Source organism: Populus alba, chromosome 10, assembly GCF_005239225.2.
Source record: "Populus alba chromosome 10, ASM523922v2, whole genome shotgun sequence".
NCBI classification, from domain to species: domain Eukaryota; kingdom Viridiplantae; phylum Streptophyta; class Magnoliopsida; order Malpighiales; family Salicaceae; genus Populus; species Populus alba.
In genome coordinates this window covers 14,546,355-14,604,535 of record NC_133293.1, presented here as the reverse complement: position 1 = coordinate 14,604,535, position 58,181 = coordinate 14,546,355, and the positions used below count along the sequence as shown (strand labels likewise).

At 33.7% G+C, this 58,181-nt stretch overlaps 7 protein-coding genes and 1 non-coding gene across 22 annotated transcripts; 4 read left to right on the top strand and 4 right to left on the bottom strand.

Moving 5' to 3' along the window:
- Positions 1-6,708: 6,708 nt before the first annotated feature.
- On the bottom strand, positions 6,709-8,131 carry LOC118046848 (cytosolic sulfotransferase 12). The gene has a single exon (XM_035055910.2). It carries the CDS (start codon positions 8,030-8,032, stop codon positions 7,043-7,045), a length of 990 nt encoding a protein of 329 aa, XP_034911801.1. The 5' UTR covers positions 8,033-8,131; the 3' UTR covers positions 6,709-7,042.
- Positions 8,132-11,841: 3,710 nt separating this feature from the next.
- LOC118046852 (cytosolic sulfotransferase 12) lies at positions 11,842-13,300 on the bottom strand. The gene has a single exon (XM_035055924.2). It carries the CDS (start codon positions 13,152-13,154, stop codon positions 12,165-12,167), a length of 990 nt encoding a protein of 329 aa, XP_034911815.1. The 5' UTR covers positions 13,155-13,300; the 3' UTR covers positions 11,842-12,164.
- A 1,071-nt stretch (positions 13,301-14,371) lies between these two features.
- LOC118046862 (uncharacterized) lies at positions 14,372-17,742 on the bottom strand. Of its 3 annotated transcripts, XM_035055952.2 has the most exons (8): positions 17,584-17,742; positions 17,351-17,472; positions 16,874-16,953; positions 16,554-16,695; positions 16,326-16,475; positions 15,794-15,995; positions 14,998-15,099; positions 14,372-14,896 (listed from the first exon to the last, which is right to left on the bottom strand). In XM_035055952.2, the coding sequence occupies exons 1-7, from the start codon at positions 17,666-17,668 to the stop codon at positions 14,999-15,001; spliced, it is 882 nt and encodes a 293-aa protein (XP_034911843.1). In that variant the 5' UTR covers positions 17,669-17,742; the 3' UTR covers positions 14,372-14,896; position 14,998. The 3 variants fall into 3 exon arrangements, with proteins under 3 accessions (XP_034911843.1, XP_034911850.1, XP_073268264.1); XM_035055959.2 differs by having other exon boundaries at positions 14,372-15,099; XM_073412163.1 differs by having other exon boundaries at positions 14,372-15,099; positions 17,351-17,482; positions 17,584-17,716.
- Positions 17,743-27,849: 10,107 nt separating this feature from the next.
- On the top strand, positions 27,850-32,977 carry LOC118046749 (uncharacterized). Of its 13 annotated transcripts, none has more exons than XM_035055822.2 (7): positions 27,850-28,384; positions 28,895-28,984; positions 30,212-30,317; positions 30,580-31,355; positions 31,896-32,313; positions 32,383-32,533; positions 32,619-32,977. In XM_035055822.2, the coding sequence occupies exons 3-7, from the start codon at positions 30,308-30,310 to the stop codon at positions 32,725-32,727; spliced, it is 1,464 nt and encodes a 487-aa protein (XP_034911713.1). In that variant the 5' UTR covers positions 27,850-28,384; positions 28,895-28,984; positions 30,212-30,307; the 3' UTR covers positions 32,728-32,977. The 13 variants fall into 13 exon arrangements, with proteins under 13 accessions (XP_034911713.1, XP_073268141.1, XP_073268140.1 ...); XM_073412040.1 differs by adding an exon at positions 30,538-30,558 and having other exon boundaries at positions 27,854-28,163; positions 28,895-28,947; positions 30,599-31,355; positions 31,896-32,533; XM_073412039.1 differs by adding an exon at positions 30,522-30,558 and having other exon boundaries at positions 27,854-28,163; positions 28,895-28,947; positions 30,599-31,355; positions 31,896-32,533.
- A 2,852-nt stretch (positions 32,978-35,829) lies between these two features.
- Positions 35,830-36,371, top strand: LOC118046919 (uncharacterized). The gene is made up of 3 exons (XR_012170912.1): positions 35,830-36,014; positions 36,112-36,194; positions 36,310-36,371. It is a non-coding gene; the product is annotated as an uncharacterized protein (transcript).
- A 5,084-nt stretch (positions 36,372-41,455) lies between these two features.
- LOC118046883 (uncharacterized) lies at positions 41,456-44,358 on the top strand. The gene is made up of 6 exons (XM_035055969.2): positions 41,456-41,922; positions 42,009-42,112; positions 42,207-42,304; positions 42,800-43,005; positions 43,765-43,814; positions 43,992-44,358. Exons 1-6 carry the CDS (start codon positions 41,526-41,528, stop codon positions 44,040-44,042), a joined length of 906 nt encoding a protein of 301 aa, XP_034911860.1. The 5' UTR covers positions 41,456-41,525; the 3' UTR covers positions 44,043-44,358.
- A 2,191-nt stretch (positions 44,359-46,549) lies between these two features.
- Positions 46,550-53,113, top strand: LOC118046672 (uncharacterized). The gene is made up of 12 exons (XM_073411942.1): positions 46,550-46,985; positions 47,218-47,381; positions 47,888-48,110; positions 48,190-48,335; positions 48,434-48,639; positions 48,732-48,866; positions 49,595-49,723; positions 50,582-50,997; positions 51,385-51,598; positions 51,733-51,926; positions 52,066-52,405; positions 52,786-53,113. The coding sequence occupies exons 1-11, from the start codon at positions 46,603-46,605 to the stop codon at positions 52,265-52,267; spliced, it is 2,412 nt and encodes an 803-aa protein (XP_073268043.1). The 5' UTR covers positions 46,550-46,602; the 3' UTR covers positions 52,268-52,405; positions 52,786-53,113.
- A 748-nt stretch (positions 53,114-53,861) lies between these two features.
- LOC118046834 (transcription factor BIM2) lies at positions 53,862-57,947 on the bottom strand. Its single transcript, XM_035055897.2, has 8 exons — positions 57,766-57,947; positions 57,501-57,628; positions 57,114-57,198; positions 56,103-56,172; positions 55,910-56,005; positions 54,616-54,992; positions 54,402-54,531; positions 53,862-54,275 (listed from the first exon to the last, which is right to left on the bottom strand). Exons 2-8 carry the CDS (start codon positions 57,616-57,618, stop codon positions 54,183-54,185), a joined length of 969 nt encoding a protein of 322 aa, XP_034911788.1. The 5' UTR covers positions 57,619-57,628; positions 57,766-57,947; the 3' UTR covers positions 53,862-54,182.
- Positions 57,948-58,181: the final 234 nt, after the last annotated feature.

Here is a 58,181-nt window from a genome sequence, read left to right as displayed (position 1 = left end):
CACCTTCTCCTCGGAGATCTATCAAAAAACGTGGGCATTTCTGGACACTCTTTCTAAGGACGACGACGTATTTGCCCATTTCTTCCCTACAATTGTTTTTCATCATATATTCGAGTAAATCATATCATGATCACAAGTGCGGATCCTGCAGCCTTGTAATATCGATGAATTTATTAATATGTCAAATTGATGTAGTGAATGATGTATTAAGTTGATAGTTATCATATTAACAAAGCAATTTAGTTCTCGAGCAGCATCATAGACCCACAGTGGTTAATCTGTGTTTTTTGCAGTGTATTTTATGGTACTGTTGTCTTCTTCATTTTTAGAATTTTGAAAATTTCCAAGATTTGTATACTAGCGGTGGCTGTTGATGGTTGTTGGGGGCTTGAATAAAACGAAAGTTGAGAAGTAAGTGGAATAGAGCAAAGAATCATGGTTTTATGTGTTGTCATGTTGCCCTCGAGGATGTCAAGAATCCAAAGAGATCGACGGAGAAGGACCATCGACCCCATGTACACGTCTCTGGATGAAAACGGCCTCACGGATAAAATGAAACGACAAGTAGGCCACGACCCTGCCTTCCTTTTCCGTTTGAGTCCCCACACATTAAATGAAGAATGGTCCCTGCCAGCGCAGTGAGTGGCCTCACAACTGCCTTCTCCGGCTGCAGAAAGAACTAGCTCCTAGTCTCAGTCCTAGCCTGGGCTGGCCAGCTCCACCAATCTATAGCAGCAAGAGAAATGCCGGGATCGATGGTGAAAATGAGAGAGAGAGAGAGCAAGTTGGTGTTGTGACAGCTGTCGGAGCAGTGATGGGCGCCAAATTCGGATTTTGAAGGACGTTTTATTCGACGGCTGTGTCCTTATGTTTGTTTCCGTGGGAAATTTCACCTCCCTTCTCAACACAAAACACAAAACTACTGTTCCTCGGTTCTGAAACTCGTACCAAGTGTGGGGCCGGTTAAATTTATACGGTTAGATTTGCTGCTGAAATTATTATAAATTTCAATTTATTTTTATTGATTCATAAACTGCGCAGGAATAAACATGTGATCATCAACATGTCACTTCTTGATATTTAAGAACAATATCCCCGGATATGCTGGTGTATTAATATTTTTAAAAAAATATTATCAGATATTCATTATATTCTAAGCACATGATTACTTTTTTTATTTTAAAATATATTAATAATGCCTGAATATTTTCTTTATATTAAAGAAAAACTAAACCGACTTGCAGCATCTAAAACGATGCTCAAACTAACTTTCAATCCCCCCCCCCTTGAATATGGCTTTGCCCGGCACAAAAGCCACTTGAGTCCTGATAAATTACTGAAATTAAACGTGCTAGGACCTTTTAAGATCCTTCTGAAAAATCATGTTAGATTTGTTAGTTGAGAGGTGGGTATTCAGGGGCCTGCCTTCGATTTTTTTTTAATTTTTTTTATATCAAATTGGGCACAATAAAAAGGTTGAACGAACAACCTAATGGTCTCTGCGCGCCCCTGTCATGACATGTGTAGTTATGGTCATTTAATGTATAGTTTGCTGCCTGAATTAATGAATTTCACCATGTGATCGCCTTGTATTGATTGTTTTGCTTTTGTACCAAACCTTCCATGACCAGATTCATGTTAGAAATAGCACTGGTGATAATTTTGCCCAGCCACCAGGCAGCCTGTATGCCTTGAAAAAATGATACGATCACACGGTATACGGCCCTCGCTTTCAGTACACTAGGCATTTAATCGTAGAATAACGGGATGATGTGGACTGCCTAGCGGAGAAGGGACCACGATTTACACGTTGAGCTGCATACTTCATTCTGATGGTTGGGCACAGGGTTTAGGTGGGGAGACAACACGATAGCCTTTTGTCAGAGTAGGAATAGCGATCTTTACTTGTACACCGACCAAACCACGCTATTTCCTTTTTTCACAGTAACTAAACCATGAAGGTTTCTGTCCTTTTTTTTTTCTTTTTAGTTACAGTTGTCTTATTGGTTGTGTACTTGATATCAAAAGCAGCAGTAGATCTATTTATTTTTGTATTTTAAAAATTTTTAAAAAAAAATTTAATTTTTTTTATTAACTTTAAATTAATATATTTTTAGTATTTTTAAATTATTTTAATATGTTGATATCAAAAATGATTTTTAAAAAATAAAAAATATCATTGATACATATTTTAATACAAAAAATATTTGAAAAGCAACTATAACAACACTGACAAAAAATTTTTTTATCAGACTAAACAGAGTTTATATCCAAAACCAGATGGGTGCATTTAACACTGTCAAAGTTTTTTTATTTTTATTCAATTGCATTCTCTCTTTGTCTAGTTTAATGACTAATTTTTCAAAATTTGTTCGGTAAAAATAAAATTCAAAGTAAATGAATCAGAGTGTAAAAAAAAAAAAAAAAACTCACGGCAAATCTAAAAATTAAAAATAGATTATTTTTTCAACCTTATATCTTCCTTTTAATCCTTTATAGTCCTTTAAAATATCCCCTCACTTATTTATTTTCAAAAAATATCAGGGTTGACGACCTAGTTACATTTTAAAGAAACGAGCCCATGCTCGAGCTTACCTTTACAGGCCTGCGCGCTAGCCCTCTTAAACGGATCTGGCACAAGAAAGCTGGGTTGTTTTTTTTTGGAAATTTTGTTTTTACATCTGTAGTTATAAATAAATTTAAAATTTATACTTAAATAAATACACATTGTCTTTGATTTTTTTTCGTATTTAGTTTTTTTTTTTTTAAATAGTGGTTGTTTTTCAAGTATCTTGTATATGTTTGATTGTTTAATAGATTTGTTTTTAATTTATCTACAATTTTCTTATGTAATTGAATCTTATTTTTTTAAAATATAAAATATTTATTTTTCTGCATTCATATATAGCTAGAAACGGGAGATTGTGAATAATTGCAGTAAAATATTGGTTTTACAGGGAAAATAAAAATTAGTTCCCTTTTCCCATGGCCACCCCTTTAAAACTGATGTCACCGAAATCTGTCCAGAAAAAAAAAAAAAAAAAAAGAGTAAGGCGGCAAAATATAGAAAAGCTCAACTGGCATTGCAAGAAATGCATTAGTTATCCGTCTTTCTCAAATATTAAATTTATTTTTTAAAATTTTATTGTTTTTAAAAATTATTTTTTAAAATTATTTTATGATATTAACACATCAAAATAATATGAAAATATTAAAAAATATTAATTTAAAATAAAAATAAAATAATTTTTTAAAAAATATTTTTAAAATATAAAAATAAACAGTAAATTTGTTTAGCTGCCAACGTGTAACTGCCATTATTGCTTACTGATCACTGGATCATCAAATAAATTCCAAAAAAAACAGATTTTTTTTAAATTTTGTTATTTTTATTCCATTCAAATCCGACGAGGGTTGAGGTGTTGAATTTCATACTCTGCCAACTAACACTTTCACCTTCCATTTGATAAATGCGTCAGCTCAGAGACTGTAGAGTGTGGCCTTGAACAAACGTGATTAAGGCGAGCAAAACATGTATAAAAGATTGGTCTGGTAGCTAAAGAGGTCACTCCCTACCATAATATATCATGTTTGAATTTTAGTTAAGCACGTTACCCTAACCTTTTTTATTTTAAAAAATATAAAAATTTAACTCATATACAAGTTTATTTTATATCTTTATATCTATCTTTTTCAACCAAGCATGTTGTTGTTTTTATTATTCATCTCTTTTCTATTTCAATATTAAAAAATATAATAATATTTTAAATTCTCCATTCAAATCATTACACTTGAAACATTAAATTTTAAAAAAATCATGAAATTCAATACTAAAAAAACTAAATATTTATAACTATATAAGAGGATTTTAACAAATATCAACAATTTAAGAAATAAAAACAAAAAATTACTATAAGTGATATTGTTAATAACTAATATCATCACTACTATTATTATTATTATTATGACAACCATTGTTATTTATATCATTATTAAACTTGTTGATGTTGTTGTTATTATTAGTATTAAAAAATTATTATTATTATTATTGTACTTATCACTGTTACTGCAACAATTATTATTAATAATTTTATTATTATCACTGGTTTTCTTCTTCAACTTCTCTCTCATATTATCATTGTTATTTGTAGTAGTAGAGCAACAACAATATTTTCACCACCGTAACAATAATTATTATTATTACAAACATCATTATTTTTTAATATTAATCTAAAGATATTTTTAGCAACATTTATATTTGCTCTATCATAAATACATGATATTATGAAACAGAATATTCAAGATAATATTAATCTGCAGAATATTTATGGAAGGAAAATATTAAATATATGTTAATTAGCCTGAAAGGTAATTGAAATTCTCTTTCGACCAACCAATTAAAAATTCATATCCTGTATTCCAGACCAAACATAACTACAGTACATTCCTGTTCCGTGTACTGATATTGCTTGTTTGTATGGTAAAATCGTGTTTTTGAGTTTTTTTTTTAAAAACATTTACTTTAAATTATTTTTTCTCGTGTTGTTTAAAATTATTTTAATATACTAGATATTAAAAATAAAAAAAAATTATTTTCATATATTTTTTTAAAAAATAATAAAATAACATACACCATGATTCTAAACACACTAATTATCTTGTTTCCCTATTACGTCTCATTTATCCTGTCTCCATATTTTGACCCAGAAGGCTCACGAGGACCCAAGAAAATAGTGGGCTGGAGCCCATTAGTTGGCTGCTGACAATCAGAGAAACTGCCTGGCCGGAGCGCATCGTTGATTGGGCTCGAGGAATTGAAACTGATCGTCCAAATTCATTCGCTCTAGAAAGCCCAAAGCAGCATTTTTCAGTTGTAGAGTGGAAGATGTGAGTTGTGGGCTTTGACAGCTGGGTCTATAAATTATTTGAGAACTGGGCTCTCGTCCAGTTCACTTTCGTAGCTACTTACTTTGACGGAGCCGTAGCTCGTGAAACTAGAGAGCATCAACCTACAGGGGCGCCAAGCGAGCAGACGAAACGAGATAGAATAGCATTGAAGAAATAAAAAAAATAGACTATACCTGATTTTTTAATTTTAAGATTACAATAATTTTATAGAAAATAAAATAAAATAAATTATAAAATTTAATTTTTAATTATATAAAATAAAAAAATGAAAGAAAAGAAAAGAAAAAAAAGAAAAGAAATTAAACTCTTCAAACCAACCAACTAAGCTATGAACTTTCTGTTTTAAAATTATTTTTTTAATTACATGATAAAAAATAGATGATAAAATAATTAGATTTTATTATAAAAAAATACCTTTTTAGACCTATGAATCGAGACAGGCCAAAGTTATATTACTAACCTCGCAAACTGGATAATTGACTTTACAAAAGTTATTAAACTAGTTTTTTTAAAATTATTTTTTATTTAACTAATTTTTTTTTTTAAATAGACTATATTGCATTGTTAAGATATTTTTTAATATCAACCCAATGCTAAAATATTTTTTTATATTGCAATGACAATGTAAAAAATAAATTATTAACTCTAAATTCAACATAAAGTAGAAAGACTAAGTAAAAAAAAATGGTAAAAAAAAACTATAAATTACTATTGTTGTCCATTAAATTTAAATGCTGTAGTTTCACCTTCCGGCTTAACACTTCATACTTAATAATAATGACAATGATAAAGCACAAATCGACAAAATCACCTGAAAAGTAGAACTTACCTTTCCTTTATTATTATTATTTTATTATTAATGATTGAGCACAAATCGACAAAATCACCTGAAAAGTAGACTTTCCTTTCCTTTATTATTATTATTATTATTATTATTATTATTTTGGAACGGAGTTCCTAATCATTGACTTACTAATCATTATCAACTCGCTCACAGATTGAACATTTCAAGTTCACGAGCCACCGAACATTTCAATTTATGTTGCCGTCGAGTAATTACATACCTAATCATCAGTGTTGCCCATCATATATAACCAATAACCTTAACTTCGGATTGTAATTATGCATTCTCCACTGCGAAATGAGTGACTATATATAAACACACACACACATACCAGGACACCTGATAGTGGATTTTATATTTTAAAAATAGAATAGTTTGCTAAAATTCCTGGAAAATAATACTTATTAAAAAATATTTAAAAAATAATATAGTTTAAACACTGCTCATGTTTTAGAATATTATTCTTGTACACAAATATTATTGAAATAATGATCACATTTCAAAATATATTTTTCTATACATATATTATTTCAAATGGGAATTGTTTAGTGAATGTTTAAGGATATATATATCTTGCAAATTAATTAACCTAATAAAAATCAATAAAATAATTTACAAAGATGCAATACTCAAAAAATAAGATTCAAGATCAAATAACAAAAAAGAAAAGAAATTATTACTCAAAACACACCTTCCACGATGAATCATCATAAAATTTTGGATTGATTTTATATACATGTTAATTAAATTGTGAGAGACATGATTTTTATAATAACTGTTAGTGTTTAAGCATTAATTTTAATATGTTTAAATTATGTTATTTTTTCAAATTTTTTATAACATGTGTTTCGTTTCTAAAACTTTTATAAAAACGCATTAGAATTCTAAAATACCCCCTTGTAGTGATAAACTTGTCATTTAAAGGATCGTCCATCCTTTACACCAAGAAATTGTAGTAACCAACACAACCTGGGTTCATAAAAACAATTATAAACACGCAAGAATACAAAGCATGGAGCAATGACAGGATACTCACTAGGGATGCATTAATAAGTTTGGTGACGTAGCAGTCAACAACTCAAATATATTAACACCCCAGAATATCACGTGTAATCTGCCTTGATAATTAAAGACATGTTCTGCTCGTTCCCCATGCCATTATTGCAGACAGTTTTGATTGAAAATAATAGTGCAACACATGATAAATGGCCTAGATGCTGACCACAGCTTAACAACACAAGATGCATGGTGATAAAAAGTAAAGAAAGATGGTGCGGCCTTCGTGACGAACTAGAACTTTAAACCATGACAATGCAACTTCTGCTCAGTGATCATGTCAATTTTTTCCACCATCTCAGCCGTGAGATAATTCACGGAATCGCCAACTTCGCCTCGCCGAAAAAAGGCCTGATGCTCCTCTCCGGAATGCAGCCTTCCGATGCTATTCACTTCTAAATTGCTCAGGTTTTCAAAACTACACAGCTCCAAAATTTCATCCAAGACACCGCTGTTCTCTTCTTCGAGGGAAAATGGACACCCCAGGAATTCAGACAGTCTCCTCAATTGAATCCTGGGCTCCCTTTTCATTTCCTCGTACTTCAAGAAAAATACCCTGTGAGGCCTTTCCACGCTCTCCTTCCAATAGCCCAAAACATGGTCCCAAAATGGCCCGTACAAACTCACTCCCCTACAGAATTTATCGAGGGTCTCTTCAAGTGAACGAGCACCCCAATCAACGGGTTTCAACTTGTTAGTGAAGTGCCAAAGGGACACGAAAGTGTCCTTAGGATTCCTACACAAGTAAACAAGCTTGCAATCAGAGTCCTCCACAGATCTGGGAAGTGACAAGAGTGGGAGATGAGTTGAAAACAGCCTAGGAAAAGTGAAGTTGGTGAAGTCAAGATTCTCTTTGCCAATGTATTCCATCTCCAAGAAAGGCACAAGACCGTGAGGGTTGTTAGTGAGCAAAGGGTGTTGTTTAGTGTCAGGAAAGGAAACCCGGTTCACCAAGGCAAACATCACGGCCTTTAACCAAGTAGAGCCTGATTTAGGAGTGGTGACAAGAAAGATATCGCCATCTTGGGCTTGGAAGTGTTTTTGGCAAGCTAGGACCCCTTGAAGTTGCCTAGTTGAGTGCCAAAAACCTTGGTATTGATGGACATGTTTTGCAAGCCAGCCTTTCTCGGTGGGCATAGAGGCTATCAAGTCTTTGAATTCCTGGGAGGTTTCATTTTCTTGCAAGAATACTGGAAGAGAAAGAGATTGCTCGGGGCTTGCCATTGTAGCTCAAGAAGGAGTGCTTTGAGATTTTTAGGGTTGAGTGATATATTTAAGCTGATCCTTGTATCATTCCCGTTAACATTATATAGACCTGTAAGAACCCACCTCATACTTTCAATGATATGATGAGAAATAAATAAAAAACAAAATAATATATACAAAAGTACAGAAGCAGCCAAGGGAGAGGGTGAACTTGTGCCTACAACCCTTGACCTTTGGTTCCTTTTAAGATCCTCCTGAAAACCATGTTCGATTTGTTAGTTGAGAGGCTGCTATGCACAGATCCGCCTTCATTTTTTTATATCAAATTGGGTACAATAAAAAGGTTGGACGAAAAACCTTATGGTCTCTGTGCACCCTTGCCATGACACGTGTTGTTATGGCAATTATTTAATCTATATTTTGCTGCGTGAATTAATGAATTTCACCATGTGATCGCCTTGTATTGATTGTTACCATTTTGCTCCAAACTTTCTATGAACAAATTCATATTGGAAATAGCAGTGACAATAATTTTGCCCAGCGGCCAAGCAACATATATGCCTTTAAAAAATGATATGATCACACGGGATACGGCCCTCGCTTTCAGTACATAAGGCATTTAATCGTAGAATAACAGGTTGGTGTGGACTGCCTAGCTAGAGCTTATCAAATTTATTTTTAAAAGGGCCAGATATAAATATTCAGGAATTGTTTTTTTCTTTGGGTCTAAAAAGAAAACTTCTGAACACCAGGTTTTCGATTTTATTTTCTTGACGTGGATAATAGGCATATTTCAACTAGGTTGAAATTGTTTAATGCCTTTATGCATCTCGATCATCACTTCAGTGGCACATTTAATGTTTCAGAGATTATTTTACTCATACAACTAAAAAAAAAAAGGTTATTTAAAGGAATAAAGAATGATATTTTAATATCCCAGAGCTAGTATGTGAAGTTAATTTGAAGGTATTTTTAGCAACATTTATATCTGCTCTATCATAGGTATATGATATCATGAAACAGAATATTCAAGATAATATTAATGTGCAGAATATTCATGGAAGGAAAACATTAAATATATGCTAATTAGTCTGGAAGGTAATTAAAACTCTTTCAACTAACCAATTAAAATTCACATCCTGAATTCCAAACCAAAAATAACTGCATTATGTTCTGTTACATGTGTTGTGGCACTGTTTGTTTGTGTGACAGACCGTGTTTGAGATTGTTTTAATGTATTAATATAAAAAATAAAAAATATTATTTTAATATAATTCTAAAAATAGCATTTTAAAAAACAATATATACTGTAATTCTAAACACGCTAATTATCTCATCTCTGTTATTATATCTCATTTATTCTATCTACGACAGTGTTTGGAAACATAATTGAATTTATATTTTCTAAAAATATAAAGAAAAAAAATTAGTTTAAAATTAATTTATTTTTTATTTTTAGATTGTTTTGAAATATTGATGTTAAAAAATAATTTTAAAAATATAAAATAAAAATTTTTTTAATACAATTATAAATTAAAAATAATTTAAATCATAATTACTATTCCACTTCTAAACACATCAACCTGTAGCACAGGAAGGGTGGCTAAAATGAGAGGGGAGGGTAGACATATTTTGACCCAGCAAGCTCACGAGGACCCAAGAAAATAGTGGGCTGGAGCCCATTAATCGGCTCCTGACAATTACAGAAACTGCCAGGCCGGAGTGAACCGTTGACTGGGCTCTAGGAATTGAAAATGATCGTCCAAATTCACTCGCTCTAGAAAGCCCAGAGCAGCTTTTTTCAGTTGTAAAGTGGAAGATGTGATTTGTGGGCTTTGACACTTGGATCTATAAATTATTTGAGAGCTGGGCTCTCGTCCAGTTCCCTTTTTGTAGCTACTTCGTTTGACGGAGCCGTAGCCCGTGAAGCTAAAGAACATCAACCTACAAGGGTGCCGAGCGAGCAGCCGAAACTAGATAGAATAGCCTTGAAGAAATAAATAAATAAATAGAATATGATAATTTTAACGAAAATAAAATAAATTCAATTTTTAATTTGATAAAAAAATAATTAAACTCTTCAAACCTACAAACTGATACATGGACTTTCTAAAATTTAATAATATTTTTTAAAAAATTTATTAAGTTTTATTAAAAAATATCCCGTTGGACGTGCAAACCAAGAAATACAAGGTTATATTTTCAAGCTTGTAAATTGGACAATTAACTCTACAAAGCTTAAATTAGTTTTTTTTCAAAAGCATTTTTTATTTAAGTAAATATTTTTAAAAATAAACCATAATTCATTGCTAGAATATTTTTTAATATCAACCATATGTTAAAAATATTTTTTATACTGAAATAACTATATAAAAATAAATTATTAACTCTAAATTCAATACAAATTTGAAGATTAAGTAAAAAAAATAACAAAAAAAGAAAAAATTGCTCAAAATAATACAAAAAAATAAAAAAGCACACTATAAATTACTATCGTTGTCCATTAAATGGTGTAGTATCAACTTCCGGCTTTACACTTCATACTTAATAATAATAAAGCACAAATTGACTTTGAAATCACCTGAAAAGTAGACTTACCTTTCCTTTATTATTATTATTAATATTTGACGTATTAATAATCAATGCACTCAGAGGTTGAACTAGTATATTGTTATATTTTCCAAATTCAAGAGTCACCAAACATTTCAATTTACGAGTGACTCTATATAAACACAAACACATTGTGGATTTTTTTTTCGAAATAGAATAGTTTACCGAAAGTTCTAGGACAAAAACACAACATGTGAAAAAAATATTTGAAAAATAATATAGTTTTAACATGTACATGTTTTAGAATATTATTTTATATATAAATTTTATCTAGAATAAAAATATATATTTTCTGGTACAACTTTAAATAAAAGTCAATTAAATAATTTATAAAAATTCAATAGCCAACAAATAAGATTTAAGATCAAATGGTTAAGAAAAAAAAGGTAATTGAAAACACATTTTGACTACTGGATATTCATAAAATTTTAGGTTAATTTTTTATATGTTAATTAAATTAAAAGATACATTATTTTTATATAAGAATTATGATTTCCAGGTTATAGTGAACCACTATTCTCAATAAAAGTTATATTTAAATTGTATTATATTTTCAAAAAAAAATTAATATATGTTTCTTTTTCAAAACTTTTATGAAATCGAGTTAGAATTCTAAAATACCCCCTTGTAGTGATAAACTTGTCATTTAAAGGATCGTCCATTTTACACCAAGAAATTGTAGTAACCAACACAAACTGGGTTCATAAAAATAATTGTAAACAAGCAAGATTGCAAAGCATAGAGCAATGGCAGGAAACTCACTAGGGATACGTTAATAAGTTTGGTCACGTAGCAATCAGCAAATCAAACATATTAAAACACTAGAATATCGTGCGTAAGCATGCAGATCTGCTATGTGCATAATTTTAAGATCTTGTCTGGTTTAAGGTGCAGATTTTAAGTTTTGATCAGGTTAGTTAGGTTATTTTTTTTTTTAAAATCAAAACATCATCGTTTTAGTAAAAAAAATAAAAATTAACAGGTTTGCAGTCGGGTATTGACCGGATCTTGCCGGGTCAACCGAGTCACACTGAGTTTTTTTTTTCCTGTTTTTTTTTAACCCAGTTCAGTTCCTGTCCAAAATCGGCCGGAAAAACCTGCCAAACCAGACCAGATTTTAAAACTATGGCTCAGCGCTCATGCTTCCCTCGTCAGTACTGTAGCTTACAATGACCATGCATGCCATTATTGCTTACAGTTTTGATTGACAACAATAGTGAAACATATGATAAATGGCCTAGATGTTGACCAACTTAACAACAAAAGATGCATGGTGATAAACAGTAAAGAAAGATGGTGCGGCGCATTTGAGGTCTTGGTCTAGTGGTGGAAGGGGCTTATTCCCTTCTTCTGCACCAGGGTTCAAACCTTGCTGTGCACGCCTGTCACCCCTACGGTGCCTTACATGTTCATTGGGTTTCCAGGATGTTCAGTTGATCGCGGGATTAGTCGTGGTGCGCGCAAGCTGGTCCGGACATCCACGTAAATAAAAAAAAAAAAAGAAAGAAAGAAAGAAAGATGGTGCGGCCTTCGGAACGAACTAGAACTTTAAACCATGACAATGCAACTTCTGCTCAGTGATCATGTCAAATTTTTCCACCATCTCAGCCGTGAGATAATTCATGGAATCGCCAACTTCGCCTCGCCGAAAAAAGGCCTGATGCTCCTCTCCGGAATGCAGCCTTCCGATGCTATTCACTTCTAAATTGCTCAGGTTTTCAAAACTACACAGCTCTAAAATTTCATCCAAGACACCGCTGTTCTCTTCTTCGAGGGAAAATGGACACCCCAGGAATTCAGACAGTCTCCTCAATTGAATCCTGGGCTCCCTTTTCATTTCCTCGTACTTCAAGAAAAATACCCTGTGAGGCCTTTCCACGCTCTCCTTCCAATAGCCCAAAACATGGTCCCAAAATGGCCCGTACAAACTCACTCCCCTACAGAATTTATCGAAGGTCTCTTCAAGTGAACTAGCACCCCAATCAACGGGTCTCAACTTGTTAGTGAAGTGCCAAAGGGACACGAAAATGTCCTTAGGATTCCTACACAAGTAAACAAGCTTGCAATTAGAGTCCTCCACAGATCTGGGAAGTGACAAGAGTGGGAGATGAGTTGAAAACAGCCTAGGAAAAGTGAAGTTGGTGAAGTCAAGATTCTCTTTGCCAATGTATTCCATCTCCAAGAAAGGCACAAGACCGTGAGGGTTGTTAGTGAGCAAAGGGTGTTGTTTAGTGTCAGGAAAGGAAACCCGATTCACCAAGGCAAACATCACGGCCTTTAGCCAAGTAGAGCCTGATTTAGGAGTGGTGACAAGAAAGATATCGCCATCTTGGGCTTGGAAGTGTTTTTGGCAAGCCAGAACCCCTTGAAGTTGCCTAGTTGAGTGCCAAAAACCTTGGTATTGATGGAGTTGTTTTGCAAGCCAGCCTTTCTCAGTGGGCATAGAGGCTATCAAGTCTTTGAATTCCTGGGAGGTTTCATTTTCTTGCAAGAATACGGGAAGAGAGAGAGATTGCTCGGGGCTTGCCATTGTAGCTCAAGAAGAAGTGCTTTGAGATTTTTAGGGTTGAGTGATATATTTTGAAAGGGAAATATATTTAAGTTGATCCTTGTATCATTCCCATTTCCAATATATAGACTTGTAAAAACCAACCTCACACTTTCAGTGATATGATGATAAATAAATAAATAACAAAATAATATATACAAAAGTACTGAAGCATGAAAGGGAGAGGTGAACTTGTGCCAATAACTCTGGACGTTTAGATTCTTTCTCCCATCTTTAATGTGAGGAAGTGGGTCAGGTATTGAGGAAGCGACAACCACTAGCAGGCATAGTTGCTCTTTAATTGACAATGAATGGTCTACTCTCATGAAAGAAGTGCCCTTTATGGCTTTAGAAAAAAGAACACATGATTGGATCCTAAGTGACTTGATCAACGCCATTAAGGGAAAGATAAATGATGGATAACCTGTCCTTTGTTATTTTTTGAGCGTCAAACCTCCTAAATTAAGATCATATAAAATTATAAAGGAAGGAAATGACGAGAGCCAATCTACCTAAATAGTAAGCTTTGGAAATAAAAAAGATTAGTAGTTTTGGACATGTATCTTTCTCTTCCCAAACAGAGTGAACAACCAATCCTTCACTCCTCACAGTTCATCCCTCGTACACACCCTAAGAAATCGCAATACATGTCTGGACCACTCCTCATAAACACGCCCTGATGATTCATATAAAGGTTAGGTGCACTTTAACATCGATCCTGGAAATGTCACAGTGCAGGTGGTCCTATCGGATATACTTAAACAACGTGATCGTCTGGTATTGGCACAGTGCAGGTGGCCCGAGCCATTTTCTGATCCTTGAGCTACAGGTGTAATTGACAATGATCCTTGGGCTACTCTAATAAACGAAGTGCCCTTTAGGGCTTTAGAAAAAGAACACATGATTTGATCCCAAGTGACTTGATCAACGCTATAACGGGAAGCCTGTGGTTTATTCTAGGCACATTGATCTCTTAAAGATGCAAAAGTTCACTTATGATTGACAATTATATTCAAAATGAGAACAATGTTGCATTATTTTATGTAAAGCAGCCTTTGCTCGCGCACTATAGAGAGAAGGGTCGCTATCCAGCCACCAAGACCACTCCTGCGGGTCCAGCGGGTTCTTTATCATATTGCGCATGGTAATATGATATGTCCGTGCGGAAGAATGCAGTCCACATAGATTTCTTCATACCCTAAACCTGAAGCCCAGAATGATCGTGCATAGAAGAAGATGTTTAACAAGTAAACCAGGGCAAGCTGTTCCGAATCGATAAGTTGCCTGCCATGATTTTCAAGTTCGCAATGTAAAATTACCAAGATTTACACTATCTTACACAATTGGAAAACTCTGGGATAAACAGAAAGGGAGCGTTTCAAAGTTCTCATTTTAAGCATCGTGTCATTTGATCTTTGGAAGGATTTCACTGCTTCAAATTCAAGCATTAGCAGCACAGTTACTTGCAGCTCCTTTCAAACTCTTCGAGGAACTATTTCCCTTAAGGTCCAGCAAATTATGTCTGCCTCTTTGCAACACCATGACTGTCTATCACAAATATTGCTGCATATGAACAAACTAGATTTCCTAGGAAGTAGATTTGCAAGGCAGGGGAGGAGGTCACGTGTACAAATCTTGCCCCCATAAGTGATTCAAAATCTTTCCATTGGCAAGGAAAAAAAAAAAAACATCTCTTCTAAGCATTACTGGACAAAGAGACTGCCCTGCATCAGGGGAAAATCCAGTGCAACTAGCATAAAATTAACCAAAAAAAAGGTACCGTAGGTAGTAAAAAGAGAAAAAAGTATCTCAGAGAAGAAAATACTTTATAATTCGGCATCAGATACCCTCAACAAAAAAGAACTTGGTTCACTGGATCCCAGCAGCGGGGTATATTCAGATCCTCTCACATGGACACCATAGCAAGCTGCAACAATAACATAATTAAACGATGCAGTAAAACCTGAATAGAAACATATGGAGGCAAAGTCTTCTCTGCCATTTTCTAGCTCAATTGAAAAAAAATTTACAGCCTGATACCATATGCTCATCCAAGATAATAGGTGTAAATACCAATACACTATTGTTTAATTTCAAAACATGCTGAAATGGAAGAGGACATATACAAGATACCTCCACAAAATCCTGTTTCCTTCACTTACTCTAGGAAATTAAACAGACTCATTCATGGCTTTTTACCGCTATACAAGCATCAAATTATAAGTTATAACATGTCACTTTATTAGAAGTTTGAATAAATGTCTAAACAATGCAGGAAAAAAAAAAAGCATAGATTGACAAGGATGAAAGATGTATCATGCAAAACTGTAACCACCATTGACATGAAAAATCACCATACCATTGTTATATCGTCAATGAGATAAGCAAGCAAACACCAATATAAATACTGCTCAGGTTTAAACAAATTTTTATCAGACTTAGAACACTATACTTTGATTAGTAATTGTCCAATCAGCCTAATTCTATTCACAATTCAATACAAGGAATTCAGGTGTGATACTGCTTCAACGAGTTAACATCTTCTTTACATGTGCACTTGTAAAGTAGGATATGATTAATCACTTTTCACAATTATGAGCAAGCATATTAGAATCAAATACCGTTCTCTATTTTCACCACGCTTTGGAGCATTGTGTCCATCTTTGTTTTCATGTCAGAACTATCATCCATATATGGGACAATAAGGGTCAGCTCCCTGTAGATATCACGAACAAACTGACATATCTTCTTGGCATATTCAAGCTCGCCGTCTGATATTCGCCCAATCGCCAATCGCATCATCTCTCCGGTCAAATCTGCAAGCTGTACCAGAAGACTAAGCACCTCTTCCAACACACACATGGGCGCAATCATGCTATTGAAAGAGTACAACCCCTTGGGGGTTTTTGGTAATCATATATATGCTAGTATATTTTGTCAATGCAGATTTGTTTTTTAGTGCTGGAAGTGTGAGCAGCTTGCTTAGATGATAAAATGACTTTGGTTCACAAGTTACTGTGCAAATATAAATTGCTACACCCTTCAAGTGGTTGATTTCATATACTAGAAATAATAGGCGCTATCACTTAACTGTTCACAATTTCATGTTACAAGATAGAATGTCTGGAATTGGGATATAGTTCAAGCAATTACCCCCAGCAAATAGTCAAGGACATTTATTTGCAAAGGCTCAACGGATGGTTCACTTAGCGGCAACAGAGTAGCATTTATTTCATCCAGATTTAAAAGAGTCCCAGTTCTGCAGAATTTACAGAATGTTGCGGCTTCAACGTATTCCTGTACCTGCAAAGACACCAAGCATAATGAGTTGATACAATACTGCACATCTGGCCTCAATAGGGACAGGGAAAAATATACAACCCCAGGAGAGTATGCTCGTCTTAGCTTCCAGAAATCGGTCCCTTGCAGTTCTTTCACCAACTTGAGCATATACCGTTCTGTCACAGCAGCTAAATCCTTTTCTGCCTTGTCAAGAACTTCGTCTCTGTTGTCCTTACTGATTCTATTATTACATGAAGAATACAACGTTTACAATCCAGTAGAATCACAAAATCAAGAATTTCGAGTGTGTCCTAAAGTGAACCTCAACTGATATCGTATGACCCCAAAAAATGACGTAATCACACCAGGAAGGTCAAAAGCTATTATGACAAGAAAAACCAGATATCCAAAGACGTTACCTATGAACTTGAAATATGACCTTTTTGCTGTTCATGGTGATATCCCGGCTCGCTTTTACCACTCTTTCGCGTTTTTCATTCTACAAGCATACATGATTTCAGTCAAGTGTTACGGAAGCTTCAATAATTTAACAGCAAGAAAATGTATCGAACTACATAATAGTTATCCAAGATCCACTCATGCAAATTGTAGAAGTCATCTTAACAACAATGAAGCTGCCATGACACAGTGTTTGATAATGAAATCAGAGAACTCATCTCATGGACCCGACTCGACCTGACCAGACCCAGATCCATATCGACGGATTTGAAACAGCAATCTCGAATATAAAAATACCTATTTTTTTAATGAAAAATAACCATTCCTTCACGTATTATGTAATAAACAGAAATAATTGCATATTTTCTTAAAATTGAAACATGATAATTAAAATAAAATGGGAAAAAGAACAGAGAGAAAAGGAAATAAATATTTACAAGGTTATTGAGATAATTAGCGTAATTGCCAAAAGCGTCCTTAAAGGAGGAAGAAGAAGACTCTGAAGTGCTGCTCATTGTCCTCGCTCTTTTCGCTGAGCTCTGTAACGCCGCCGCCGTCCCTGCAAATGACTGATTAGTGTTCCATTCAGACATTAATTTTTGTGCTAGGGTTTTTTCTTTCTTTACTGGCAATTTCTCAAAAAATTAAAAAGTTAATAGTAATTAGCTACCTTGATGGAGAAGATGACGTTGGGGTTTATAGGTCATGGTAAAGAGCCAGTGGACAGTATAGGAGGCGAGTCTTGTCAATAACATCTCCTAGCCTTCTTTTCCCGTTTTTTTTTTTTTTGGAACGCTTTCTAGTTTCTCCATCAAAATTTGGAAAAATGCTGCTGCTTCCTTTATTATTATTATTATTATTATTATTATTATTGCAGAATCAAAAGATGTATGGGTGGGCTTATTGATGGACTTTGGACAAGGCCCACCAATTTCGCCCAAGCAGAAATTTAGCTAAATGTCCATGGGCTCCTTGTTCTTCTGTACTGTTACCACCCATTATTATTGTAAAATTATCATAAGAAGGCAACCCAATGTTAACATGCTTCACAATATTGACATCCTTTAAATTTGAGATTATTAATAAAGCATGATAAATTTTTTTCTTGTCTTTCTATGATCTTACTTACTCCATAACATGTTTGATAATGATGTTTTTTTCAAGATCAGCAATGAAAAATAGGTTTCGACAGGCTCCACTCTCATGGAGACTCTGGCCTTTCCTTTGTACTCGTGGGCCTTTTGCCTATATTCATATATCCATGAAGGTTGTTTCTGCTCCTTTAAAAAAGAAAAAAAAGTCACCGGAGCAGGCAGTGACACCGGACGTAGTGATTAACACTGTTTATAGGAGGGAAAAAAGGAAATTGAAGGAGAGGGTCCCCCTTTTCACCGCATACAGTATTTATAAGAAAAATGCTTAAAGGCTACTGTTTGGGTTGCCTGAATCAAGGAACTTCAAATTGCTGTCTTCTAGGTCAAGGTAACACCATGTGTGTGTATTGCTTAAAAAATCTTTATCAAAACAAGCTTTGAAATATGCAACGGGTTGCCCTGAAGACAGTGAGGCTCCAGCAAAAAATGAATGATTGAGTGTTTTAAAAGTCAACGGGAGAACATCGTCTCTTGGTATTATACACGCCGGAAATCACTTGTTCCTTGAGTTCGAAGTTAAAAAAGGACGTAGCAGTTGATATTGGAGATGAATTTAACGGTAGTTTGATAACGTGGGAGTTGTTTTTTTATAAATATATTAAAATAATATTTTTTAATTTTATAAAATTATTTTTTTTAATTTACACATGGAAACCATCTAAAAACATAAAAAATTATTTTAAATTAAAAAATTATTTTTTAAAAAGTGCTATTTGAAACCATAAATGGTGCCTTAAACCCACATAAAAATAAAAATAATGTAGATAACAGTCAGGTTTTGAATTTGTTTTTAAATAATCAATAGTTCAAGTCCTTTTAAGGTCATTGAAAATTTACATGATCGTTAACTTTAAGGTCTGCAGAATTAATCGAGGTGCGCGCAAACTGAATCGAATACTCCATGTTAATAAAAAAAAATATATGTTTTATATATTTTTAAACAGCTTTTTAAAATATATTTAGATTAAAAAAAATCATTTTAATATTTCCTATATGATTTTAAAGATACTATAAAAAAACATCGCCACATGTTTTTTCGATCCAAATAAACCTTTGTAAGAATTCCTCCACCACATTTATGGAACGCATGCTAATCGTGTTATATCTTGTTTCTTATTGGAGCGGATGGGCATTGACCAGTTGCAGTGGAAGTGTCCGATGATTTTTTATACCGTAGAATATGGACGACTTATTATAAATTTATAATATGTAACCAAATATTCGAGCTGGCTCTGTAGAAACGTAGATGCTGCCTTCTCTGTTTTTGGAAGCATTTAGAATAAGGGCTTGTCTTCTTGGGCAGTAGACATCCTTTTCATCCAGTAAAGTCCAAGTCCCAGTATCCCAGCAAATAAACCATGAGAGGTCATTCTCCGAGTGCACGTATAATTTGAATAAAACAATTTTTATTTATTTAAATTGAACAAATATTTTGTGCGTGCGTTAAAGTATTTTTATTATTTTTATAAAAACACTCTGTTCAAAGCAATTGTTTTCTTCCGTCCTGTGTATTTTATTCATCGAGCAATTCAAGGGATTTTACCTCGTAACGGATAAAGTTTATTTAAAAAGCTAAATACCAATGTATAATTCTGTATATTGAAGGTTTATTTTAACAATCCCGAAATAAACAAATCAAAACCTCCCAGCTACATAAACAGGGACGCGGGAAAGATAGCATTTCTGGTCTCTAGTCACCGTCAGCGACATCTAATTCACTTCTCGGTGCAAATTGAACAAAAGAAGCCAACTATTTAGCTTCTCTTCATCTATCTTTGAATTCATTGAAGCTAGCTCGGTCTGTTGTTGTTATTTTGAGCTCGAAAGAGCATCAATGGTGAAAACACATTTTGACTTGTAGCGGCTGTAATTGAGATTGGTGATGACGAAGGGAAAGGGAAATTTTGAAGGAGAAGGCGAAGGTGGTGGATGGTTTATTCGGAGGAAGGGAAAGGATTATTATAAATAATTATTTTTGACATTATTATATGAAAATAATTTGAAAATACTAAAAAAATAATTTGAAACAAATAAAAAAAATAAAATAAAAATTCAAATTTTAAAAAATATTTTTAAAATATAAAAACAAACAAGGTTTTCGAAACCCAAGTTGTGTTGTAGCCGGATTACAATCTTTTTTATCAGGAAAAAAAACATGTGGGTGGACGATGAAAAATCTCAAATATATATTAAAATTTTATATGAAGAAATAAAAAACTAAATTAAATCAAAACAAAATAACTTGTGATCATGGTTCCTTTGCTTTTTATTTATCTAGCTTCACATTATATCGTGGTCTCCTGATGCCCTGCGTTTTAACTCCAATCATGTTGAAATTAGCTTGCTGATGCTTGTTTAACCAAATAAATTCAGACATGATCTAGTTTTCCTGTTCAAAACATAAACTGATTTTTTTAAAAAAAAAAAAAAACACACACAATTTTTTATCATTTTAACCTCTGCCCCCAACTTAAATGCAAAATAATAATTTGTAAAGAAATAAAATAAAAATAAAAATATTCACAAACTGAAACGAAAAGAAGATATAAGGCTAAATACCATGATTAATCTAAATTAAATTGATAAATTTATAGTCTGAGTTATAACATAAACACAACGAGTTAACCCAGTTTGCTCAACCATTTCTCTCATTTCTCTGTCTTTTTTCTTATTTATCGGCCTTAAATTGAATAGCTATAAAATAATTAGAAACCAGATTAAAAATTGAAGAGTTGCTAAAGATGGAATTACCAGATTAAAAATAAAAAAAAATGTCAAGCAGCGCATGCAGCTTCTTCCCAGCTCTGTTCATGGCTTTTTTTCCTGTGGGGTTCGAATCCTGGCATCCGGTTCGCCCTTCACGATGGCTCATGTCGGCGGCAAGTAAACAACATGTCTCCGGTGGTCAATTTCTATTTTTCTTCGTCTCTCCCTTCCCCGCCAAACCTGGAAAAAATAGGAGAAAACATTGATGCCGTTCACATTGTTTTGGGAGACAGGTTATGAGAATTAGTTTTTTTATATAATTATAAATATAATTTGTAATAATAGGATAGGATTTTGGATGGATTACCGGACCAAGACAAGCACCTTGAGAAAAAACTTGGCCATTCAAAATAATAATGCCGTGCCTAAGGAACCACCCCTGCCTTATTTTATATGTATAAATTACTTCTCTATCGTGGCACACATCACACGTCAACTCACCGCCCAAGTCCGTCTCATGGGAATTTCAATGAAGATACTGAATTCCTCTATTCCTCTGTGGCTATCTCCTTTTCCACATAAATAAATCTGCTAAATTTATGAATCTAACAATAGTCATGGTTCGTGACACATGTTACGGATTAATTTGAACACTGAGACTCCATATTTTTTTTTATAATATATATTATTTTGCACATTTACGGATTAATTTGAACCTTTAACTATTTATTGGTGTTTTGATAGTATATTAAAAACAATAATCCTTTAACTCTCATAATCCATAAACTTTTGTGCAATTGTAATGTTTGAAAATATAGTAATAATTATTTTTTAAAGTATGTTTTGTTTAGAAATATTTTAAAATAATATTTTTTATTTTTAAAAAATTATTTTTGATATCATTATATTAAAATGATATAAAAATACAAAAAAATAAGTAAAAAAATTTATTTTTTTAAAAATATTTTAAAAATAAAAAAAATAAATAAACTCTAAATGTATTCAGTTGCAATGCATGGACGGAGCAATCAAATCATTTTTTCTCTGAATATATATAGAAAAAAGTTTGAGTTATTTCTGTGAAATATAATGGTGGTTGCGACATAACAAGAAAGCACTTGCTGAACACGTAAATCGCTGCAATCACCGTAGCAAATAAGCATGGGTTGAATATATATTGATTCATAATGTGAGATCAACAATTCTGATTTCGTTGCCGGTTAATGTTTTGTAAGTGCGAATGTATGAGAGCGTTAAAGAAGATATGGAAATTATGCAGCACATTACAGTCCAAGAAAAATATACTTATGCTATGTTTGTTTTTTGAAAACTAATTTTTTTAAAAAAAAAAATTTTAATTTTTTTTTTATTTATTTGTTATTAAAAAGGTTAATTAATGTAAAACACTTTCTGGTTAATGAAAAATATTTTTCAATTAAAAAAAAATTTAGCTTGGTTTCCAAAAAAATATTTTTCTTTTATTTTTGGTAGAAAACATTTTCCAGAAGTTATGAAAAATTTAAAAATATCATATTATTTGTTGATTATATCAAATTTATCCTCAAACTTTTGATTGCTATATATATATATATATATTTTTTTTTTTTTTTTATTTTGAATATTTGTTTTTCAATTTCATTTCTTAGAATTTAATTTTTATATTAATTTTGGTTCCTTATTTTTATAGTTGTTATTTGCTTTTTCCTTATCATTTTTTTATTGAAATTTTTTATATATCAAATTTGATTCTCATTCTTTTGATTGTTACTTATTTTATTTGAAATAATTTATGAAATGTTAATTATTATTATTTTAATTTTTTCATCTTTTATTTTTTAGATTTGATCTCTATTATTTTGATTATTATTTATTTTATTTGAGATAATTTATAAAATTATATTTTTTTTTTCAATTTTATTCTCATTCAACTTTTTAATTTGTAAGATTTGTTTCTCATTATTTCAATAAGCTTGAAAAAAAATAAAACAATAATAAGTTATTTTTCAGTTTATTTTCTATAATATAATTAAATATTAAAAATTGTAATTTTCAATTATACTATTAAATATTAAAAAATAATTTACTTTCCTAAAATTTATTTTAACCAAAAAAAATTACTTTTCAGTTTATCATGTCCCCTTCCTCTTTTTCTTTAGGATGAGACCACTACCTAACTTTTAATTAATGTTCTAGTGGGCTAGCTATAGCTTTGTGAGAGAGAGAGTGTGTGTGTGTAAGTTTTGTGAGTGTGTGCATATATATATATATATATATGACATTGATAAACACCTAATTAATCTTGTTTAAAGGGACTATGCTACAAACATGTTTAGAGAATAAGGTCCCTCGTCACAATAAGAACCATCTAATTAATCTTGTTAAATTGTAGTGACTTGGTTATGATTGACTCGGAGAACAAGCATAACGTCCGATAAACTTGTCGAAAGTGTTGTCCACAACTCAATTGAAGCTGTCTGCGATTATTTCAGCTGTTGTCACTATTCGAAGAGGAAAGTCTACCCCACCCACCTGGCTATCTTTTCAGACAGTTCGAACCATGCTTTCTTTCTTTCTAACAACTCAATCCATGATCGAATGAAGCAATATTGACCAATGACCACTAGCAACAGCTAGTCCTAAGGAGATAAACAAAAAAGTTTTGGCGTGACAATGACAATTCCACACCACTAATTGAAGAATAACGATGTGGTTTTGGAAATAAAACTACAATTTAGAGTTCGGTTGAATATCATAACCCTTTTTTCTGATAATCCCATGAATTTCTATAGTACTAGTTATTATCCTTACCATGCATCCGTCTGCGTCAAGTAATTGAGATTGGGACGGCATTGCCCATGTCACTGCTCTCTATCGATTGATTTACAAGCAGAATATCAAAACTTTTAATAAATCACAAGGTTACGAATTAAGATTGAGATCACACTGTAGAACATTAAATTAATCTAGAAAAGAAAACGGTACTGGGATGGCAATGGATACTCGCAAGTTAATTTTTCTGGATACACGTATTCTGTATGCTATTCATCAAATAAAAAATTTAGATGCTCATAAATTATCTGCTATTATGTATACCCTAATTATTATTCATCAAATAAAATATTTATCCAGTTTAAATTAAATTATCATAGAAAATTGCTATTGAAGCAACCGACTACTTTTTTGTTGACGAAATAACCAAAATGAAAAACTTGGGCACATCGCCAGGGACCTGCAAAGTTGGGGTTTTGGAGAAGAAAGGGTGAGAGGAAAGAGAAGAACGAGGGAACGGAGATAGATGGTTTTGGGTTTTTCTCGAGAAAAAAAAAACAATTTACGTGGACCCGAATGTTTTGTAGTTTTAATTTGATGTAATAGATAGAAAGAGATGCAAGGTTATTCTTCTTATTTCACAAGTAGAATATGGACAGGCTTTGGCTGACAGACTAAAAAAGACTGTGCCTATAGCCATTCCCAAGAGAAAACAGGAGCCGAGACTTGGGAATTTTCAGCTTCATTCTTGCATCAAGCTGACAACAATTAATATCTTTGATAATTAGTTAGAATTTAAATTTATTTTTTATAAATTAATTGTCTAGATTTTATAAATTTTAGGCTTATTAAAAATTTACAGAATTATTAACTTTAAAATTTATAAAATTAATTGAGATATGTGTAAATTAACATGGACACCTACATTACTAAATAAAATAAATTAAAATCCTATTTGAGGTTGGAATATATATGCACGGTCATTGGCTGGTTTATTCCGAATGGAACCTCGGTCCCACAATCTTCGATCTGGAGAGGCAAGTCAACTGGGATCCAAGATTAGCTACACTGTAAACTCAAGCTTAGTGATAGGAAGCGGTCCTTGGATCTCTAATCCCATTAATTAATTAAAAAAGGGTAATGCAGCCTTGGAATCAAGTGTTTATTCACTTATTCCTGTCAAAAGATGGGACGAAAATCACTAAGAGTTTTAGATATAAGTACGCGTGACGTGGCAGGATATAAATGTGATGAGCAGAGATCCAATTATTTGATTAGTATGATAGAAAAAAAAGCCCCGTTAAATACATAGAATGTGGTCCTAGAAATTAACTCCCGTGCAATGAATGTTGATGATCACCCATCATATAAATATTCAACGATTTGGAGCTTGTTGAAAATTCTGAAGGATTATAGTTTTTATTTTGAAAAAAAACTATATGAAATACAAAAATAAAAACTATAAAATCAAAGCTCGGTGTTTTAAGGTGATATTTAGAAATGTAGCCCAATATGGTTTGACAATCATTTAATTTTTTTAGATTTTTTTTTGATGTATTAATATTAAAATAAAATTTTAAAAAATAAAATAAAAAATATTATTAAATAAAAAATACCATAAAAAAAACAATACTAGATGCTACACAAGTCTTACGATAATAACTATGACAGCACAATTGATAGCTGGACCACATGGAGAAAGAAAATCAGAGCTGATCAACTTAGACTACTCAATCCAACCACAGATTTAATAATCTAGCCACATAATTGATTTGGATTAATTCCAAAATCATACTCATAAGAAATTCAGTTAAATTCAATCAATAACTTACCGATTACTAATTGGACCGGTAAATTGATGATCCAAATAATTAACTGCGATACTGCCTAGGAATCATGTTTGCATCGCTATAAAAAAAATAATACTAGATTCTTGGAGAGTAATATTTTTTTTATTTTTTTTATTAACATGAATGTTATAGTTAGCTTGTATATATATTAATTAATTTTACAAGATCTAAAATTAATAATTATATAAATTTTTAATAATTTTAAAAATTTATAAAACTCAAAATAATAACTTTTAAAAAATAAATTTAAAATTTAATCAGTAAAATTAAACCCCTTCAAATTTCCTTCCGAATTTTCTAACTTGAGGTCGGGACCAGAGACCTCAGCCTTCTGAAAGAGACGCGTGGCAGAACCACAACGATATCTTGAAAAAGTGTAAAATGGTACGGTAGTCCAAACTGTACCTTATCATTTCGACGCCTTGCCAATCATGTCACACGTTCTTCATTCCATGTTTGTACCAACATCAGAGCAACTCCAGGGCGTGCTATAACGGATGCTAATATATATATATAATTTTAATTCTTTAATATTTCTTTTACAAGTTTCGAGAGGGCTCTAAATAAAATGTCAAAAAATATATATTATTTTGAAAATAATATTCCTATATATTTATTAGAAAAGCCAAAATCAATAAAACAAGGACAAAAAAAATAAATTAATTAAACACAATCATATAAAAAATAGCTTTAAACTCCTTAAAGAAAAAAAGCATTTATCTCTTCCGCCCTAATACAATTAGTTTTTTAAATGATTTTTTAATTAAAACATATATAATAATAATAAAACTATATTTATACTATTTAAAATACAATCTTATCAATTTTACTCGCAGTATCTCCGAGTGGAGATGCTCTCAGCTAACTTTCCTTCCTTGCCCGAGAACAGGAAAAGAGAGAAGAGAGAGACAGAGAGGTTGTTATCTGTTCCTCCCCCGCGCACAATAGCACACAGTGAGCAGCATGGCAACACGTGTAAGCCAGTAAAAGGACGAGATCATGGGATGCCCTGGTACAGATCCCGGAAGTCTCGTCTCCACAATATTACCTCTTAACTCAGGGAAGCAACCCAGTGGGAATCATGCTGAAGCCCCAAGACGTTGACTTTCCTTGTGTATTAATTATGTTCCATTGCACAGTACCGTAACTTGCTCTTTCATCTCGAGTCAGGAGGAAATTGAAGGATCCCTGTAGAGTAGACAATTAGACATGAACATTAACGTTTCAAGATTTAGTATATTAATTATGAGGTGTTTTTCACGATCGAGTTTTCTGTATTCATAATTCGGATCCTGTATTCTTTTCAAGATTCCCTGTTTCATTGTCATCCTTTCGTTGCTAGAACTCTACGCCCATGTTCTTACCTTCACATTTGATTTGGTTTTGACAGAGACAGAGCTCATAGAAACCAGAATGGTACCAGCTGCATCGCATTTGAACTCATTATTATCCAGAGAAAGAAGGGGCTCTACGACACGTTTTCACGTCCTCGGTAATTTATCTAATTCACCCCAACACCGCAATTTTGATTAATCAAGTCCCTCTGCTCCACGCTCCGTGATTAATATGTATGTTTCTTCCAACGACATCTTGCATGCCTGGGACCTGCGTTTTGCAATTTTGAGTTGGAATTTCAAAGCCGGTGAAGAAACAATAAAAACAAATACTAGTTTTACAATTAAAATCTCAGCTCTTAGTCACATGGGATCCACGCTAAGCATGCAAAAAATGGATTGCATTGATAAGATTTGAAGTAACAGGACATAAATGAATAATCGATCGAGTATAAGGATGCTTCATATCATAAACCTTTAAAGGGAAAAAAGAAAGAGAGAGAGAGAGAGAGAGAGAGAGAGAGAGAGGCTGGGAATGAGAGCAATCGAGCTGTTTGGGTGCGAGGGATGAAAGTATAAAACTTGAAATTCATAACTTGTGGGTCCTGCACTTTAATAAAAAAACAAAGTAAAGTAAAATAAAAATAAAGTGGCAGTAGCTACCAGCAAAATCACCGGTAAATTCATCATGTGTAGTTCCTCAAGTTTTGAAACTTTGTCGAGTTAACCCCTACAGTTTAATTTTGAGCACGACAGCCCTCATGCTTTCAGTTCCTAGTCATATGTGGTCCTTCCATATAAAACACCCTCATTATAAGCCTGCCATGTGTGGGCCGTGTACACGGGGGTGCTTGGGATTGTCTTTATATTATCCTTTTAAAAAATCTTGATTTTTTGAAGTTTTATATTATTTTTTTGTGTTTTGGATATTTTGATATGGTGAAGTTAAAAATAAAAATTTAAAAATAAATTTATTTATAAAAAAAAAATAATATGAAAAACAAATCTATCATAGTCCCAAACATGGACTAAATAGATGAAAAATAGTTGAAGGGAACAAAAGTGACCACAAAATAAAAATAGGAGGGTTGATATTACCAAAGGTGAAGCAGGGGCTTCTTATACCGACTGACATAAATAATGCGAGTGAGCACTGAGCATACCCTGAAGATACCTGCAAAATCACATCGGGGAAGGGAAGGGAAGCAGCCGTGGCTAGAGAGACAGGCTAGCTAAAGACTCTGCTCCTCACTCTGATCACATCATCTGCTTCTTTCACAGTCACAGCCTAACAAAACAAATCTCCTTCTTTCTTTGCCGCCACTTTTACCGGCCAGAACAAACAACCAAAGCAACAGAAAAACTCTGTATCTCCGGCGAAACGACAACAGCATCAGCAACAAAAAACAAAAAACCGTTTTGACTTTTATTAACTTTGTGAGTATCTCAGTTCTCTTCCTCTTTCCCCCCGACAAGGTTGTCAGCTTTAAAATTAAGAAGAATAAGACAAACGTAGGAAACGAGAAAGAAAGTCTTGTTCGGGATTGATGCTGCAATAAACACCATTTCTTTATTTTTCTCGGGGAATAGAAAACTTTGCTGTTTGGCTACTCGGAAAATCAAATCAGAGTTCAAAATAAAATAATAATAATAACCAGGTAAATAATGCTAAGGTATTCATTTTGTTGGGGAGGTGTTGAATGCTGTAATTAATAAAGGGTTGTGGGGTTTGATACCGCATACAGAGCTGTTAGCTACTCTTATGCTGTGGTATTAATTACAGTCATCTGTTAGTGGTTTTATATATATATATATATATATATATATATATATATATATATATATATATATATTAAATTAGGGTTTTGATTACTATGTAAATTACAACTCTATCACACACATCTATCTGTCTGCTTCTCCCTTTCACTCTTCCCGGTCTCTGTTTCTCAAAATTTATTGCTTTTATTTCTAGTCTTTAAAACGCATACCTCTTTAACAAACCTTAGTTTAACACAGAATGTCTCTCTCTTAACTGCTTGAGGTCCCTTCTCTTTCTTTGTTTTTACCTTTATGCATCTTCAGTTTTTATCTATGGATCTCTCACATGTAGTTAGATGATTATGGGTTCTTCTTGTTTATGCGTTTTCTTCATGTGTCTGTTTTTGCAGTGATGGGCCTTGAAGTGAGTGACTGTTGATTCTAAATCAGAAAAGAAAAAAAGGTGTTCACTTTTTTTATTTGTAAGCTGATAAAAAAAGGTCTGTCATTGTTAATGTTTTCTTTGTTTTGATCATTACTAATTTTTTGTGGCGTTTTTTGAGGTTGTTTATGTGGTGGGATCTGGTTTTAGATCTCTTTTATTCCTTTATTTTGGTTTCTACCGATTTTGAATTTTTTTTGGGTTTATCATGGGACTTGAGGTTAAAGTTAAAACCCATCTGGGATTTTCCCAGGATATTTCTATATTTCAGGCCCTTCTATTTTATTTTACTTTTCTAATCGTCACGGTTTTAGATCTGATCGTCACCAGCTGCCAACCAAAAAGGTGGTGGTGGTTTTGTAAGAGGGCCATTGAGGATTTCCTTTTCCTTTTCTTTTTATGTTTAAAAATTTGGTTGTGTTATTATATTCATGTTGAAAGTTTATGCAAGCTTTTGCAAACTTTTATATTGTCCTTTTGTATGATGAAAGGGCAGATTTAAAAATGGTTTGCCGAAAGCTTTTGTTTGACCTTGGAGTGATCGATTTTTAGAGCCATTATTCTTAAACATCGTTTTTTGATCATTTAATTGGACAAGCTGTAATATTTTACTAATTTTAAGCAAAGAATATAAGCTTGAACTATGATTATATTCAAGTTCAAAACACATGAACCGTGTTTTCTTTTCCTCATCTGGTTTACTATTCGATCACAACTTTCTTCTCTGGAATTATGGTATTTATTTTAGTTTTCTTTCGAATAGCTAAGCCAGTTGCGGGTCTTCTCTTTGTGACAAGATTATGCGAGTTTCTTAGTTGATTCGTTACTTGACTTCCTGGTGGTTTTTTGTCATAAAGGTAGAGAAAGTAGTTCCCACGACAGACACATGATTGCTAATTTGACACATTAATGTCAAGCTTGTTTATGATAAATAGTAGTTTCAGGTTGAATGTGACTTTCTTTATAATTTTTTGCCATGAACTTGTTTTCCACCTTTTCTTCTCTTGACTTCTGTCATATTTGCTTCATTGTATTGTTTAGATGTTGGGATACTTCCCAAACTTCCCTTGCCTGCAGAAGTTGGATAATTATTTGTTTAGGACTTGGACACCCTTAACCGTGAGAAATTTAGTTATTAATTCATGACAATTAGATTGCAGTTTATTTGATGGTTCTTTAATTTTAAACTGGAGCATCTGTACACTAATTTTATCTCCTTATTGTTAAATTTGTTTTCCAGAGTGGTTTATTTGATTTTCCTTACCAACTTTGTTTTGATGAGCAGGTTAGATAGCATTATCCAAGTAGTATATGCTTGAAAAAACCATCGACGGAGCTTGAAGTTCTCTACACCTTCCATCTCATATAATCTATGTGAAACATGAGACTTGGTAATTACCTGCTCATCTTCATTTGTCATGTTGTTATTGTTAGCCGAAGTTTGCTGGCTGCCATATTTTTTTCCTCCTAGTATTACAAGGAGAGGTTCTACTATTATATTCTTTGTTTTTGTATTTCATATTACTTGCTGGATGGATTGTTTTTTCTGGAAAACATGATTTATCAAAGGAAGTTTAATTACTGTGTCTTTTAAGTTTTGTTCTGCTACAGACATTTCTAAATCACTGCTATTAAATGTTGCACCTTTTGCAGATAGTGAACATGTATTTTGCAATGGAACTATGGGGCATGAGCCTGATTGTAGACCTGTCGAATATAATGATAATGTTCCGGACTCCATTGGACTCAAGTCTGGAAATATAACCGTGAAGGAGAATGAGAATGGGGAGTTGTATGATTTGAAGGGCATGGAAGGTGATGCAGATCGATTACCAAATGTAGCACCAGTACTCTCTCCTCATTCGTCATTGAAAATGGAGCCATTCGAGGATTCGGTTTTCTATATGGACAAAAGTGTTTTGGAACGTGAGGTGCCAGAGTTAATAGTCTGTTACAAAGAGAATACATACCATGTCAAGGACATCTGCATTGATGAGGGAGTACCTTTGCTGGACAAGTTCTTGCTTGACACAGATGCACATGAGAAGAATGTTTGTGAATTCTTACCTTCTGCAAGGGATATGAACAATGAGATGGTTAAAGAAAAGTCTGACCTTGATATGTTGATTCCAGATGTGCTGAAATCTTCACCAGAAAAGGAAAATGTGAATATTCATTTGCCTGTTCCGGATATGCTGAAATCTTCTGAAGAACAGGATTTGAAATGTGAATTATCCCTTGATTGTAATCCCAAGCATTTAGTACCAACAGAGGAAGTTATGGACCATGCAACGGAGAAGGTTGCAAATGATGCACCCAAGGAGATTATATCACTTAGAGATCTGCTTTCAATGCCAGAATTTGGTGCAAATTTTACTTCTACCAAGTCCAATCACAGCATGGATAAAGTTGAACAACATTCTCTTCAGGTAGGCACATCATTACCGAAATTATTTTGGTCTGCTCCAAATTCTCAATTAAAGATAAATAAAGAAAAAGGAAGCCTGCCTCTATCCATTTATGATGAATTGTTATGTGAATTGCTTATTATTTTCATCTAGCATTTCTCCTCTTTTCTCTTTTCATTCCGGGGGAGTGGCTTTTGCATAAAAACGGGGTCTGTCACCGTACTATTTGCGCTAACTGATAGATGATGGTACGAGTATATGAGCAGCACAAAGTATGCGCGCGTGCGTGTGATTGCATTACTCAATGGACAGACCTCTGTACTTTTATCCTTAAGAGGAAGGTGTCTGGTAGAATAGCTGTGATCATCTGGTCTCGCGGGAAATTCATGCTATTTCTCATGTAAAGGGGTTGATATGTCCTCAAGTTCTTGTTTGAGAAAATCTATTTCAGCCTGGTGCTCAAACCCATTATGTATAGAGAGACAGAAAAAGTTGGGGTTTTGGGTTTGGCATATTTAGATGTAATGCTGTTTGTAATCTCATTTGAATGCTTGATTGCAGTGCCCGCGGGAAAATGCAATATTGGAGTCAGATTCTACAAGTGAAGAATCTGAAAATCGCAGTGAGGAAACAGTCTCAGTGACATCTACTTTGGTTTTTGCTGCTGAAGAACTTGACAGTGGCCATGAGGCACCAACCTTGGCAATCCCTGCCCAGGATCCTGCATATCAAGAAGCAGAGCATAGCCACAAGGAAGTGGTCTTGGCGAGTCCCATTCTGACTTCTGTAGCAGGAGAATCAGACAGCAGCATCGTGGAATCAAAACTGGCAAGCCATGCTTTGGATTCTATTTATGAAGAATTGACCAGTAGGATCATGGATCAGTCACCTTACGATAGTAAGGCGGAGACTGGAAGCATCACTTTTGACAATGACTCTTCTGCTCCCGCTGTGAGCGGTGGAGAGTCTCCTCGGAATGGTGACTCTCAGTGTCTCGAGCCTCAAATTTCATCCAGGCTTGAAGATCCTAATACCGTGCCTTTTTCAGGTCAACTTTGTACAGATGGAGAGTCAAGTTTCTCCGCAACAGGCTCTTTACCAGGTCTGGTAAGTTACTCGGGGCCCATTCCGTATTCTGGGAGTGTCTCTCTTCGATCAGACAGCAGCACAACCAGCACCCGCTCCTTTGCCTTCCCCGTGTAAATAACTACCAGACTGTTTCTTTCGTCTTTTATTTGCGCTCCTATATAAAATCCGTGACTAATGATTTGATTTTGAATTCAGATTACAGTCAGAATGGAACAGCAGTCCTGTAAGAATGGCGAAAGCTGACCGAAGACTTTTCCAGAAACCTAGGAGGTGGAGGCAGGGCCTTCTTTGCTGTAGATTCTGAATGCTCCTGTTCTGTCCATAAGCTGAAGTGAAAGAATATACACATTGAAATTTTTATTTATGGTTTAGCTTAGCAGTGTATAGATCCATCTCTCTTTTTCTCTGGCTTGGGGTGTACTTGCAGCAGCTCTATATTATCAAAAGTTCTCCGAGTCTCGTACATGTCAGTTGAGATGTAAGCAATATCTTATAATTTTGCTGTCATAATTTCATCTGCGTTCATTAAATTTCATATTTTTTTGTTCCCTGTATAGTTAGAGATCGATTATATTTTATTTTCTTTTATTGATACATTAACAAAGGCGGGATTCAACGGGAGATCTGTCTCTTTTTACCATTATCATTCCTTATAAAATAGCTCGCCGTAAATACTCTCATGGGAAGATCCTTGAATTTGATTTTCCTTAAGATTGTTTTTACGTATTTTTTATAGTAAAAACTAAAAAAAAAAACGTGAATTCAATTTCCTTACCGTGCGCTTTTAACATTATATGTTTTTCTTATTTGCTTCAGAAATTGCCGTGCATTCAATTTTTCAATAGAAAATCATGAGAAATATTTATTAGGCAACAGGAAATTAGCCAACACATCATCGAGGGGACAAGTAGTTGGAAAACAATTGCTGAGAGTCCCTCTTTTATGGTATTAGCTTCTTTGCTAGTTTTCTAGTCATTAAACAAGACAATAACCTCCACGAGTTAGTGGAGGATATCAAGCACTATGTTAGGGGGTTGGTGGAATCTCCATCGACCATACCATAGATAACTTGTTTACGCTCGTGTGTGTTTGGTGTTGTGGATAAGTTTAAATATGTGTTTAATTATGTTTTGTAAGATAATTTTTAAAAGTATTTTTTTATTAAAAATGTATAAAAATAACTTCGTATTAAAAAACTTATTGATGTTTTTCTAATAAAAAATAATTTTAAAAAATACTTTAAAAAACAGCTCAATTATTAGCACAAGAAAAACTATAAATTATAGTTTTTTTTTTTTAATACAACCAAGGTTTTAAAGGAGAGTTTTTAGCTGAATTTATGCAAAATTATATTATGCATTAATGAGATAAATATTTTTTAATTTATAATTGAAGCAAAATATAGATCTAATTACATAAACAAACAAAGATTAAGTGTTTGTTTGGACAACGTTTCAACCAGAATTTTAAAATAATTTAATTTTTTTGTGTTTTTAGATTGTTTTGATTTATTAATGTTAAAAATAGATTTTTTTAAAAAAATTATTATCTAAATACATTTTCAAAAATAAATAATTTAAAAAGTAACTATTAAAAAAAAAAAAACCCAACCCTTTTAGATTACACCTTTATTGCTATAACTTCTTTGACAAGGAATAAACTTATCGATACTTCGTCTTAAAATAATGTTCCGAACATCATAACTTGTAAGTAGACATTATTGCGTAATATCCTTGCTAATTAATTTTTCCTCATCACAATGTACATTTAACACTTTTGAACTTCGAATTATTTCCGTTGGTTTCCATACTCCTGTACGTATCCTGGCAAATCGTGCAATGATCCTTCATATTCTTTTTTTTATATATACACTACATTTACTGTTCTTCATTTATTTAATCACCTCCTCTCATTTTTATTTTGATTATTTGTGGTATACCTTATTAATGACTTAAATAAATAAAAAATTAAACAAGAAAAATAAAGTTTTCATGGATCGACTACATAGGCACGTGCACTGTCTTTGAAAAACGGAAATCTGCGTATTTGATTCAATTCACGCATTATGATGTGGTTTTCGACTGAGGGCGCAGGTACTGGGATTTCAGCTAGTATTCTTGGATTGGATTTTTATTATATTTTCATTTTAAAATAATAATTTAATAAAAAACTTAAACATTTCTAGTCAGGTTCTTATTATTTAATTAATACAAAAAATAATATATATATATATATATAGAGGGTTAAATTTGATGAATCGATTTTCATATCGGGCTTGATGAATATTTTAAATTTATCTAATTATCCAAAAACAAATCCCTCATTCGGAAAATTATGATCATGGGGTTTGTAGCTCGCAATGGCTTCATTCATGTAGCAAGAGCATCCTCTAGAAAGCAACATTCTTTCCTGGAACTAGCGTCTTATTCAATTTTTTTTTTTTTTCAAGGGGTGGCTCCGTCTTCAGAGGTTATAATTAAAGGGCTTGATCCATGCACATATCCCGATAAACAAGATCTCTTCCTTATTCATGGCCGAAAAGCTTAAACTTCAGGTTGTTGCAGCTGGCTATTCAAGTGTGTTTATACGCCCAAGATCTCTCACATTCCTATATATGGTGGGATATCGACTCCACAAATGCAACTAATACTCGGGATGTATTTGTTTTATTTTTTTATTTGATCTACTTTTTAAAATACCTTTCAAACTATTTTTTATTAGAAAAATATTAAATTGATATTATTTTAGATTTTTTTATGATTTTAATATGTAAATATAAAAAAATATTCTAAAATATTTTCGTTTAAAAAGTATTCTTACAAACTCTAAAAAATATCCCAAAAGTCAAACTCTTAAAACATTTTTTCTAGAATGTTCTTCCTGTAGCTTGACTTTTGGGATTTTAATTTGAAGTGACAAACTGGGTCAAGGAATTTTTTTTTATTATTATTATTTCTAAAACATCATCGTTTTATTTTTAAAATAAAAATAATTAAATTGACTTAAAAATCTAATAATAACTGAGTTTTTAGCCAGGTGACCACGGCACAGGTTTTAACATTGCATGATTCAATGATATATGAGCTGGAAATAGCATCTTTTCAGCTAAGAACGAGAGAGGAATTCAGATATTATTTTCTCTCTATTGATTAGGCAAAGAAAGATTGAGCAGTTGTTTATTCACAACAGATACATACCTGTTTCAGTGTGGGGTTGAGTGTTACCATGGTTATAACACAGAAAGCCTGTGGGCCCCTACAATACTAGGTCATGACAAAACCAACCAAAATTATGGAAGTGAAAATATATGATTTTCAAAGCAGTTGTTTTTGGAACTCTTCATTTTGTGCTTTGTGTATGTCTGTGACTTGCTTCCCTGGTTTGATATATATAAGCTAGAGCTACTAGCCCTTGTGATACTATAAATTCCATCCCTCACTAGAGAAAGTCTTCATGCAAAAATCACTTCAGCTATAAAAAATATGGACCTTGTGGCCATCGTCACTGCTCTATGCATTTGTCTCTCTATTCTTCTTACTACACCTTCTGCTGCTATGGAAATCCATGAGAAGCAATCATCGCAGCAACATGGTACGTAATCAAGTAAACAAAATCTCTGCTTCTGTACTGCTATCTCAAATGATCATGGTCACGTTCTTAATATTATTATATATGTCATTGTGAGCAGCCGCCGCCGATGATAGAATCAAGCTCTCTGTCCCCACAGTACTGCCAAGAAAACTCAGAGTACTCCTTGATCAGGAAGTAGCTGTATGTATCCACAACGAACAACAACTGATTGTTCTCGCGTCACTACTTGTTAATTTACCTTGTTGCACACTTGCAAGTTACTGATTTTATTATCCTCAAACCTTCTTAAAAACAGGTTAAAAGTTATGCAGCTCGGAGCTCCACTTCACTTAATAAGCAGAAGGGAGACAATGCTCCTGCAGGTAAATTCTGAAAAAAAAACCACCCATATATTAGGAGCATCAAGTAGCTAGTGCTTGTTTTAAGGCGTTAACTCTCATCAGATACACCACATCCTAGATAAAGGCATATGCACTCTAGGTGGGCAGTAGATCATACACTTCTGCGGAGAGAGAGAGAAATTGCAAGGGTTCTTCATAGGTTTTCTATAAATTCAAGTCATTGCTTGTCTAGCTTCTCATCCCCAGAATCGCAGCTATTAGCTAACACTGCACGCTAGTCGTACCAAGTAATTAATAGCATGTTCTAATTAACTAGGAGAGACAAACAGTCCTTAATTAGTACTATTGAACAGTTAGGCTTCTTGTAAGAAGAATGAACGAAGGGATTGTCTTCGCCCTGATCTCTAATTAATTAATTAAACCAACTAGCATTATCATGCCAATAACACTGTATAGTAGTGGATGATGTATATTATGAATAAAATCAGGCGATTTGCTTCCCTTTCAACTTCCAAATTGACCCCTTATGACCACTTCTTCCAGATAGTAGGTAGTTTTGCTCTTTGTTATTTTTTTAACTACATATTCTACTCGAATGTTTTTCCAATCAAACAATGACAAATCTAGAGGTTCGCTATGTTCCATTAATTAATTAATTAATAAATAAATGTGATATCATGTCCAGGCAAAGCATACCATAAGGAACAAAATGGGGTGCATGGAGGCAGACCAGCCGGGACATGGCGTGAATGGGTCGAGGGGACCGACACGTCCCATTTTTTTACGATGGATTATACGCAAGTTAGAAGAAGACGCCCAATACATAACAAATCCTTGCCGGTTGGTCCATAAAACATGGAGCGGGGGCCCGGCGGCGTCGATGAAATTGCTGGTTTAATTTCAGTAGTATGGTTAGAAGAAGAAGCTTTTTGAGTAGCTAAGCTAGGAGTACGTAAATTTTTGGTTAAAAAGTAATGTTATTGTAATTACCGGAAGGAGGAATGTGTTTTTGTTGTTATTTGTGTATTATGGCCGACATTACGGAGCAAAACCCTAAGATTTGTAGCAAACTAGGACGACCGTACTAGCGTGTCGAATTTATTTTTTTTATATTTTTATTTGTTCTCGTAGCGGTCAAAATTGGGTTACCAACCCCAATATCGAGTAACATGCTCTCTCGCGAGTAACAAGCAAACCGCCTTCTATAATATTAATTCTCTACTCGGCCATGTAATTAGAATTCCAACATCACATTATTCTCGTTAATGGTAAACAAGTCTTGTTGTTGGAATAAGTGGCTGACTATATGCTATCCTCGGTAAATTAACCCACCCTAATTAGGCTTGGCATGTTTACTCCGGGGATTACTTGGATTGCTTATGGCGGTTGTTTATTGAAGTTTTTTACCTGGAAAATATTTTAAATTATTATTTTTTAAAAAAAATTGATATTAATCCATCAAAACATTTTTAATATATAAAAAACTAATTTGAAGCAAAAAAATTTAAAAAGATTAATTTTTTTAAAATTGTAAAAACAAATATGCTTTTAAAAGATTGAAATGCGTCTTTGAAATTGAAAGTTTAAATATGGTTCGAATGTGTGACCTGGTTGTCGATTATTTTGAACTACTTGTTCATCATAAAAGGTCAAAATATCTATCTAGAAATAATCTGTGTGTGCATAATGTTGAGACAGCCCAGAAGGAAAAGGTCTGATAACAATTACAATCCATGAATCCAATCTTCCTCGAGTGAAAAGATTGGCATTCATTCTTTCATGAAGACAAAAAAAAAATATTATGGAGAAACAATAAGGCATGAGCCAAATACAAACCAATGCCAGAAGATTTTGGTAAGCTATGGGGATAAATGGTTCGATTTATATTTTATATAATTGATTAGTTTTTTAATATGTTTCTTGTATTCTTAATTATATTTATTGTGTTATTGTACAGTGTCAGACGTTTTATGAGGCTTTTCTATTTTTAATTCTAAAACTAACTTTAAGTTCTACAAGAACACGATTTTGGTTTTTTTAAGAAATTAATTAAAATATCTTGGGCAGGCACATATATATTAATTCACTTCAGGCCCACATGTTCTGGGCCTTTACGGTCTCCCACGGAAAATGACCCGCTCGGATAAGAAAGGCCCATATGAAAACAAACTAGGTCTTACCCTCTACAGTCGAACCACGTCATAAAACGAAAGAACTTGTTTTCAAGAGTGAAAACATCAAACGGTCTCATTATTCACACACACAAAGAATTTCAGTGAACTGGTAGCTAAAAGGTACATGAGTGAAATAATTTTGCATCTGATGTTCATCTGTATGCTATATAACCGATGTACAGACTTCAAAGCACGTGATATCAAGGAACTTAGTTCAAATAAGAGTATTTGTAGACATAATAGCAGTTATTTTTTAAGAAATATTTTTTATCTTTTAAAAAATATTTTTAATATTAAAATATTGAAACAATTTTAAAAAATAAAAAAGTATTTTTTTTAAAAAATGGCATTCCAAACATACACGTCATCTTCTGCCGTAACCTTAAAAATAATGTTTAGAATGTCATAATGACAAGATTGCATTTTCATCCATAAAAAATAAATAAGCACAGTACTAAAGGAGCTCGGTTTGATGCTTCTTTCAAAAAGAAATTTCACAATGGAGAAGACGAGCAACAGGGACCAGCTACCCTTGTGAAACAACAACACAGTTGAAAGATATTAGCAATAAAGTCCAAGTACACCCATATAATAGATGGTTAATGGTAAAAGTTTGAAATTAAAAAAATTTATTTATTTTATAGTTTTAAATTTAAATTTTGAAATTTTTAATATTAATAGTTATTAAAAATTTATTTCGCCATTAACTTTAAAATTTTAAAAAATATTCATTGATATATTAGCTAACTAATCCAGATATCTATATAAACTTAAAATAAATAAATAAAACAAAGTCCATGTACGAGAATGCCTAAGGTGATTGGGTCTCTCTAATTTGACATCATAGCAAAGAGAAACAGGATAAAGTCCATATACCAGCAATTTTTTGCTTGAATCTCAGAGACAGTATTAGTAGCAAGACACCTGTTATAATTCTGCTGGCACGTACACTGCAGTCGCTACGCGACCTCCACAACTTTCTGATCTGTCATGGATTTATGTCGTGAATCCGATTTATTCTGACACGGAAGGTTACTCGCGTGTTTTACAGTTTCATAACGGTTGTTTTTCAAATAATTTTTTGTATTGAAATATATGTCATTGATATTTTTTTATTTTTTAAAAATTACTTTTAACATCAACATATCAAAATAATCTAAAAAGTACAAACCACATTCAATTTTAGCAAAAAAATAAAATAAAATTTGATGAAATATTATTTGGAACGAAAAGCCAAACAGAGATAAGATGGGGAGATGCATGCCATGTAGTGAATTAATTAGTTCATACAGGGATTCCACTTCGAGGAAAACACAAAACAAATGCAGACGAGGAAGGAATAATGGAATCAAATTCACTCGTTTGAATTATTTAACCAGCTAGTCCATGGCAACTTGTGGTGTTTTTTTTTTTTTTTTTAATTTTGCAGAGCAACGAGAATGAAAGTTTTGTGCGGCATTGTTTTACAAGCAAGTGATGAAATGTTAATTATTAATTATTAAGTTTTAATTTGATGATAAAATTGTATTATTAGTATGGTTGTGCATGCAAGTATTTGAAGTTGTAGTGTGGTATCGTCCTGCATGCAAGTTTTTGATAAATGATCAGATGCTTGTTTTTATTTTTTTATTTTTTTTTTATGAAATTGTAATATCAATTTGGTGAGTAAAGTTGTAATATTAATATTATAGAATTCTTTAATCATTGAATATAAAATAATAATAATCTGGTAAATAATCAAATATTTTTTTAGAGAAAATTAAGTGGCAACTCCGTGTAAAGTATATATAAAAAAATACAAACATGATGAGATTTTAAAAGATTTGTTTATAATTATTCATTTATAAAAATATCTGAAATATTATTTTTGATATCAAGGGGGAGTTTACTTCGATAAATAATAATGATTAAAAAAAAAAACAGTTTTTGGAAAGGAAATCTGAATCCGGAAAATAGAGCACCAACGACAGTAAAACGTCGTTGAGTTTTTTTTTTAATCTTAGGCTCCGTTTGTTTGCAGGAAAGTGAATTCCTTTTGGAAAGTGAATTCCGGGGAAAGTGAATTCCTGGAAAGTGAATTCCGGGAAAGTATTTTCTGATGTTTGGTAGTGTTATGGAAAACAAACTGGAAAACACTTTCCAGTGTTTGGTTGTATTATGGAAAATGAACTGGAAAATAATTTATTAATGAATTAAATTTTTTTTCAAATTTATCTAATATATATATATATATATATAATATTTAATATAAAATATTTAATCACTTACAATAAAAAAAAATGAAATCTAAAATGTATAATGATGAATTTTTTTTTATTATATTCTATATTCATACATAGCTTATTTTATAAAATATAACTATATATATCATATCATATTATAGAGAAATAAGCTTGTGAAATTTTTTTTACTATTTCATAAAACTATTTATAATTCCATTACGTACGAAATACATCCGACAAAAACTATAATTTTTAATAATATTTTTAGCATGTAATAAAATTGGATAAAATATTAAGGTATAAAATTCACTCTAAACTATTTTTTTTTAATATTAAAAAAACAGCACACTTAAAAAAAAAAAATCCAGTGCAAGAGAACTGCACTGTTCACTATTTTTTAGTGAGCAATATACGCAATACACTGTTCATGTTAATTGCACTATTCATTGAACAGTGCAATTAACATGAACAGTTAATAAAAGGCATGAAAAAATGGTTGCTTTTCACCTCTGCTCACTGTCGGAAAGTGTTTTCCTTTATTTAAGAAAGGAATTCACTTTCCTTTGTTAACACTAATTCATTTTTCATTGACTGAATTTACTTTCCTTTGACTTTTTTCTTATTGTTTGTCAAACATCAGAAAAGCACTTTCCTGCAATCAAACACAGCCTTAGAGTGGTTAACAAACTATCTATACCACATGCATTTTTTATCATAAAACGTAAAAACAGAAAAATAAAAGAGAGTCTATAACACAACAAAAAACACAGAAAAATGGAAGATTTATGGAACAGAGCGAAGGTATTCGCAGAAGAAGCAGCGAAGAAATCACAAACCCTAACAACTTCTTCCAACAAGATCGCTGATTTAGTCGCTGAAACCGCCAAGAAATCCAAAGAACTTGCCTTGGAAGCCTCCAAAAAAGCCGACGAGTTCAAAGTCGCCGCTCTTAAACAAGCCGATCAGATCCAAATCAAGTCCATTTCCGATATCATCCCTCCTCAGCTGTCCTCTCTCTCCATCGTTAATACCAATGCCTTCTCTTCCTCCTCCTCCTCTTCCGGCCCTGTTGTTTCCGATTCGGAGCTCCGGAAGTTTGGTGTTACTGATGATCTGAGAGATTTTGTCAAAGGATTGACTTCTATTACTTTTCAGAACTTTCCAGTTGAAGGTAAATTCACATCTCTTAAAATGTGATATGATTTTTTTGTTAATTGTACTCATCGGATTACAATTTTGTTCATTTTGATGGTGTAGATGAAGGAGAGCCGTCTGACGTGGAGACAACGGAGTCAAATGTACGGAAGGATCTTAGTGAATGGCAGGAGAGACATGCTACTCTTGTTCTCACCACCGTTAAGGTAATTTTGCATATTTTAATTTAAAGATGTTGGATTTTCTTTTTCTGTGTTTGAAATCAGATTATAATTCTGTGTGTTTTAACTGTATTTACAGCAAATTTCGAGGTTGCGATATGAGTTGTGTCCGCGTGTGATGAAAGAAGGGAGATTCTGGAGGATTTATTTCATTCTTGTCAGCACTCATGTTGGGCCGTATGTATTTATTCTTCTTTTTGGAGTTCCCTGTTGGTTTAATTAGTGATTGAAAAAGGATGTTTATGCTTTTGGGTTTCCCATCACGAATGCTTAATGGTCAGATGTGAATTGAAAAAAAAATCCACACTGATCATCTCGGTAAGATTTATTAAGCTACATTTCTTTGAGCTAGGAAGATCAGGAGATAAAAATTTAAGCCGCTTAATCATAGGTGCATGTGCTATGCATGGAAGATAATTGCCGCATCTAGATAGCATTTAATGTGAACTGTGAAGTTACAGCAGTTTTGATGCTTTATATGGAAATTGAAACCACTTGCTTATTTCATCCATGAATCAGTGGAACAGGAAGACTGGAGTGGTTATTTGCATTTGATTTTCTAAAATTTTTAGGTTCAAATTAGCAGGTCTATCAGAGGTGGTCATGGGATTCACAAAATAATACAATATAGGTCTTATTTTGCTGTGTTTGCTTTCCGTGGTTAAAACTCAGGTATGAGAAGCAGTATACGGAGGAGGTTAAGCGCAAAGCAGAAGAGCAGATACAGCATGAAAAGGCAAAGGAAAGTTATGTGGTTGGGGAGAATTCTTCTAAATCAGAATCAACGCCTAAGAACCTGAAAACTGAGACATCCTCAGTTGAGCAGGACTTGGACTCATTTCTTTTGGGAGATCTTGAAGACAGCGATGGGGGTCCAGGTACATTCTTTCAACATTTAGGTTTATGAACAAGTTGGTTGCAACACCATTAACTCCAATTGTGACTTAAAACATATTCACTCTACTCTTTATGTTAACTACCTTGTTTGAGATGCTTACAACGTGCATGGAAGGATAGTCAACACATAGAATACTTTTTCAGTAGACATGGTGTCTTGATGAAGAAACCAAGCCGAGTCTACATTTTGGAATTCACACTGCTCCCCTGGCTACTTTCCTATCAGGGTCCCCGATTTTCTATTAATTTGTGTAAGTTATTTGGACCAATGGTGAATGTACAATGGGTTGTGAGAGTTTTCCCGTGAATGTATCAATGTGCTCGTAAGCGAAATGGGCCATATATTGGAATCTTAATCCTAAAACACCCTCTTAGGTCAAAGAGACATCCATGGGGACCTCTTTGAATTTAAATTTTAATATTAGTGGCTTATTATACTCTTTAAGAAACATGACTTCATAATCATGCTGTTAAACCCTTTGTTATTGCTGGTATGTCCCGTACACTTTGAGGTGCTTAATCAATGGCTGATCCTTTCTTGGTGAATGCTTTCTCTGCCATCCTGTTTGACATGATTTGTGAATGCATGGGTGCAAGTGGAATGTGGAAAGGAATGTTTGCTTAACATAATTCATAGAAAAAGGATCCATGAATAGAATGACATTCAGTTTTTTTAATCTTCTCCAACGCTTCTGCTTCTGTCATTGCCTTCAGTTTTTCAATTATTTACTGTCTTTCAGATGATGGTGATGCGAGCTTCGATGATGATTTTGACAAGATTGACAATTCTGTAAGTTCATCTTATGAGTTCTTTTTTTGTAATCTCTTCCTGTCATGGCATTCTTTGAGCTCGCACCTTTTATTCCAGTTAGCATGCCTGCTCTGCAAATTACTTGATTAGGTCAGAAAGAATGAGCACCTGTACAAAATTATACGGTTGTTTGGTAAATGACGATGGACATTGCAGGATGTTGAAGACGAGAAGCATTTGAAGAAGGCGACAGGCACTACAGATTAGCTTGATGATAATTAAAGAGATTATGGATGGGGAGAGGAAGCTCCTGTAAAGAATGGAAAAGGACCGGTAAAAGGAATACATAAGCAACACTGACTGGTGTATCTCAATATTCAAAATCATGGTTCTGAAGAGGTGCATAGTAGCTGGGAAATTAGTACTTGCTATAGATCCTGTGTGTTCTTTCATTTGTTTCAATGGTAAGTTACGATGCCTGTTTGTCTAAAAGATTGGGGGAAGTTGACTTGCCTTGTATACTCTATTTCTTGGAACAGTTGATTCAAGAATTTTCAGTTCAATTTGGAAACATATTGAAGTATTCGGGGTGTTATCCTGTGCAAATTCCTTTATTTCTCGGGAAAAGCGCTCCAGCTAAATGCTGCGCAATAGTGATTCAAGGGAATAGAATATCCGTGCTCCATGGAATCCTCTTCATTCTCATCTCATGGCTGACACCAGAAGGCGTCACCTACTTGCTGTAGACTAGAGTGACGGCCATTCAAGAGATTGTGGAGAGCAAAACGCAGCTCCCATGGAGAACGGGAAAGGACCCCTTATTGGTGTACTCGCAAATTAACGGGTATGAATTAAATCATAAATAAATTATGGATAAAATGTTAGGGAATTGCTAACTTTTTGTTAATGTAGTAAAACCAAAATGACCAAGCTACTCTCTCTTCTGTTATACATCCACACACACCTATAATGAAGTAAAAAACAAAAAACAATTTGTGTGGGCCCGTATGTTTTGTAGTTTTAATTTGGTGGAGTACATGAAAAATGGGAAAATTTGATCATTTTGGTTATTTGATAATTGAGAAATTTATTAGGATTTGCCAGGAACCATTCCAAAACATTATCGTATCCATTTATTTCTTAAATAGTTATTTAAAACCCCGACTTATTTATTTTTTAAATGAGTATACATATACACTTAGCCCTTGTTCAATCCAGTAACTAACATTAAACAAGAATTAAGAAATAACAATGAAGTTCCAGCACCAGGATCACGTTAAAATATTACGAAACTCAAATGTTAAAATATTACTAAACTCAAATATTAAAAGATATAATGTAGCAAATATTAAATTAAAATAAATCCTTAAAAAAAACTCAAGATAACTTAAATTAACTTGTTAAACTTGCAGTGTAAGTAATAGAATCGAGATGAACAAATAAAAAGGAAATTAAAAAAAATTATGAAGCTTAATCTTATAAAATTCCAACCTTTAAGAATGAAACTGAAAAAAAAAAATTAATCTACAATCAATCTAATATTGAATGATGAAATTAAATAAAAATATCAATTTTAAAATTTGTTAATGTAAATTCAACAAAAAACAACAAATCAAAAAAATCAAGGTAACCTAAGTTATTTTTTAAATTAATGTAAAATTCTATAAAAAGCAAAACAAAATAAAAATAACAGAGTTTGATCTCCAATTAAATAAATATTGAAGAGTGAAATTGAAAAAACATAATCTTGAAAAAAAAAGGAGGGGTGGGGGGTGGGGGAAGCAAGCATGAGTGGACCTCTTGAACCTGTGTTGGTGTCTGAAACTTATAACCCGTTAAATCTTAGACCCGAGTTTAATAAATAAGTTTAATTTATAATTTAATATTGAATAATAAATTTTTTTAAAAAATCAATTTTAGAATATAAGTTCATTTAAATAAATTACTAAAATGATATTTAAATTACTATCCAATCATGACATAGTTTTAAAAAATAGTTGAGCTCTTATGATAATATTAATAATCACGTTATGATTAAATATACATTAACCTAACATGTATAATTTTTAAAAATATTTACTCATTAATATTAAATAAAAAATAAATAAATATTTTTATTTATTACTATACAGTTTAATATAATTTTTATAGACTTATTCTTATTACTACATGTGTGTGAAAATGATCAATTCATATGTTTTTTTTATTATTGCTGAAAATTTCTTCCACGATCCTAATAAGTTCTTTTTTTTAATAAAAAACAATGTTTTTTATATAAAAATATTTTTGCAGCAAGGAAATTGATTCTTTATTATAAATATATATTTTTTCCTCCTTGATTCAAGTAACTAAAATTTACAAGAATAATTTTTTAAGAGTCACTATATTTTATCCAATAGACTAAATTGCTAATACAAAAACATATTATTGTAAAAAAAAATAGATGAATAAGAAAATTCAATTTTCATTTAAGAAATACTTTTTTTCTATCAAATTTTAACCATTGCATTTCTTATAAACACACAGTGTAATTGAATGAAAATAAAATTTGAAAAAGGATCGTGAGTCGTGACAGAGCATGGAAAAAAAATATTATTTTCTGCATTAAATAAGCTGCAAGTCTCGTAGGCTGCAATCCCATGTTTTCAACAATTTTTTTTTTTTAATTCACTTGGTACGCAGGGAACCCGTTTTCCTTATGGGCCAAAGCCTCCAGTCTTGTATATGGGCTTCATTCTCTTAGTTTCCCCCCTATACCATTAAAAGCTTTTCATTGATTTCACAAAGGGATGCCCGAAGTTTGTCCACAGCAGGATCTCCAAACTCCATGGCGCTTCTTTCTCTTCTGGTCTCAAAACCCTCACTCAAAACCTCCTTTCTCCCCCTCACTTCTCACTTAATTCCCATCATACCCTCTTCCCCTCTCTCTTCTCACTGCACCACCTCCACTTTCCCATTGCCTTCTCAATCCCCTCCTGTGCCAAAGAAACGACCTTTCAATATCTCTGCTCATACCAAAACGTGGCAAGATCCTTATCATTGGATGAGAAACGCTAAAGACCCTGACTTTGTTGATTATCTCAACCGAGAAAACTCTTATGCTCAAGCTTTCATGGATGACACTCAAAACCTGCAGAGGACTTTGCTTGAGGAAATGAAAAATCGATTACCTACTCAGATTTCAACTCCTCCTGAGCGCTGGGGTCACTGGTTTTTCCCTTTTGCACCTATCCTTTTAACTGTTATGACTAACTTTATAACCTTGCATTAAAAATATGTGAATTTGGTTTCTTATGGGATAAAAATTAATTTGTCCAGGTGGTATGGTTCATATGCTGTTAATTTCATCACATTTGTGTTTTTATTTCATCTGGAGGGAACCTTTCCTGTAATTTTATGTGAATGAGTGAATTGCTGTAATTTTATTTTTCCATTTGAGCAGGTTGTACTACCAGTACATTCCTGAAGGGAAGGAATACCCAGTTCTATGTAGAAGGTTGGAAACTGAGGAAAGTGGTTTGTTAAAGACACTTCTCAATTATGCCAAGGGACATTTTGGGACGGAGCAAGTTTTGCTTGACTGGAACCAAATTGCTGAACAACACGGCAAGCTTCTTTTTTTCCCCTTTCATTTGAGTTGGATATTTCTCTCTTCCTTTTCTTCCCCCGTTTTCCCGGGGAAATTTTGACAGTGTAGCTTAATCCCATCATGGCTTTATAGAGAGGGAAATGTATCGTTAACTCTTCCATTTGGTCATTCTTCTTCCCTGTTTTTTTTCTTTGTTTAGAAGGCCGAGGGAAATGTATCTTTTAAATTGTAAAAATCCTAATAAAACAGGTCAATAAGTGAAACAGAATTTGGCATTGTTGATTATGTGCTTATGTGGATGCGTCCCAAATGTGCAGGCCACATGACGCTTACATCAGACTGTTAACCCTGTCTATATGTGCGTGCATGCATGGATTTACTGTGCAAACTGACTAAATCTTTGAATTTGTTGGTAAATCAAAACATTTACTTAGGGTTAGAGTAATATTTGTGCATTGATTAATAACAGAGCTTCTACATTTCATCATATCAGTGATTAATGTCGATATGTCTACTATAGCAGGTTATGTGCACGTGGGTACATGTCGGGTTTCACCAGATCACAAGTTTCTTGCATACACACTTGACATTACTGGCAATGAACAATTCTTACTTCAAGTTAAGGACCTCAGCAATGGATATATTGTTTCACGATCACAAGTTGATGGGGTTGTTAGTTTGGCATGGGCTCAAGATAGTACTACTTTGTTCTACACAGTATCGGATGAGAATCAACGACCTTACAGGCAAATTATTTTAATATTTCCTGGAACCTTTTTTTCTCATGGAATGGATTTTTTTTTCTCACAATTTCTTTTTTTTCAGGGTTCTCTTCACAAAACTAGGATCAGATGAGATAGATGATGTCCCAGTATTTACAGAAAGTAATTCAAGTTTTTGTGTGGATATAACAAGCACAAAAGATGGCAAGTTTATCACTGTGAACTCAAATTCAAGAACTTCATCCGAGGAAGGAATTTACTTAGTTCATTTTGCATTTCTTTCCAATGATATCTTCATCTCTGCATCTGACATGTTGAGTCTTACTTCCTATTCTGTATTTTACAGGTTTATGTGATAGATGCAACCAACCCGCTGGATGGTTTACAAAGAGTACGCGAGCGTGTTTCTGGAGTGCGATATTTTTTGGAACATCACTATGGTGTGTTTTATATTCTTACAAATGCTCCTTTAAGTGAAAGTGAGGACCGGTCAGATGGAAATTATTATTTGGCTCAATGCCAAGTTGCAGATATACAATCTTCTGATTGGCAGGTCAGGCTCATTTAATTATCAAATAATGAATTGCTCCTCTTTTTTTTCTTCCTTTTATCACTATTATTTCACATAGTAATGTTATCTTACAGAATATCATCCTGCCAAGTGAAGATATGAGCTTTCAAGACATGGACATTTTTAATGGACATTTGGTCCTCTTTGTCAATAAGAAGAGCTTTCCTGCATTATGTTCCGTCAATTTGCCTATCCAGTTTAACAGTGTGGTACATAAATTTCTACTTTTATCAAATTCTGACTTACCAGGGAGTTCTCAAATGGAATTTTTTTTGGGTTTCTATTTGCTTTGTATTTATTGTGCTATAATTCATATTTCGTTTTTTTTGCACTATTAAATCCAGATTGGTCTAGAGGATCACCAATGCCATTAGTCATGTTGTTAGAGCTTTTCAATTTTATTTTTTTGGCTTCAAAACACAGAAATAAATGTTACTTTTGTTATAAAAAAAAAAAAAGAGAAGGGATTGTTAATGAACAAGTATGTCATCAATCCTTTGTTTCTCACATACAGTTATTGTGTTTCAGCATCTATAGGCAGGAAGTGAATGGCTGTTTATATTAAAAAAAAAAAAGTAGCAATGGGGAGGATGTTTCATGATATTTTAGCTAACGGGGAAGGGCTACTGCTTGAAACTTTTGCAAATTCTTTATGCACGTGTTTTTATGCAATCTGAGGAATATCGGGATTTGCTGTAAGAGTAACCATTGTCTTGAGATCTTTAACAATGTTGCTGTTTTCTGTTAGAAATCAGCAAAATTTGGCAGATACCACATACAATCTTATATTATATACCTTCAGCATAGTTTTTCCTTGTGGTGAGCTGGTTTGAATTGTTACTTTTGATGGTGGAATGGATGCTAAATACACTTTTTTTCTCACAGAAAGAAAGACTTTTACATGTCCATTTGCCAATTATCCCTAGTTGTTTTGCAGAATCAGTTAGAGATTGAGAATCTTGATCCATGGTTTTTTCCCCTGCCCTCAAGTCAATGTAACATCGTTCCAGGATCAAACCATGACTTCATGAACCCAGTATACCGTGTGGTGCTGTCATCTCCAGTGGTATAAATTCTATCAAGCTTAATTACACATGTTGAAGTTATTAACATGTGATGCTTTATAGCTTAATGCCTCTCTCTTGTTATGTCAAGTATTTTTATCTCAGAACCAGAAGAATATTTTCCACTGCCCAGTTACTGGCCCTTATCAACATGCATTCCAGAAACTATTTTCTTATATCTATATGTACAAGTTGTGGGGCATTTGTGGTCCCTTTGGGCCACCACTACTGGTTCTCCAAGGCTTGAAATTAGCGGTAGCAAGTCATGTCATTTCTAGGGTCGATGAGGGCTACTTTTTCTTCTTTTTTCCCACTTTATGAAGATACCGCGTGCCTAGTATACCACAGAATTAGAAAGTACAAGCTATCCAAAGGTAGGACTTGAATTCAAGACCTCCTGTATCTTAGGCCAAATCTTATGCCTTTGTGCTAACCCTTGTGGGTTGGATTGAGTAACATTCCAGAAACTATTACAAGGCCATAGTTGTTAGATTGGGTAATTTTATTGGATGGATGTAAGTTTCTTAAAATCTGAGATGGAGGAATTAAACTGATTCATTATGATTTACTGGTATCCTACTTGGTAGACCTGTGCTTATATATAGTAGACCTACAGTGGTGTTCAGAAGAGTTACTTTAGCTGCAATCCAATGGGATCAGAAAGTCTTGAGTTGCGATTCAGTTTTCTTTTTCTTCTTTGTTCTATTCTTTGGACAGTGTCATATTCTTTTGTTATGACAGTGCTTTATACCTCTTAAGTTTGTCCCTACTTTTATTTTTATTTTTAAAAGGAAAAGAAAGGGGTACGATAAGAAAAGGGTACTCTGTAACTCTTCTAGCATTTCTTTCAAAATATGCAGATGCCTGGTGTGGTTGTTGACTATAACATGTCAGAACGGGTATTTTCGATTGTGCAACAAGAGAAAGTAAGAGATATTCCTGGTGATTGTGGATCATGCTCACTGGCTTACGAGCTAGATACTTCTGAACATCTTGACCCACTAAACGATAAGGACAAAAATAACTTGAATATTGAATTGCAAAGATGGAAAGACTTTTCTGGTGCATATTGCTGCAAAACAAAGGAAGTCATTTCCCATGATGGTGTCAGGGTTCCTCTGACCATTTTGTACTCCCGAAAAGCCTGGCAGAGGGGTCAATCTCCTGGACTATTAGAGGGCTATGGAGCATATGGAGAAGTTCTAGATAAAAGCTGGTGCTCAGACCGCCTGAGTTTACTTGATCGTGGTTGGGTGCTGGCCTTTGCTGATGTGAGGTTTGTTTTGTGAAGTTTATTTTATTTCTCATTGATCACAAAGTCACCTTTTGAATGGAAATTAACTAGAGTTAGTTTAGGCGTAAGATTAAAGTAAACATGCTACACGTTAGTTAGATGTCAACTTTCATATAACTGTTTGCATTCATATTCTATTTACAAAGAATATTATTTTTCCAAGACCTAGTGGTACATGTACGTGAAGATTTCTTTATTGATGACATGATGTTGGTCCTTGTTAAAAAATTGGGCAACCATTTTGCTTCCAAGATTGGATCAAATTGTATCTGATAATTTCCTTCTTAAATGAAAAAAAGATTACATGGCGATGCTTGATAAAATTTCCATCTGTCATATTTGAAGAATTGACATGTACTGCATGGGCAGGGGTGGCGGCGGTCATTCTTTGTGGCATAAATACGGCAGTGGGTTGAACAAATGCAATTCAATATATGACTTCATATCATGCGGCAACTACCTAGTTTCTGAGGGCTATGTTCATAGAGATCGGCTAGGTGCCATTGGATTTAGTGCAGGGGGTCTTCTTGTTGGGGCAGCTATCAATATGAACCCAAATTTATTTCGTGCAGCCATTTTGAAGGTTAGCCCTCATTGAATGGATATGTAGAAAAAATACTATTAAAAACCATTTGGGGTTTTAGAGGGGCATTTTGGTTCTTGTTAACATTCATCATCGATACAGTGGCACTGATAGTTGGCTAACATTTCTATCAGGTTCCATTTCTTGATGCATGCAACACGTTGCTGGATCCAAGTTTGCCTCTCACCTTGCTGGACTACGAAGAATTTGGGAATCCTCAGATACAGTCGCAGTTTGAATCCATTTTAAGTTATTCTCCTTATGATAACATTCCTCGTGATGCTTGCCTTCCATCAATGCTTGTAACTGCATCCTTTCATGACTCAAGGCAAATTCATATCTTGAACTTTCTTAATTGATAATCACGACTGTTGATCTTTAATTTCTACTCATTTACTCATATTCATAAATAGACCTGCATATGTGTGTTCTATCCATTAACTAAGTGTTTAGTGCTCGTTTCCCAGGGTTGGAGTTTGGGAAGCTGCCAAATGGGTGGCCAGAACACGAGACATTGCATGTTCTCATTGTTCTCGTTCAGTCATTCTGAAAACAAATATGACTGGAGGGCATTTTGGTGAAGGCGGTTGCTATAGTCAGTGCGAAGAAACAGCTTATGATTATGCTTTTCTGATGAAAACTATAGGAAATGTGAATGGTAATAAATAAGATAAGCTTGTCGCAGAGCTGCTTTCTGAAATTAACAGAAAGGTGCTGCTTGACTGCCTGTAAAGCATGATTTCTATGTTGCAATCCTACTTCCAGCACTCGTTTTCCCACCTTGCGGATGACTGGTCAATACAAAAGGTAAATGTTTCTAGACGATTCTTAATTAGTTCATGGTTTTAAATTAGATGCTTTTTTCCTTTTCAGTTTCTGTTTCTGTTTCTGTACTTCGATGATGAAATTTGTTCCAGCTGTACTAGAGAAGAGAACATGAAAACAGCTGTTGAAGGTCATCGGTTGTATGTTTCAATCGTCCAGTCATAGATCTTTTTCTTTCTCCACTCGAATTATCAAGACGTGCTGGTCTGTTTTTTACAAGAATTTTTTGTAGAACAGTCTGCAGAATTACTGTATGATCACACATGCTCACTTAGAGATTGCTTCCATTTAGACAATTAATGATCCGAAAGTGATATATATGTGGCACTTAGAACACACAACTGTTTGATCTATCGTACCAGATTGGAGGACTTACATGGGATGCTTTCTCCTTTATAATGAAGACAGCTCATGCATATCGGGGAAACGGGGAAACCAGCAAGAAGATTCCAGGCCAGCACATAGAAAGGGTCGTGTCTGCTACAAACAGTCGAAGCATCATACGACATTCTTTCCAGGAGTCGTTATGAAAAACAAATATCCAACAACCAGGTGGCATCCCTCGTCGTATTTTGGACTGTAGGCCTATAGATGCTGTAAAATATCAAAAAAATTTGAACTATGATAAACCTCGAGTATTTCGGTACGCTCTCCGTATTCATATAAAACACTTTCTCCATCCTGTATTGACATCTATCAAGCTCAGCGGATAACGATCGTTTATGACGTAAAAAAACAGAGGATACCTATCAAAGCAACCTTTTCTCAGTTATACACCTGTACTGCGTAAATGAATGATATATAAGCATGGACTTGGTTATGCGATTTATTGTTCTCAAGATCGGGTGCTAGATAGATTAAATCATTGCTCCATGATTAAGTATCTTGTGCTGTCATTAATTTTAACAAAAAGAATTGACGGAGGGCTTTATTAAATAATATACAATATAGATAAATTAATTATTATGAATTGAGTGGTTTTTCTTATACAAAGATATGATTGAAAACATGTAATATTGAAGGGTACATTTAATAACTTTTCCAAAAAAAGAAGAAAAAAATTGTTCATTGAGCAGGTTTACCACACAGTAACGTGACAGTGCTACGCACACGAGGGAGAAAAGAAAAGGGTGGTTTTACAACCATAAAATATCAGTATTTTTTGGTGCTAGGAGGAAATCAGTGGTTTAAAATATGTATTTATTATTATTATTGAAATTGTTCGTTCACTCATAGCAGACGAACGATGAGATCATTTTTGTTTTTCCTTTGATGTGCAAGTGCTATTTTATCGAAACCAGGCAATCCTTGGTGTGTTAGCAAGCATGTCCCTGGAGTCCACAACTTGTGAAAATAATGTGCTAAAACTTAAATCCAGGCTCTATTTTGGATTTTAACAATGGAAATGTTCATTGTTGATCAGAAACGAGGCTGAATCTAACTCATAATCATGCTCATCATTATTAAAATTTGCGTCTGACACACACAGACCTGCCTATTCTCCACCGGCCCCCAAAATGCTCCATTACATATCTATTTAGTCAATATGTACGTTACAACCACGATATGGCCACGGCGCATCAAACGACCACAGATCTGAGCAGAAACATATAATCTAAGGTGACAGCTCTTAACATGATTCCAAGAACTATTTAAGAATCTGAGAAACCAAAAGCACAGCATGTACAATAACCCGAGGGTTGATATCGGGAGCAAAAAAGATATCCCCAGCGCAAACTTGATAAATCCCATGCTGGTCTTATGTCTTTAGCCGTTTTTGAGCTTGATCCGAGTCCTCTCCTTCACTTGCATCCCTAAGGTGGGTCATCACTTGATTGCAATCCTGGGGATCCTAGAAAGCAATGGAAGGCACACAAAACTGGCTAGATCAGGCATAATCATAATATTTAATAGTTTATAACTACTTACATAACAAGACCTATTGCTTATTGGCCACTTTAAATTACCAGCCTCGTACCTTAGATGTTGATGTTCCAGAGGCCAGCCCTTTATTTGCCCGTTTTCCAAGATCAATCTGAACTGAGATGTTGGCCTGTGACAGATCTACACTGGCACTCTGCAATGCTTGCGTAAGGGTATTCAGCAACCTGGTTTGCACAAAATTCCATATCAATGTCCAGCTTATAACCAAACACCCAGGACTTCAAAAATTTTAAAAAGATCACACGCACTCTTGAGAGTAAACACTGGAGATACTGATAGTCCCTGCTTCGATTGCCAGCTCCTGCTGGTTCAACATTTCACTGGTGATGGGGCACTCAGCTGATTGAGCATCAGAGACTGGTTGCTCAAGGGGAGGTGCAACTAGTCCATCACTTCGAGCAGGAGCAGGCATGGGAAGAGCGTTTGCTAGCTCAGGTTGATGCTCCAACACTTTGCAGGTGACATGGTCAGATTCTATTAGATTTGGAGTGCTTGGAAGCATGGCTGGGGCGAGAGTAATGTTATTCTCATCAAGTTTCCCTGGAAATGCTGCCCCTAGACCAGAACCATTTTTAGTAGCTTGAGGGTGACCAACAAAACTTTGAAGGCGCCAGTGGCTGTTTCTCTGTTTCAAGACGATCTAGTGAGTTGTGCTGAGAATTTCCAAGTGTAAAAAAAGGTACCATATTCAAAAGCATCCACAATTTCTCTCCACCACCAGCAAATTTTCAATAGAAGCAATTAATACCACTTCTCAACCAGACCTTGAAAAGCAATTAACACAAAAACCAAAATGCAAGTAATTTTAAGGAGGTCCAGAAGCAAGACCCCTCTGTATAATTAGAACAAAATAATAACACAAGGGAACAGGTCTAAAGAGAAAGGGCTCACTGTCAAAAAGAATGAGCCCCAAATCTAAACACCACTGATTGTTGCTCAACTTTGACGAGTCAAAAAACCAAAAGCTTTAAGCAAATTTAGTAAAGGCATATCAAAGAAGTTACCCCACTACAAATTTTACCTTAGACAATTTTATGAAAATTGTATTATGTTAATTAATCCATAGGAAACAGGATTTGAGTCAAACATAAACAGAACCACAGTCTGGTAACAGGGTTGACATTCTGAGACTTGAGAAGAAAACGTCAATTTTCAATTACTTGATTACGAATGTTCATCTCAGATTTCTTTTCTTTTTTTCAGTATATCATGAAGATTTCTTATTGTTAATTGTTGTCTAGATGAACATTCTTCCTGCCTCAGATATATAATATAGAACATGAAGAGACACAACAACCACACTGCACTTGTTGGGTTAAGCATCATAACAGACAAGTTGGATGCTTGAGCACATCCTTAATAAATCTTATCATCAGTTTCAAATTTTCTCTCAAGTCATAAAACCATGGCACCAATTCACTTGAAGAGTGTAGCAGAATATCACAGGTGGATATGTCAACACCTGCAAATAGGCATTAACTAATGCCGATATACATGGATGAAGGTCACAAGTATACAACATAAACAGGCATTAAAGCTTACCCATGGCATCAACTTTGCTGGCTCAGGGCTCCATCCGGGATATGGACCCTCATACTTTTGCACCTTCTCCTGTAAATACTGGACATATTCAATGACCTGCAAAGGAGCATTAATATGTAGTCAACAAATTTGAATGGAAATCTTGTCTACTGAATTGAGCAGTATGCGCTAGTATGAGTCGCTTGTTGTGTACCTCTAATAAAAATGATGCTGTATCTCTCTTTTGATCACTATGAGGAATGAGATCTCTCAATATCTGAAATCTGAAAGAAAAAGACTCTGGTTCATAAAGCTATATCCCATTTTTACAGTTCACGAGAAAATGAAATTTTGACTGATAACCTGAATGTTTAATCAAATGCATCCTTTATTTTATGGTAAAGCGACATCTAAGATTTATATTTCTAGTAAAAAGTTTCATCGCTTGAATTGTGACCATTTGTTGAGATACCTGTATCCACGATAATGAAAGATGGCCTTGCCAGCAGACACGCATAAAAAATTGAAAGCCTCACAATCAGTATTAAGATCATAGCACACTATATAAGTGTGCTTATATTTGGTATTACTGCAACATGACCAAAAGCTGATAAAAAAGGGTACACGTTTGAACGTATGGGTCAGCAATCCTGAATAGTGTCGATCAGTTGGTACCTTATCTGAAACCACTTCTAGTCAAAGTTCAAAATTTTAGTTAACAAAAACCACCAAAATTACACGGGAGGATAATTTGGCTGCAAAATAAGTATCGTGCTGGAAACTGGTGTCTTCAAGACTTGAAAATAACAGTTAGCAAGTGAAGAGATTCAACCCAGCTCAATTGCATAATGTAATGCATTGACTTAATTCCCTAACCATTTTGCAAAATCACTGGAAAGAAAGTTAGCTCAAACTGCCCTTCTTTCTAGGGCTCCATCAAAGTTAAATCGAATTATCCTTGAGTTTTAAATTCATCGACTAAACTAGTGTAAGAAAAAAAAGCCCTGAATACCACTGATTTTTCATATCTCCCTTCACTGAAATGAAAGTGCGAGCAAAAACAAAGCTGGTGATTCAAACAACAGCAAGACAGGCATGACTAACATACAGAATCATGTGAGCAGAAAAAATCAGAATTGTATTGCATACATATTCAAATGCTACGGATTTTTTGATACACACACACACACACTAATAGTCAATCCACAAAAATAAATCAACAAACCTCTCGTTTATCTTGCTCCTCCTTTTCTGCTCAGTGACAGAATGTTTCGATCTTATTGCATTAGCCTTGTCACTATGCTTTCCATCTGCCTCCGAATCCAAATCCCAAATCATAAAAATACAGAAATAAATAAAACTCAACAACCCATTCAAAAACACACCGTTCAACAACCCAATAACATAAAAGCCTCCAAATTTATGATAAGAGAAGCAAACAAATAAGAGAAATTGCACCATGCCAAACTTCAGAAATTTTTTAAGAAAAATGCAAAATCACACCACGAAGAAAGGAATGAAAGAACATAAACTGTGACAGCCTTGTAGAAAAGGAATAAAAAAAAAAGAGCTGGATCTAATATAGTACAGTCTAGTGTGAAAAAGAACACACCTTTACAAGAATTAGTGTTGTCTATTGTAAAATTTGAAGATGGCCCATCTTTTCTGGAACCAAATTCATCTTCCTCGTACTCTTCCTCCTCTTGATTTTGATTCCCTTTTCCTCTCATTCCAATAAGTCTAATTTATCACCACAAAAAAATTCAAACCCGAAATTCAGATTCTTTTTCTTGAGAGAAAAAGAAGAAAAACATCTGTACACTTTAATTTCAAAGACTACAAATGAAAAGGAAATGAAAAAATAGGTTGAGCCAGACCTGGACTGGAGTAGTTAATGTATGAGAATAGATAATTTAAGGAGTTGGGTGGTTTCCGGTGAACAGAACCACCGTGTCGGAGAAAGAGTTGTGGTGGCTCCGGCGATCTGCCAACGGTATTTTTGAGTTTGTGAGTTAGGAGTTCGTGCCTCGTGGTCTGGTCTGGTCGCTCGTGCTTTTTTTCTTTTTTGCTGGTAGTGGTGCAAAGGATTCCGTGCGGATGTGCTCATGTTCTTCCGTGAGCTCAGGGCTTTTTAAAAAAAAACAAAAATAAATAAATTTAAAGAGTGTTTTTTTTTTTTCACCTTTCAAGGGCATTGAATGAATGTACCCGAAATATATTACAGGGATAATTATTAAAAAAAAGAATTATATAGGTGGATGGTGTTTTTACTTTTTAAAAAATATATTTAATA

What these genes read in the sequence shown, in the direction of transcription:
- LOC118046848 (XM_035055910.2), bottom strand. Translation starts at nt 8,032, where the DNA reads ATGGCAAGCCCCGAGCAATCTCTTTCTCTTCCAGTATTCTTGCAAGAA.
- LOC118046852 (XM_035055924.2), bottom strand. Translation starts at nt 13,154, where the DNA reads ATGGCAAGCCCCGAGCAATCTCTCTCTCTTCCCGTATTCTTGCAAGAA.
- LOC118046862 (XM_035055959.2), bottom strand. Translation starts at nt 17,668, where the DNA reads ATGTTATTGACAAGACTCGCCTCCTATACTGTCCACTGGCTCTTTACC. An exon ending in GACGAGCATACTCTCCTGGG is followed by an intron (nt 16,476 to 16,553) that starts GTTGTATATTTT and finishes GTGTCTTTGCAG; the next exon opens with GTACAGGAATACGTTGAAGC. An exon ending in TCCTTGACTATTTGCTGGGG is followed by an intron (nt 15,996 to 16,325) that starts GTAATTGCTTGA and finishes CTTCTGGTACAG; the next exon opens with CTTGCAGATTTGACCGGAGA.
- LOC118046749 (XM_073412038.1), top strand. An exon ending in TTGAACAACATTCTCTTCAG is followed by an intron (nt 31,356 to 31,895) that starts GTAGGCACATCA and finishes GCTTGATTGCAG; the next exon opens with TGCCCGCGGGAAAATGCAAT. An exon ending in CGCTCCTTTGCCTTCCCCGT is followed by an intron (nt 32,534 to 32,618) that starts GTAAATAACTAC and finishes TTTTGAATTCAG; the next exon opens with ATTACAGTCAGAATGGAACA.
- LOC118046883 (XM_035055969.2), top strand. Translation starts at nt 41,526, where the DNA reads ATGGAAGATTTATGGAACAGAGCGAAGGTATTCGCAGAAGAAGCAGCG. An exon ending in GTCAGCACTCATGTTGGGCC is followed by an intron (nt 42,305 to 42,799) that starts GTATGTATTTAT and finishes GTTAAAACTCAG; the next exon opens with GTATGAGAAGCAGTATACGG. An exon ending in TTGACAAGATTGACAATTCT is followed by an intron (nt 43,815 to 43,991) that starts GTAAGTTCATCT and finishes TGGACATTGCAG; the next exon opens with GATGTTGAAGACGAGAAGCA.
- LOC118046672 (XM_073411942.1), top strand. Translation starts at nt 46,603, where the DNA reads ATGGCGCTTCTTTCTCTTCTGGTCTCAAAACCCTCACTCAAAACCTCC. An exon ending in TGGTGCTGTCATCTCCAGTG is followed by an intron (nt 49,724 to 50,581) that starts GTATAAATTCTA and finishes CAAAATATGCAG; the next exon opens with ATGCCTGGTGTGGTTGTTGA. An exon ending in TTCGTGCAGCCATTTTGAAG is followed by an intron (nt 51,599 to 51,732) that starts GTTAGCCCTCAT and finishes CATTTCTATCAG; the next exon opens with GTTCCATTTCTTGATGCATG.
- LOC118046834 (XM_035055897.2), bottom strand. Translation starts at nt 57,618, where the DNA reads ATGAGAGGAAAAGGGAATCAAAATCAAGAGGAGGAAGAGTACGAGGAA. An exon ending in CAACACTAATTCTTGTAAAG is followed by an intron (nt 57,199 to 57,500) that starts GTGTGTTCTTTT and finishes ATTCGGAGGCAG; the next exon opens with ATGGAAAGCATAGTGACAAG. An exon ending in CAGCATCATTTTTATTAGAG is followed by an intron (nt 56,006 to 56,102) that starts GTACACAACAAG and finishes GCTCCTTTGCAG; the next exon opens with GTCATTGAATATGTCCAGTA.